At 45.1% G+C, this 72089-nt stretch overlaps 1 protein-coding gene across 5 annotated transcripts; it reads right to left on the reverse strand.

Moving 5' to 3' along the window:
• Nucleotides 1-18990: 18990 nt before the first annotated feature.
• On the reverse strand, nucleotides 18991-24536 carry LOC123080702 (uncharacterized). 5 transcript variants are annotated; one of them, XM_044503637.1, is made up of 7 exons: nucleotides 24025-24536; nucleotides 23770-23917; nucleotides 20291-20359; nucleotides 20080-20104; nucleotides 19833-19971; nucleotides 19689-19759; nucleotides 18991-19465 (listed from the first exon to the last, which is right to left on the reverse strand). In XM_044503637.1, the coding sequence occupies exons 1-7, from the start codon at nucleotides 24069-24071 to the stop codon at nucleotides 19335-19337; spliced, it is 630 nt and encodes a 209-aa protein (XP_044359572.1). In that variant the 5' UTR covers nucleotides 24072-24536; the 3' UTR covers nucleotides 18991-19334. The 5 variants fall into 5 exon arrangements, with proteins under 5 accessions (XP_044359572.1, XP_044359575.1, XP_044359570.1 ...); XM_044503640.1 differs by having other exon boundaries at nucleotides 20085-20104; nucleotides 23770-23926; nucleotides 24025-24534; XM_044503635.1 differs by having other exon boundaries at nucleotides 23770-23926; nucleotides 24025-24534.
• Between the last annotated feature and the right edge of the window lie 47553 nt (nucleotides 24537-72089).

The raw sequence follows: 72089 nt of genomic DNA on the forward strand, positions 1-72089 counted from the left end.
GGAGGGCAGCGCACACGGCTAAGAGATCAATGATCAACTTGTGTGTCTATGGGGTGCCCCCCTTCCCCGTATATAAAGGAGTGGAGGAGGGGGAGAGGGCCGGCCTCCTAGGCGCGCCCAAGGGGGAAGTCCTACTCCCGGTGGGAGTAGGATTCCCCCTTCCCTAGTTGAATAAGTAGGAGAGGGAAGGAAGGGGAAGAAGGAGAGAAGGAAAGGGGGGCGGCCCCCTTCCCAATTCGGATTGGGCTTGGGGGGGGGCGCCCCCACCTTGGCCGCCTCCTCCTCCTTTCCACTATGGCCCATTAAGGCCCATTGACTCTCCGGGGGGTTCCAGTAACCCCCCCGGTACTCCGGTATATGCCCGAACTCTCTCGAAACCTTTCCAATGTCCAAACATAGTCATCCAATATATCGATCTTTATGTCTCGACCATTTTGAGACTCCTCGTCATGTCCGTGATCATATCCGGGACTCCGAACTACCTTCGGTACATCAAAACACATAAACTCATAATACCGATCGTCACCGAACGTTAAGCGTGCGGACCCTACGGGTTCGAGAACTATGTAGACATGACCGAGACTCATCTCTGGTCAATAACCAATAGCGGAACCTGGACGCTCATATTGGTTCCTACATATTCTACGAAGATCTTTATCGGTCAAACCGCATAACAACATACGGTGTCCCCTTTGTCATCGGTATGTTACTTGCCCGAGATTCGATCGTCGGTATCTCAATACCTAGTTCAATCTCGTTACCGGAAAGTCTCTTTACTCATTCGGTAATGCATCATCCCGCAACTAACTCATTAGTCACATTGCTTGCAAGGCTTATAGTGATGTGCTTTACCGAGAGGGCCCAGAGATACCTCTCCGACAATCGGAGTGACAAATCCTAATCTCGATCTATGCCAACTCAACAAACACCATCGGAGACACCTGTAGAGCACCTTTATAATCACCCAGTTACGTTGTGACATTTGGTAGCACACAAAGTGTTCCTCCGGTATTCGGGAGTTGCATAATCTCGTAGTCATAGGAACATGTATAAGTCATGAAGAAAGCAATAGCAACATACTAAACAATCAAGTGCTAAGCTAACGGAATGGGTCAAGTCAATCACATCATTCTCTAATGATGTGATCCCGTTAACCAAATGACAACTCATGTCTATGGCTAGGAAACTTAACCATCTTTGATTCAACGAGCTAGTTAAGTAGAGGCATACTAGTGACACTCTGTTTGTCTATGTATTCACACATGTACTAAGTTTCCGGTTAATACAATTCTATCATGAATAATAAACATTTATCATGATATAAGGAAATATAAATAACAACTTTATTATTGCCTCTAGGGCATATTTCCTTCAGTCTCCCACTTGCACTAGAGTCAATAATCTAGATTATACAGTAATGATTCTAACACCCATGGAGTCTTGGTGCTGATCATGTTTTGCTCATGAGAGAGGCTTAGTCAACGGGTCTACAACATTCAGTTCCGTATGTATCTTGCAAATCTCTATGTCTCCCTCCTTGACTTGATTGCGGATGGAATTGAAGTGTCTCTTGATGTGCTTGGTTCTCTTGTGAAATCTGGATTCCTTTGTCAAGGCAATTGCACCAGTATTGTCACAAAAGATTTTCATTGGACCCAATGCACTAGGTATGACACCTAGATCGGATATGAACTCCTTCATCCAGACTCCTTAATTTTCTGCTTCCGAAGCAGGAGCAGCTATGTACTCCGCTTCACACGTAGATCCCGCCACGACGCTTTGCTTAGAACTGCACCAACTGACAGCTCCACCGTTCAATATAAATACGTATCCGGTTTGTGACTTAGAGTCATCCGGATCAGTGTCAAAGCTTGCATCGACGTAACCATTTACGACGAGCTCTTTGTCACCTCCATAAACGAGAAACATATCCTTAGTCCTTTTCAGGTATTTCAGGATGTTCTTGACCGCTGTCCAGTGATCCACTCCTAGATTACTTTGGTACCTCCCTGCTAAACTAATAGCAAGGCACAGATCAGGTCTGGTACGCAGCATTGCATACATGATAGAGCCTATGGCTGAAGCATAGGGAACACCTTTCATTTTCTCTCTATCTTCTGTAGTGGTCGGGCATTGAGTCTGACTCAACTTCACACCTTGTAACACAGGCAAGAACCCTTTCTTTGCTTGATCCATTTTGAACTTCTTCAAAACTTTATCAAGGTATTGCTTTGTGAAAGTCCAATTAAGCGTCTTGATCTATCTCTATAGATCTTGATGCCCAATATATAAGCAGCTTCACCGAGGTCTTTCATTGAAAAACTCTTATTCAAGTATCCTTTTATGCTATCCAGAAATTCTATATCATTTCCAATCAACAATATGTCATCCACATATAATATTAGAAATGCTACAGAGCTCCCACTCACTTTCTTGTAAATACAGGCTTCTCCAAAAGTCTGTATAAAACCATATGCTTTGATCACACTATCAAAACGTTTATTCCAACTCCGAGATGCTTGCACCAGTCCATAAATGGATCGCTGGAGCTTGCACACTTTGTTAGCATCCTTTGGATCGATAAATCCTTCAGGTTGCATCATATACAACTCTTCTTCCAGAAATCCATTCAGGAATGCAGTCTTTACATCCATTTGCCAGATTTCATAATCATAAAATTGAAGGAAATATGCCCTAGAGGCAATAATAAAGTTATTATTTATTTCCTTATATCATGATAAATGTTTATTATTCATGCTAGAATTGTATTAACCGGAAACTTGATACATGTGTGAATACATAGACAAACAGAGTGTCACTAGTATGCCTCTACTTGACTAGCTCGTTGATCAAAGATGGTTATGTTTCCTAGCCATAGACATGAGTTGTCATTTGATTAACGGGATCGCATCATTAGGAGAATGATGTGATTGACTTGACCCATTCTGTTAGCTTAGCACTCGATCGTTTAGTATGTTGCTATTGCTTTCTTCATGACTTATACATGTTCCTATGACTATGAGATTATGCAACTCCCGTTTACCGGAGGAACACTTTGTGTGCTACCAAACGTCACAACGTAACTGGGTGATTATAAAGGTGCTCTACAGGTGTCTCCGAAGGTACTTGTTGGGTTGGCGTATTTCGAGATATTTGTCACTCCGATTGTCGGAGAGGTATCTCTGGGCCCACTCGGTAATGCACATCACTATAAGCCTTGCAAGCATTGCAACTAATGAGCTAGTTGCGGGATGATGTATTACGGAACGAGTAAAGAGACTTGCCGGTAACGAGATAGAACTAGGTATTGAGATACCGACGATCGAATCTCGGGCAAATAACATACCGATGACAAAGGGAACAACGTATGTTGTTATGCGGTTTGACCAATAAAGATCTTCGTAGAATATGTGGGAGCCAATATGAGCATCCAGGTTCCGCTATTGGTTATTGACCGGAGACGTGTCTCGGTCATGTCTACATAGTTCTCGAACCCGTAGGGTCCGCACGCTTAAAGTTAGATGACGGTTATATTATGAGTTTATGTGTTTTGATGTAACGAAGGAGTTCGGAGTCCCGGATGAGATCAGGGACATGACGAGGAGTCTCGAAATGGCCGAGACGTAAAGATCGATATATTGGACGACTATATTCGGACTTCGTAAAGGTTCCGAGTGATTCGGTATTTATCGGAGTACCGGAGAGTTACGGGAATTCGCGGGGGAGAAGTATTGGGCCTTATTGGGCCATACGGGAATAGAGGAGAGAGGCCAAAAGGAAGGAGGCGCGCACCCCCCCTCTGGTCCGAATTGGACAAGGGGTGCAGCCCCCTTTTCCTTTTCCCTCTCCCCCTCTTTCCTTCTCTCCTACTCCAACAAGGAAAGGAGGAGTCATACTCCCGGTGGGAGTAGGACTCCCCCCTTGGCGCGTCCTCCTCCTAGGCCGACCGCCCCCCCTTGCTCCTTTATATACGGGGGCAGGGGGGCACCCCAAAGACACAACAATTGATCTATTGATCTCTTAGCCGTGTGCGGTGCCCCCTCCACCATATTACACCTCGATAATATCGTAGCGGTGCTTAGGCGAAGCCCTGCGTCGGTAGAACATCATCATCGTCACCACGCCGTCGTGCTGATGAAACTCTCCCTCAACACTCGGCTGGATCGGAGTTCGAGGGACGTCATCGAGCTGAACGTGTGCTGAACTCAGAGGTGCCGTGCGTTCGGTACTTGATCGGTCGGATCATGAAGACGTACGACTACATCAACCGCGTTGTGTTAACGCTTCCGCTTTCGGTCTACGAGGGTACGTGGACAACACTCTCCCCTCTCGTTGCTATGCATCACCATGGTCTTGCGTGTGCGTAGGAATTTTTTTGAAATTACTACGTTCCCCAACAGTGGCATCCGAGCCTGATTTTATGCGTAGATGTCATATGCACGAGTAGAACACAAGTGAGTTGTGGGCGATATAAGTCATACTGCTCACCAACATGTCATACTTTGGTTCAGCGGTATTGTTGGATGAAGCGGCCCAGACCGACATTACGCGTACGCTTATGCGAGACTGGTTCTACCGACGTGCTTTGCACATAGGTGGCTGGCGGGTGTCAGTTTCTCCAACTTTAGTTGAACCGAGTGTGGCTACCCCCGATCTTTGCGAAGGTTAAAACAGCACCAACTTGACAAACTATCGTTGTGGTTTTGATGCGTAGGTAAGAACGGTTCTTGCTAAGCCCGTAGCAGCCACGTAAAACTTGCAATAACAAAGTAGAGGACGTCTAACTTGCTTTTGCAGGGCATGTTGTGATGTGATATGGTCAAGACATGATGCTAAATTTTATTGTATGAGATGATCATGTTCTGTAACCGAGTTATCGGCAACTGGCAGGAGCCATATGGTTGTCGTTTTATTGTATGAAATGCAATCGCCATGTAATTGTTTTACTTTATCACTAAGCGGTAGCGATAGTCGTAGAAGCAATAGTTGGCGAGACGACAACGATGCTACGATGGAGGTCAAGGTGTCGCGCCGGTGACTATGGGGATCATGACGGTGCTTCGGAGATGGAGATCACAAGCACAAGATGATGATGGCCATATCATATCACTTATATTGATTGCATGTGATGTTTATCTTTTTATGCATCTTATCTTGCTTTGATTGACGGTAGCATTATAAGATGATCCCTCACTAAATTATCAAAGTATAAGTGTTCTCCCTGAGTATGCACCGTTGCGAAAGTTCTTCGTGCTGAGACACCACGTGATGATCGGGTGTGATAGGCTCTACGTTCAAATACAACAGGTGCAAAACAGTTGCACACGCGGAATACTCAGGTTAAGCTTGACGAGCCTAGCATATAACAGATATGGCCTCGGAACACGGAGACCGAAAGGTCGAGCGTGAATCATATAGTAGATATGATCAACATAGTGATGTTCACCGTTGAAACTACTCCATCTCACGTGATGATCGGACATGGTTTAGTTGATATGGATCACGTGATCACTTAGAGGATTAGAGGGATGTCTATCTAAGTGTGAGTTCTTAAGTAATATGATTAATTGAACTTAAATTTATCATGAACTTAGTCCTGGTAGTATTAGCATATCTATGTTGTAGATCAATAGCTCGCGTTTAGCTCCCCTGTTTTATTTTTGATATGTTCCTAGAGAAAACTAAGTTGAAAGATGTTAGTAGCAAAGATGCGGATTGGATCCGTGATCTGAGGATTATCCTCAATGCTACACAGAAGAATTATGTCTTTGATGCACCGCTAGGTGACAGACCTATTGCAGGAGCAGATGCAGACGTTATGAACGTTTGGCTAGCTCAATATGATGACTACTTGATAGTTTAGTGCACCATGCTTAACGGCTTAGAATCGGGACTTCAAAGACGTTTTGAACGTCATGGACCATATGAGATGTTCCAGGAATTGAAGTTAATATTTCAAGCAAATACCCGAGTTGAGAGATATGAAGTCTCCAACAAGTTCTATAGCTAAAAGATGGAGGAGAATAGCTCAAGCAGTGAGCATGTGCTCAGATTGTCTGGGTACTACAATCGCTTGAATCAAGTGGGAGTTAATCTTCCAGATAAAATAGTGATTGACAGAATTCTCTAGTCACCATCACCAAGTTAGTAGAACTTCGTGATGAACTATAGTATGCAAGGGATGACGAAAGTAATTCCCGAGCTCTTCGTGATGCTGAAATCGACGAAGGTAGAAATCAAGAAAAACATCAACTGTTGATGGTTGACGAGACCACTAGTTTCAAGAAAAGGGCAAAGGGAAGAAGGGGAACTTCAAGAAGAACGGCAAGCAAGTTGCTACTCAAGTGAAGAAGCCTAAGTCTGGTCCTAAGCCTGAGACTAAGTGCTTCTACTGCAAAGGGACTGGTCACTGGAAGCGGAACTACCCCAAGTATTTGGTGGATAAGAAGGATGGCAAAGTGAACAAAGGTATATTGGATATACATGTTATTGATGTGTACTTTACTAGTGTTTATAGCAACCCCTCGGCATTTGATACTGGTTCAGTTGCTAAGAGTAGTAACTCGAAACGGGAGTTGCAGAATAAACAGAGACTAGTAAAAGGCAAGGTGACGATGTGTGTTGGAAGTAGTTCCAAGATTGATATGATCATCATCGCACACTCCCTATACTTTTGGGATTAGTGTTGAAACTAAATAAGTGTTATTTGGTGTTTGTGTTGAGCATAAATATGATTTGATAATGTTTGTTGCAATATGGTTATTCATTTAAATTAGAGAATAATTGTTGTTTTGTTTACATGAATAAAACCTTCTATGGTCATACACCCAATAAAATGGTTTGTTGGATCTCGATCGTAGTGATACACATATTCATAATAATGAAGCCAAAAGATGCAAAGTTAATAATGATAGTGCAACTTATTTGTGGCACTGCCGTTTAGGTCATATTGGTGTAAAGCGCATGAAGAAACTCCATACTGATGGGATTTTGGAATCACTTGATGCTTGCGAACCGTGCCTCATGGGCAAGATGACTAAAACGCCGTTCTCCGGAACTATGGAGAGAGCAACAGATTTGTTGGAAATCATACATACAGATGTATGTGGTCCGATGAATATTGAGGCTCGTAGCAGGTATCATTATTTTCTGACCTTCACAGATGATTTGAGCAGATATGGGTATATCTACTTAATGAAATAGAAGTCTGAAACATTTGAAAAGTTCATATAATTTCAGAGTGAAGTGGAAAATCATCATAACAAGAAAATAAAGTTTCTACGATCTGATCATGGAGAAGAGTATTTGAGTTACGAGTTTGGCCTTCAGTTAAAACAATGTGAAATAGTTTCACTACTCACGCCACCTGGAACACCACAGTGTAATGGTGTGTCCGAACATCGTAACCGTACTTTATTAGATATGGTGCGATATATGATGTCTCTTACCGATCTACCACCATCGTTTTGGGGTTATGCATTAGAGACAGCTGCATTCACGTTAAATAGGGTACCATCTAAATCCGTTGAGACGACATCTTATGAACTGTGGTTTGGCAAGAAACCAAAGTTGTCGTTTCTTAAAGTTTGGGGTTGCGATGCTTATGTGAAAAAGTTTCATCCTGATAAGCTCAAACCCAAATCGGAGAAATGTGTCTTCATAGGATACCCAAAGGAGACAGTTGGGTACACCTTCTATCACAGATCCGAAGGCAAGACATTCGTTGCTAAGAATGGATCCTTTCTAGAGAAGGAGTTTCTCTCGAAAGAAGTGAGTGGGAGGAAAGTAGAACTTGATGAGGTAATTGTACCTGCTCCCTTATTGGAAAGTAGTTCATTGCAGAAACCAGTTTCTGTGACGCCTATACCAATTAGTGAGGAAGTTAATGATGATGATCATGAAACTTCAGATCAAGTTATTACTGAACCTCGTAGGTCAACCAGAGTAAGATCCGCACCAGAGTGGTACGGTAATCCTGTTCTGGAGGTTATGTTACTAGACCATGACGAACCTATGAACTATGAAGAAGCAATGGTGAGCCCAGATTCCGCAAAATGGCTTGAGGCCATGAAATCCGAGATGGGATCCATGTATGAGAACAAAGTATGGACTTTGGTTGACTTGCCCGATGATCGGCAAGCCATTGAAAATAAATGGATATTCAAGAAGAAGACTGACGCTGACGGTAATGTTACTGTCTATAAAGCTCGACTTATTGCGAAAGGTTTTTGACAAGTTCAAGGGATTGACTACGATGAGACCTTCTCACCCGTAGCGATGCTTAAGTCTGTCCGAATCATGTTAGCAATTGCCGCATTTTATGAAATCTGGCAAATGGATAAACAAAACTGCATTCCTTAATGGATTTATTAAAGAAGAGTTGTATATGATGCAACCAGAAGGTTTTGTCAATCCTAAAGGTGCTAACAAAATATGCAAGCTCCAGCGATCCATCTATGGACTGGTGCAAGCATCTCGGAGTTGGAATATACGCTTTGATAAGTTGATCAAAGGATATAGTTTTATACAGACTTGCGGTGAAGCCTGTATTTACAAGAAAGTGAGTGGGAGCACTACATCATTTCTGATAAGTATATGTGAATGACATATTGTTGATCGGAAATAATGTAGAATTATTCTGCAAAGCATAAAGGAGTGTTTGAAAGGAGTTTTTCAAAGAAAGACCTCGGTGAAGCTGCTTACATATTGAGCATCAAGATCTATAGAGATAGATCAAGACGCTTGATAAGTTTTTTCAATGAGTATATACCTTAACAAGATTTTGAAGTGGTTCAAAATGGAACGGTCAAAGAAAGAGTTTCTTGCCTGTGTTACAAGGTGTGAAATTGAGTAAGACTCAAAGCCCGACCATGGCAGAAGATAGAAAAAGAATGAAAGTCATTCCCTATGCCTCGGCCATAGGTTCTATAAAGTATGCCATGCTGTGTACCAGATCTATTGTATACCCTACACTGATTTTGGCAAGGGAGTACAATAGTGATCTAGGAGTAGATCACTGGACAGCGGTCAAAATTATCCTTAGTGGAATAAGGATATGTTTCTCGATTATGGACAAAGGTTTGTCGTAAAGGGTTACGTCGATGCAAGTTTTGACACTAATCTAGATGACTCTAAGTCTCGGTCTAGATACATATTGAAAGTGGGAGCAATTAGCTAGAGTAGCTCCGTGCAGAGCATTGTAGACATAGAAATTTGCAAAATACTTACGAATCTGAATGTGACAGACCCGTTGACTAAAATTATCTCACAAGCAAAACATGATCACACCTTAGTACTCTTTGGGTGTTAATCACATAGCGATGTGAATTAGATTACTGACTCTAGTAAACCCTTTGGGTGTTGGTCACATGACGATGTGAACTATGGGTGTTAATCACATGGTGATGTGAACTATTGATGTTAAATCACATGGCGATGTGAACTACATTATTGACTCTAGTGCAAGTGGGAGACTGAAGGAAATATGCCCTAGAGGCAATAATAAAGTTATTATTTATTTCCTTATATCATGATAAATGTTTATTATTCATGCTAGAATTGTATTAACCGGAAACTTGATACATGTGTGAATACATAGACAAACAGAGTGTCACTAGTATGCCTCTACTTGACTAGCTCGTTGATCAAAGATGGTTATGTTTCCTAGCCATAGACATGAGTTGTCATTTGATTAACGAGATCACATCATTAGGAGAATGATGTGATTGACTTGACCCATTCCGTTAGCTTAGCACTCGATCGTTTAGTATGTTGCTATTGCTTTCTTCATGACTTATACATGTTCCTATGACTATGAGATTATGCAACTCCCGTTTACCCGAGGAACACTTTGTGTGCTACCAAACATCACAACATAACTGGGTGATTATAAAGGTGCTCTACAGGTGTCTCCGAAGGTACTTGTTGGGTTGGCGTATTTTGTGATTAGGATTTGTCACTCCGATTGTCGGAGAGGTATCTCTGGCCCACTCGGTAATGCACATCACTATAAGCCTTGCAAGCATTGCAACTAATGAGCTAGTTGCGGGATGATGTATTACGGAACGAGTAAAGAGACTTGCCGGTAACGAGATTGAACTAGGTATTGAGATACCGACGATCGAATCTCGGGCAAGTAACATACCGATGACAAAGGGAACAACGTATGTTGTTATGCGGTTTGACCGATAAAGATCTTCGTAGAATATGTGGGAGCCAATATGAGCATCCAGGTTCCGCTATTGGTTATTGACCGGAGACGTGTCTCGGTCATGTCTACATAGTTCTCGAACCCGTAGGGTCCGCACGCTTAAAGTTAGATGACGGTTATATTATGAGTTTACGTGTTTTGATGTACCGAAGGAGTTCAGAGTCCCGGATGAGATCAGGGACATGACGAGGAGTCTCGAAATGGCCGAGACGTAAAGATCGATATATTGGACGACTATATTCGGACTTTGGAAAAGTTCCGAGTGATTCGGGTACTTATCGGAGTACCGGAGAGTTACGGGAATTCGCCGGGGAGAAGTATTGGGCCTTATTGGGCCATACGGGAATAGAGGAGAGAGGCTAAAAGGAAGGAGGCGCGCACCCCCCCTCTGGTCCGAATTGGACAAGGGGTGCAGCCCCCTTTTCCTTCTCCCTCTCCCCCTCTTTCCTTCTCTCCTACTCCAACAAGGAAAGGAGGAGTCATACTCCCGATGGGAGTAGGACTCCCCCTTGGCGCGCCCTCCTCCTAGGCCGGCCGCCTCCCCCCTTGCTCCTTTATATACGGGGGCAGGGGGCACCCCAAAGACACAACGATTGATCTAATTATCTCTTAGCCGTGTGCGGTGCCCCCCTCCACCATATTACACCTCGATAATATCGTAGCGGTGCTTAGGCGAAGCCCTGCGTCGGTAGAACATCATCATCGTCACCACGCCGTCGTGCTGACAAAACTCTCCCTCAACACTCGGCTGGATCGGAGTTCGAGGGACGTCATCGAGCTGAACGTGTGCTGAACTCGGAGGTGTCGTGCGTTCGGTACTTGATCGGTCGGATCGTGAAGACGTACGACTACATCAACCGTGTTGTGTTAACGCTTCCGTTTTCGGTCTATGAGGGTACGTGGACAACACTCTCCCCTCTCGTTGCTATGCATCACCATGATCTTGCGTGTGCGTAGGAATTTTTTTGAAATTACTACGTTCCGCAACAAAAATATGGCAATTGCTAACATGATTCGGATGGACTTAAGCATCGCTACGGGTGAGAAGGTCTCATCGTAGTCAACTCCTTGAACCTGTCGAAAACCTTTCGCAACAAGCCGAGCTTTGTAGACAGTAACATTACCGTCAGCGTCAGTCTTCTTCTTGAAGATCCATTTATTCTCGATGGATGGCCGATCAGCGGGCAAGTCAACCAAAGTCCACACTTTGTTCTCATACATGGATCCCATCTCAGATTTCATGACCTCAAGCCATTTTGCGGAATCTGGGCTCATCATCGCTTCCTCATAGTTCGTAGGTTCATCATGGTCAAGTAACATGACCTTCAGAACAGGATTATCGTACCACTCTGGTGCGGATCTTACTCTGGTTGACCTACAAGATTCAGTAGTAATTTGATCTGAAGTTACGTGATCATCATCATTAGCTTCCTCACTAATTGGTGTAGGAGTCACAGGAACAGATTTCTGTGATGAACTACTTTCCAATAAGGGAGCAGGTACAGTTACCTCATCAAGTTCTACTTTCCTCCCACTCACTTCTTTCGAGAGAAACTCCTTCTCTAGAAAGGATCCATTCTTAGCAACGAATGTCTTCCCTTCGGATTTGTGATAGAAGGTGTACCCAACAGTCTCCATTGGGTATCCTATGAAGACACATTTCTCCGATTTGGGTTCGAGCTTATCAGGTTGAAGCTTTTTCACATAAGCATCGCAGCCCCAAACTTTAAGAAACGACAACTTGGGTTTCTTGCCAAACCACAGTTCAAAAGGTGTCGTCTCAACGGATTTAGATGGTGCCCTATTTAACGTGAATGCAGCCGTCTCTAAAGCATAACCCCAAAACGATAGCGGTAAATCAGTAAGAGACATCATAGATCGCACCATATCTAGTAAAGTACGATTACGACGTTCGGACACACCATTATGCTGTGGTGTTCCGGGTGGCGTGAGTTGCGAAACTATTCCGCATTGTTTCAAATGAAAACCAAACTCATAACTCAAATATTCTCCTCCACGATCAGATCATAGAAACTTTATTTTCTTGTTACGATGATTTTCCCGTTGAATCGCCATAGGAAGAGTGAGATGTTCCCTGATAATTTGAATCAGACGGGTTAAGAGGTTGACGAACATGACCCGCCTTGGGATAATCTAAGTCAGAAATTTTTGAGACCTCCGATCGACGTTTGTGAGGTGCTGGGGTGTTCGGTAAGCCGGAGGATAAAACTCCACCGCCACTATTCCGGGTTGTACGGCGAGCTTCATGTTGCTGCTTCTTCAAAAGTAAGTTGGGATCCAAGTGAGCTAAAGGGTGAGAAAATCTTACTTTCCAGCTTGCTTGTCGGGTTTTCTGTGTTGGCAGAGGTTCTGAGCCGGAGGAAAGAATAATTACCTCTGCATCATCTACATGGCTGGCGTCCGCTTCATGCTGATAATAGTCATTGTCAATAAGATGTACAAAAAACAAGCCAAGGGAATCAAGTTCTACCTCCGAATCATCATCATCATCTTTGTCATCCAAATTGAATAATTCGGCAGTGTTGGACTTCTTCTTAGCAGGCCTTTTGGTGGCCTTGTTCTTTGTCCGGGTTTTCTTTGGTTTTTCTGGCAATTTCTTGGTCCTGAAGGGTGAGTCGGCCTGTAAACAATGAATGAGTACAAGCAAGAAGCAAAAAATGAAAATATGAATCAAGTATGAGCTCGGTTCAAAACTTACAGCTGGCGGCTTATTCAGCGTACGGAAAGGACCCAGTCCAAATTGACTGCAATCTTCCAAGCTCTCATTCAACAGCGTCTTGGTCATGTTATTGATGTCTTCCTCAGTTATTTCGATCTGACAGTGGCGCTGAGGATCTGTTAGCTCGCCGGTGTACTCACACATTAAACCGGGCCAGCGCCTTAGAGGCAAGACTCTCCAGGCGACCCAGCATCGAACTAGATCAATTCCGGTTATGCCGTTGGCCATAAAGGCCCGGATCTTTGCGAAAACTGGCACATATTTCTTCCGTTCTACTGTGCTAATACGGTCCGGAAGATGATGTCTGCTACTAAGCCGGCTGGCGCGGTAACCCGGCAGGGGGTTCTCTCCTTCTGGTGAGGTATCTTGGCAATAAAACCAAGTCTGGTTCCAGTCTTTGGGGTGACTGGGCAGATTAGCAGCTGGGAAGATGGCCTCTTTCCGGTGTAGTATGTATATGCCGCCTAGTTCAAGGCTAGGTCCATCCGTGAATTCATTCAGCCGATTCAAGTAGTAGAACTCTCTGAATAGCTCTAGTAGGCTCATGTTGAAGGTACACCTCGCAGAACACTTGGAAATTGCAGATGTTTGAGACAGAGTTTGGTCCGATATCTTGTGGATGAAGCTTAAAGAAGTGCAGTACATCTCGGAAAAATCTTGAGCCGGGAGGACTGAAGCTCCGGACCATATGATCCATAAAAACCACTACTTCACCATTTTTGGGCTCAGGACGAGTTTCATTACCCGGAACCCTCCAATGGATGACCTCTTTCTTGGCTAAGACGCCAGTATGAATGTATACGTTCAAGTCTTCCTCTGTAACCCAGGAAACGACCCAGTTGCAAGTAGTGACAGTTTTCACCATCTTGAAGAGCAAAGTCCTAAATGAAGGAAACATTACACGATTAAGGTCATGCTATTAAATTGGACTATTGATTCAAAGATAAAATGCTATGAACAGTTAACAGATTAAGCCGGGGGATGAACATTGAAGTATTGGCGGCTTAAGTGGGGACTAATGGTACCTACCAGATTAAGAGTTCTGCTGTTAAACCGGGCAAAGCCTAAAAGTCAAGACATATTTTGCGGATGGCGGATCACGGTTTAGACTATAAGCCGCCGTGACAGTTATGGTACTTCAAATTTTACTATGTGATTGGATAAACAGACTTCGCAAACTGAAGCAATAATTTTGGATCTACCACAGTTCAGAAAAGCAGTAAAATTCTAACCTAAGGTGGCGGCAGTGGAAAAGCTTGGATAGTCTGATGAGATCTTTTATGAAGAGATGTTGTTTTTAATGATAGAAATGATGTTAAAACCACTTCCGCATAAGACCTATGGTCTATCTAGATTGAAAGCTATCAGAGTTGACGGAAACAATGCAAGAACGACAAGAACACTGACAGACGGTCTGAACCCTAAAACAGATCTGAGATAAAGGGGGGAGGTGCGCTTACGGGTGATGAGGAGCAACGGTGGCTCGCCGGAGTTTTCTGGACTGATCAGGTTGATGCAGCGGCCTGCGTTGATGCGGCGGTCGGAGGTCGTGGCGGCGGAGCTCGAGCACTGGTGCGGTCGTGCGAAGGAGGAAGACGAAGGAGGAAACGAGGGGGAAAATGATAAAGCCCCCCTGCCCCTATTTATAAGTGTGTGGCTACAAGGCATGTGCGGGAATCGAGGAGGCCGAAATCATCATATGGCTATATGGACGCCTCGATTCTCGGGACATTTATTTAGATCAGTTAAGATGTTCTGGGCCACGTGCGAAGTCAATGCGAAGTGACATCATGGTGGTTTAAGAAAATTTTGTGACCTGACGTCATGGCGGTTTATAGTAAGGTTTATCAAACAAGGCGATGCAAGATTTTTGATAAGTCAGGTATTGAAGATTGATGTGAACAAGTTCAAATCAACTTGGGGCCTAATGTTGGGGATATGACTATTGGGTATGAACCGCCCAGGAGGGGCCGAGTTATACCACTGACGGCTTACCAATGAAGATGGCGGGTCATACGAGCCCGTTGACGGCCCAAGACCCAGAGGTGACTTAAGGCCCAGGAGGATGAACCGCCATGTGTGTATGACTTGTATTGTAAGGCAAGCGTAGTTAGTCACCGAGCCGGACACGTTGTGTATGAGCCGGCCGGGACTCCGTGAGCCGTCGGGCGTCATCCTGTGTATACAAAGGGACGACCCGACGGTGTCTTAAGGGCAAAAAAAACAAGAGATCGAGAACTAGGTCAAGCGTATTCTCTCCCTTGTAATCGAAACCCTAGTAATACCACCTCAACTGGATTAGGCTTTTACCTTCACCGCAGGGGGGCGAACCAGTATAACTCTTTGTGTCCTTTGTCCTGATTAACCCCTTTAAGCTAACCTAGTTGTGATGGCTCCACAACTAAGTCCTTCCGCTAGGACATCTGCTGTGACAATTCCACGACAGGAGTAGTCCGAGAATTGCCGACTTGAGCGGTGGCTTGAGTGGCTCCGTCTTGATGAAGAGGTTGAGGAAGACGGGTGTCGCACGATCATGTTGCGAAATTCTTCTATTTGTGTGGTGAACTTGGCGTCCATGTAGTCGTGGTTCCTTTTTTCCGATTGACGAAGGTCGGAGGCGAGTTGCTCCATGCGTTCACCCAATGCTTCACTTTCTTGATGAAGAGCTCGTTGCACAAGGAAGAAGTGGTTCTTGGTGATGTAGTCGCGATCATCACCTTGCTCTCGAAAAGTGGGTCCGCCGAAGAACTTGGCCTATCCATCATAACCAAGTGGGGTGAGTAGCTAGGAAAATGAGAGAACAATACCGAAGTTACCTTTTTCGAGGATTGTGGATGTATCAAGTATCGCTCAATGTAATGCCACAATAGGAGAATTGGTACCGGGTTTGTTTCTCACACCTAGACAAGTAAATCTTATGGAGTAGCTCAGTTAGGATGGTGGAAAAAATTTCAAGCAAATGTTAGTCAAGATATCGATAAGGTTGAGAAGGTTCACAAAATTGCAAGTAAAGCAAATAGATCAAACCCAAGAATATCATGAGGAACACACACACGGAAGATAGATGGGATCCGCACAACCAAGGAGTGAGCTCAAAATGTGTAACCACGGAAATGCTCTCGTTGTACGGATGCTAGAGAGACGCTAGCTCGATTGCTCAAATGGGCAAGATACGCTTGTGCACCAACCTATGAGAGAAACGTGCCGGCTTCAATCCCAACTATGCTATGTATGGTGACCAAGATGATATATCGATGCAAAATGGCTCAATGCTATTGCTTACAAGCTCTTTGTTTCTCCTCTTTTGCTTAAAAGCTTTTCATTCTTTTTTTTCACTATGCTTGATGCTCGAGCCAAGTATGATATGAGACAATTATGTAAGATATGCACGTGAGAGACTTATGGCACAAAGATGATAGCAAAATCACTACGGTGCACAATAGCGTGGCCCGACAATTCTCAACTCGCTAGTCTCGATGGGTAAGTGACGCAAAATGGCTCGGGTTATCAATGCAAAAGCAAGGGTATGAAGTAAGTGTCGTCGAGGTTACCGTCCTTTCTTACGGTTAGCGGTGTCAACGGTGAAGATTGTTGGCGATGACGACTCCGAGGCGATGATGAATGGCGGTGATGTCGATGTCACACGTTCCTAAGTAGCCGAAACACCTTAGGAAACGGAAACCGCAACTCAAAATCGATCAAATGCGGAAGGTGGGTGCTTTTATGATGAATTTTTTGATGGAGGCAAATGGTGGTGGTAATGATATATGTGGATGGGGGATGTCAAGAGCTTCCAAACGAGCTAAAGAACACGAAAAACGGACTTGGGAGTAGGAAGTTATGGCCAAAATGGAGGTGGAGTTGGGCTGATTCGGGGGGGGGGGTGTGGTGTGGGAACCCGGGGGTGGGAGGTGCGGGTGCCCGGGGTGGTCAGCGGGAATTGGCCCAGGAGTGCGGGCACCCGGGGTGGCCGATTTGGGTGGAAAATTTTGGGGAAAAGCTAAATTCGGTGGATTTTGTGGTGGGAAGGGTGGGGATTGATGGGTAGGGGCTAGATCCACTTGCCAAACAACAAATCCATGGACCAAAACAACCAAATCTCACAAGATCCAACAAATTGCAAGAAACAATTTTGGGGCTATTTTGTGGGGATGTTCGAATTAGGACGAAAAACAACAAAATCAAGTTAGCAAATGGGGGGATGGGACTCCAAGATGTGAATCAACCTTACTCATGATACCAAGATGTTGTAGGGTGAAACCCTAGAGGGGATCTTTTCACACTTGAAGGGGGAAAGAGCAAGAACACAAGGGGGAAATCACTTTCACAAACCCAAATAACACATCCACTAGAGTAGCATACAAGAGATCCACAAGAATACATGAAGAATTCAAGGAAAATAGCACTAGGTAAAGTTCTTCCCACTCCTAGGAGATGAGGTCTTGATGTTGATCTTCTCCAAGAGGAGGCCTTGACAATCCAAAGGATTCTTCCCAAGGTGGGGGCTTGATCTCCGAGAGGAGGGGATACAAGGAGCAAAGCTGTCTAGTGTCTATCAAATACTTTGCTATCCTTCCAAATGAGCTAGGGAAAGAGTATATAAAGCCTACAGAGAGAGGGGTACAAGGGTCAAAGACCCCAAGATGCACGCAGGCATGCGGAGGGGTCCGGGCACCCAGGGTAAAGTGGCCCGGGCACCCGGACCGTCAGAGCCACACGCTCAGGAGGGACCGGGCACCCGGCCTGGTCAGGGGGCGACTGGAGAGTGGTCGGGCACCCGGGGGTCCCAAGCCCGGGCACCCGGGGTGGCATCCAGCGGCTGGCGGGGCAGAGGCTGAGGACCCGAGGGTCCAAGTCCCGGGTACCCGGGGGATGGCTGGCGGCTGAGCAGGGGCCCGGGCACCCGGGGTAGGCAGGGGCAGCGCCCAGGTGGAGGTGGCCGGGCACCCGGAGTTGGGGAGGCCGGGCACCCAGGGTGCTCAGGGGACTTGGCCCTCCCCTTGGCTGCGTCAGGCACCCGGGGTCCTTTCGTCCAAGTACCCGGGGTGTCCAGGGACTCCTCTCCTCCGTGCTTCTCGTTCCTTTCTTCTTCCTTCTTCTCCTCGGGGGCTTGGGTCTCCATCCTTGCTTCCTTGCAATGATCTCCGAAGTACCTAAGAATGCATAGCGTGTCTCTTTGAGGTAGAATCTCATTCTCAAGTGAAACCGAACGAAAATCAAAGAGGAAAGAAGTGACCTCGTTCTCGATGGCGCGTGCACGTGCTCTTGTCATTGGTCCTCTCGGTGTTTGCGGTGGTGATGGAGTGTCTGTATGGGTGGTCGAGGGATGCTCCGCATCACACTAGCTCGATACCGACTCGACATCGTTACAAATTGAGTATGAGTCATTTTCTACAGCTCAATCTTGAACTTCACTCAGCTTTAGCTCGCTTGAATTTTAGTATAAATTGAGTTGAGCCCTAGTCCAACTTGATCGAACTCGACTTATTTGTAGCCGTACTCATCAGTTATGGGAGGTGGGTCCAGCGTGATGGATTTGGAAGGTGGCAACCGACTCATCAGTTCACTTCAAAGACTTGATCTTATTTGTTTGTTGTTTGTGCCGCTCCCTGGTCGTAAAGTAAAAAATGTGGTGCTCACCCCCATGCTCCAGAGTGAGCTCAGTTGTTGAACCTGAGATCCGATGGTCCTGGTAAGCCCGTAGCATGGGCCTGGTATATTCCCCACCTTCTGTCAACCATTGCACGCTAGCCGCTGCCTTGCCACAACTTCATCACGAGCAAACATTTTTTAAATAAAAATCAAAACTATCGAGCTAAAATCGAGTGATGTAGGGTTGGCTCAAGATTAGCTCATTTCTCGATCGAAGTACATAAAATGCTCATACTCAGCTCATCTCATGTGAGCTTGGGGTGAACAGTAAAAAATTGATTCTTTTAAATAAAAAACAAAAAAAATCTGATTTTTTTAGCATTGACAAATATTTTGATTTCTTGCAAAGTTTCAACATCGGATGACATTCGTGAAAACAGTGGCAAAATAAATCGATGCTCCAAAACTATTACTCCCTCCGTTCCGAAATATATGACGTTTTAAAAAACGTCCCGACCAGGTGAAAAGGGAGGAAAGTACAGAAGTGCCCCTAATTTGAATCGCTATTGCCGTCGTCTTCCTCGCCGAGCAGATCCTCTCCATCCCAGTCGCCGCTGCTGCTTGCTTCCTGTCGCCAGGGTCGCCCCTCTCCCAGGGCCACCCCCCTGTCGCCTGCGCCAATCCAGCCCCCTGCCGCTGGAGGGGGCCTCACCAACTCGCCTCGTCGGAGGGGGTGCTGCTGCAGATCGTTGTCCCCCTCCCAAGGCCTCGCCAGCTCCAGAGAGTACTGCTTCAGATCGAGGTACTGCTCGCCGGAGGGGGTACCGCTTCAGATTGGCAGCCCCAGGTCCAGATCGCCGCGCCCTCCCATGCAGCTCCAGGTACTGCTGCAGATAGCCTCCCCACTTGGTCCAGATCGCCTCCTGGAGTAAAAGTTTGAAAAGGAAAAGCTCAAAATACTCCAGACAAAGTTTGTTGGCAGAGTACTATAACAATTAAGACAGTTTCAGAGTACATGTACTGTAGACAGTAAAAAATTGATGGCAGAGTATCAATCAAGACAAAGTTTCTGAGTACAAGAACTCTAGCAGGCATACAAGACTGAAATCGTGCTCAGATGAATATGGAATAGGCAGTGCAGAGTACCTGGAGGGCTTGAAGTAGGCAGCAACAGCAACAGCTCGAAGCAGGCAGCATCTCCAGCACGACACAACAACCTGCAAGAGAGAAAGACAGTAATCAACATGGAATTTGATCTGAACTGTACTCCCCCCGAAGAAGAGGACATACCTGGAGGAGTCGGTCCCGATGAAGATGATATCGATGATATCGACATGCACAAGAGCATTGATCCTGGTGAAGATGACATCGACATGCACGAGGGCACTGATGCCGACGAAGATGCAGTCGGTGAGCTTCCTCATCTTCCCTATAAAGATGATGTCACTGTCAACTCAAATACTCAATGTGAAATGATCAAAATATAGAATAAAATGGATTAGGAGTAGAGTAAAGCAATGATCATTTTAGTTTGTACCATACTCCATTTTGGTAACATGAGCCTGTACCAAATTAAACAGTCAAAAACATTCAGTGTGAAACGCATTAACATGAAAGACAGTAGACAGAAACATGACACTAGTGGCTAAGCGTTGAAACAGACCTCACTGAGCATTGACAGCATGTAAACATACAGTACAATGTGTGTTGACAAACAGCAAAACAGAAGGGGCATGGATGGATCATACACAGTGAACAAGCTCATCCTTCACCACCTTGTCGGTCCATCGAGCATGTCCGCTTTCCTCACCCACATCCTACACAGCAGAATATTTTCAGTTTTAGTTAACTGAATATTTTCAGTTTTAGTTAACTGAATATTTTCAGTTTTAAGTTAACTGAATATTTTCAGTTTAAGTTAACTGAATATTTTCAGTTAAGTTAATACTCCATTTGACCATTTCAATCAAGGAGTATTTTCTTAGTTGTACTATATTTCTTGTTGTAATTCATTTGATCATTTGATCATATGATATCATTTCATACCATTTGATCATTTCAATAGGACTAATATTTTTTCATTGATGTGTTTCTTGCTGCAGTTGTTGAACAAGCAATTAAAAAAGGAAAACCCTCACTGACGAGCAAAAATATGCTGCTTATGTGGCATTGCATGCAGTGTGCATGAGTAGAGGTGGCAAATTCAAAAGAAATGATAAGAAAGACTTTGCACAATTTTTTAAGGTAGGAGTGAGGAGTATACAAAGAGTTTGGCAGAAGGCAATGGAGCAAATCGCAGAGGGTTTAGAGGTAGATGTTTCCAATCAGAAAAAGAGAAGATGTGGAAGAAAGCCAAAGGACATTAATCTAGAGAAAATCCCTACAATACCACTGCACAAGAGGTCCACTATCAGATCACTCGCTTGGCAACTGGGATGTAGCCCTACCACACTGCACGGAAAGTTCAAGCTAAATTTGATAAAGAGGCATACAAACTGTGTGAAGCCAGCTCTGAAAGAAAAAATAAGAAGGATAGGATGAATTTTTGTTTGTCAATGCTTGATGAGACAACGATAGAAACTTCAAGGCCTAAATTCAAGACAATGCATAATGTTGTGCACATTGATAAGAAATGGTTCAATATGACGAAGAAAAATAAGACCTACTATCTGTTGGATGGGGAGGAAGAGCCTACGAGGCATATACACGGCAACTGTATTGCCAAGGTGATGTTCTTGACGGCTGTTGCTAGGCCAAGGTGGGACAGTGAAGGAAACGTGACCTTCTCTGGGAAAACCGGTATCTGGCCATTCGTGAAAGAAGTTCCTGCTCAGAGGAGAAGTGATAACAGGCCTAGAGGTACAATAGAGACAAAGTCAATAAAGGTCGATAGAAAAGTGATGAGGGAGTTCCTGATAGAGAAAGTCTTGCCAGCGATACAGGCCGTTTGGCTCGAAAGTAATGCTGGACAGGCCATCTACATTCAGCAGGATAATGCTAAGCCCCATATCTTGCCAGATGACCCAGAATTTCTAGCCGCTGTCGCAAAAACTGGACTTGACATCAGAATAATACAACAGCCCGCCAACAGTCCTGATCTGAATGTGCTTGACCTCGGTTTTTTCAACTCGCTGCAATCCCTAACAGATTGTCTGAGTCCTAAAACACTACAAGTCCTTATTAAGGGTGTTTTGGAGGAATTTGAAGGCTATGAGGTTTACAAGCTCAACAGAATTTTCCTAACTCTGCAGACATGCATGATTGAGATCCTGAACCATGCAGGGGGCAATGAGTATAAAACACCACATGTGAACAAAGAAAGGCTTGAGGGTCTTGGGCAGCTACCTCCAAGACTATCATGCCCTCGAGAGGTTTACACAAACGCCCTACACAATCTAGAGCTAATGGAAAGGGTTCAGTAATGGAAGAAGAGGCATGAGATGCTTGTTGTCATGAGACCGGAGATGCTTGTTGTCATGAGACCTAAGATGTTTGTTGTCAAGAGACCGGAGATGCTTGTTGTCATGAGACCGGAGATGCTTGTTGTCATGAGACCTGAGATGTTTGTTGTCAAGAGACCGGAGATGCTTGTTGTCAAGAGACCGGAGATGCTTGTTGTCATTAGTCTGGAGATGCTTGTTGTCATGAGACCTGAGATGTTTGTTGTCAAGAGACCGGAGATGCTTGTTTTCATGAGACCGGAGATGCTTGTTGTCATGAGACCTGAGATGTTTGTTGTCAAGAGACCGGAGATGCTTGTTGTCATGAGACCTGAGATGTTTGTTGTCAAGAGACCGGAGATGCTTGTTGTCAAGAGACCGGAGATGCTTGTTGTCATTAGTCTGGAGATGCTTGTTGTCATGAGGCCTGAGATGTTTGTTGTCAAGAGACCGGAGATGCTTGTTGTCATGAGACCAAAGATGCTTGTTGTCATGAGATCTGAGATGTTTGTTGTCAAGAGACCTGAGATGAGGCTTCTGGAGTATATTTGTTGCATCCTTGTGGTTATTTGTGTGGAGATAACTCCCTTGTTTTTTAATTTTCTGATTTGTATGATCATTTGTATAACTCCTTGTTGTGATAAGTTTTCGAATTTTCTGATTTGTATGATCATTTGAATAACTCCTTGTTTTGTAAAGCCTCTGTATAACTTCTTATGAGGAGAGGAGTAGGAGGGGAGAGGCTCCAGTTAATTTAAATCTAAGAAATTGGTACTGGAAATCAGCTTGCTTGTTACTCCTAATTAACTGAAAAAGTTTCAGTTCAGTATCTCTAAAACAAAGTACTCCTTCTGCAGTGCTATAGTACCGTTGTCCTCCCTAATTTGAACAAGTACAATATGAAATACTCCTATCTACTCCTAGCATTTCCTAGCAAGAAATTTCAGCAAGCAATCCTAGTAAGAAATTTCAGCAAGTACAATTTCAGACTGCCGAACGGACCGCCGGCTATGGGACATTACTATGGGATACTTATGGCAGAAATCTCTCTGACCATCTAGCTTAGTTGCTCTAACACATGTTAAATTCAGTTAAATACTGGCAGCAAGCACTACTCCATGTAAAGCACCAACAAATTTGGGGTGCACAAAATTTACTGAACGGGCTATAGTTTTCGAATCAGAAACGCTAGCATTTCCTGCAGTTCTTCATATCAAATTGATAGTTTTCGAATCCATGTTGCTGTACACATAGGAACTACTCCTAGCATTTCCTGTAGTAGTCGGTTACTCCAAATAAATTTGATATGTGAACAAACATGTGCCTCTTCAAATAAATGGAAGCACAAATATAATAAGTGTCCTGTGTTCTTCTTTGTACTCCAAGTCTTCAGCTATAGCTGTGCAAGATGAAATCCTATCATTGGTTGTTACTCTGTGTTGACTGAAAGAAAATGGCAAGCTGTACTACTGTACTGTAGAGGAGGCCCTTAAATCTCTAACTCATTTTTTACAATTCAGTTAGTCATCCTGTGTCTGAAACTCTGTGTTGACTGAAAGAAATGGCAAGCTACTACTGTACTTTACAGGAGGTTTCTCTCTCTCCTAGGATATGAAATTTACACAGTTAACATATCAGCAAGGTTAAATACTCGGCAGCAAATTTGATGTCGACGGCCACAACTCAGAGCAGCAAGCAAGCACGAGAATTGAGTAGCACCGCATCAGGGGAACGAAATCGAAATTGAAACAAGAGAGTGGTAGAGCGAGGCATGGAGGAGAAGGGACCTTCAGTTGCTGCTGTTGGTCCATGGCGTTGGAGCAGGTGTTGGTGAGTTGTTGCTGCTGGGCATCGTCCCTAATTTCACCCATGACCATCACTTTGACCTTAAACTTCAGTTGTTGCTGCTCCATGGCTGGGGTCGTCCTCCTCTCCCTGCATCGACTGTGCGTGCGCGAGTCAAGGGAATGGAAGGGAAGGGAGGAAGGGGGCGGACCTTGGTGGCGTCCCGAGCAGGGGGGAGGGAAGTTCCATGGACCTACCTGTCACGGTGCACGACGGCGGGCACACATGAGAGGGAGGAGGTCATCGATGTGCAGCAGCATCACCGACGCCGGCTTCTTGGTCTCGATGAGGTCGCCGCATAGACGCGCAGCCCCACCCAGGGCCCCCGCAGCCGGCCAAGGCATCCTTCCCGGGGGCCACTCCGCTGCTCCGCTCCGTCGCCCAGATCTAGCGTACGCGCACGCGGATCCGGCGTCGGCGCCCACACCAGCTCCGCCGCCCAGAAGCTCTTCACCGGCGCATAAAAAATCACTCTTTTGACCTCGGGATGGGAAAGGAAGGAGAGGAAGCAAGCGGTGGGAAAGGAAGGAGAGGAAGCAAGCGCTGGGCTGCAGGAGGAAGAACACGGTGGGCTGCCGGAGTGAGAACGCAATGGGCTGCGGTGGCCGGCGGCGATGCGGAGAGGCGACGAGGGAGGGGAATGAGAGGGTGTGGGTGAGAGTGGGCAGCAAGTGGATGGGAGTGGGCAGGTGGGAGGGCATTTTCGGAAACTCGGAAAGTTTCGTAACGTAGCTAGATTTACACTATGATCGTTAAAACGTCATATATTTCGGTACAGAGGGAGTATTTACAAAGGCATTTTGGGGCATCGATTTTTTACCACGTCTTCACGAATGTCATTTCGTGAAGAAACTTTGCAAGCAATTAAACATTTGTCAGTGTTTGGTAAAAAACATACAATTTGTTTTTGATTTACTTGTCACTCGAGCTCACATAAGCTCAAGCTCAGAAAACCACTTTCGAGATTTTTCTGTTTCTTTAAGGTCTTTTTCACCTCTTATTAGTCGGGCACGACATCTCGCCCAAACTTTTCAGCCTGTCCGGCAATCTTTCAACCCCAGTCGCTATCTATTTTTTCCTAGGGCCTATCCACTGAAACCAGCGAAATGAGTGGAGCAACGACTGGAGCCAGGCACAGATATGCCTGGTCCAGGTTTTTTTGGTCCGTCGCGCTCGGCCGCCTGCGGTGTAGACGAAAGTTCACGCACGGCGCACCGGGACCTCCTATGTGCCGCTATTTGCGGCGAAGAGACGTAGTTTCGCACAGGCGGCCTCTGACTGGGCCGGCCCATGACCGCCAGCGAACCTCTATAGCTCCAAAAAAGTTCGACTTCGCTGGGAATCGATCCAGCGATCTCATGCTGGCAACGACGAGCCGCAACCAGCTGAGCTAACGAGATTTTCTGTTTAGACGACAGCGTCAACCTATAAGAACCAATAGGCAGCGCAGATCCGAATTAATTTGGGAATTTTAAAAGCAGTTTCTTTATAAAAACTGAGTGTTTTGTAAACGCAAACATTTTCAAATTTGCGAATGGTTTTACAAAATTTAAACACTTTTAGAAATCATGAATTATTTTTTTTCTGAAAACAGGAACATTTTTCGAAATTCCAAATGAAAATTGTGCAAACGCGAACATTTTTTAAACTCCTGAACAAAATTTGAAAACACGAACAATTTTTAGAAAATTTTGAACAATTTTTGAAAAGAGAACATATTTTTAAACACAAAAATTGTGCTCGTCGAGTCGCTGACCCGGGACGAGCTTCTGATGGTCAGCACTCCCCTCGATGGCCCCAGACTGTATATCTGTACTGGGGGATGGAGGTGGAGGTGTCGCGCTACAACAAGCGCGAGGACGGGTGGATCCCGGAAATGAACGGGGGGGGGGGGGGGGGGGGGCACCATCTTGGCCAAGGAAAACAGCGCCTTCTGTGTCTCGAGGCGAGGTGAGCCGACACGGTCGACATGGAGTTGGTACAATCATGTACTCCCTCCGTTCCTAAATATAAGTCTTTGAAGAGATTCCACTATGGATCGCATACGAATTAAATATAAGTTTTTGAAGAGATTCCACTATGGATCGCATACGAAGCAAAATAAGTGAATCTATATTTTATCTAGATTCATCCATATGTGATCATAATAAAATTTTTACAAAGACTTGTATTTAGAAACAGAGAAAGTACTAAGATATTCATCTAATTTGCCGTGCCACATGTCCTACGCTGCCTGTTTCTACGCGACGGCTGCTGGTTTCTGCCTTATGTTGCGCCTATATTTCCTCATAAATAGGACCGGCCAAAGCGGCATGCACTACTAAACCGGCAAACCCCATCTTGTGTTGTGAGTTGTGACATATTTCTCGGCAAGGAGATTGCTTGTATATGGGTTTAATTTTCTTTTTTAGAAAAGGAGGATGAACCCGGCCTCTGCATCTAGGAGATGCATGCGGCTATTTTATTGATTATTCTCGAGGACCTTACAAAGTAGAACAACAATATGCCTGAATCCGTCATCTTGACAACATCTGCCGCTACTCCTATCCATATGATGAAGGGATGCAAGCCGGGCCACATACCCAGACCTCTCACCTAAGAATAACATCTAAAGCCGGAGGCTCCGGCCGAGCCATCTACCGGGTTCGGGGCACAAACCGATCCGACGCACTCACATGTGTCGTTGCCGCCATCTTCCACTGGTCCATCTTCAGAGCAGATTGAGGTGTCAACCTTGGCAGGTCCTCCGCCATCGACGCCACTACGACGCCAAACGACGACCTCCACCTACGCGGGCCTTGGAAGGTCCTCCGCCATGGACGCCATCACGACGCCAAACGACGACTCCACCTACGCGGGTCCATCTCCAAGCAACAGACGTAGATCCATGCTAGGATAGGTCCGCACCACCGCCGTCGCCCACAGCCCACAAGCGCCACCCAACCCCAAGGTTCCCAAAGCGGCGCCTTCAAGAAGGGCACGGCGCCATGAGCGCCGCCGCTGAGGGAGTCCTGGACTAAGGGGTCCTCGGGCGTCCGGCCTGTTATCCATGGGCCAGACTGATGGGCTGCGAAGACATGAAGGCCGAAGACTATACTCGTGTCCGGATTGGCGTGGAAGGCAAGCTTGGCAACCGACTATGTAGATTCCCTCTGATGTAACCGACTCCATGTAACCCTAGATCTCTCCGGTGTCTATATAAACCGGAGAGCGTAGTCCGAATAGACAGATGCACATTACCATAGTCATATAGGCTAGACTTATAGGGTTTAGCCATTACGATCTCGTGGTAGATCAACTCTTGTAACACTCATATTCATCAAGATCAATCAAGCAGGAAGTAGGGTATTACCTCCATAGAGAGGGCCCGAACCTGGGTAAACATCGTGCCCCCGTCTCCTGTTAAAATCGATCCTAGACGCACAGTTCAGGACCCCCTACCCGAGATCCGCTGGTTTTGACACCGACATTGGTGCTTTCATTGAGAGTTCCACTGTGCCGTCGACGAAAGGTTCGATGGCCCCTTCAGTCGTCGACAATGACGCTGTCCAAGGAGGAACCTTCCTCCCCGGACAGATCTTCGTATTCGGCGGCTTCGTACTGCGGGCCAAGTCACTTGGCCATCTGGAGCAGATTGACAGCTACGGCCCTGGCCGTCAGGTCAGATTTGGGAGCTTGAACTATGTTGCGGACATCCGGGGAGACTTGATCTTCTACGGATTCGAGACCGCGGCGATCGTTCTCCTTCGCCCCGATGAGCATGGCTTAAACCTGCCAGCAGGCCACATCCAGGAGATAGCTCCTGTAACAACTCTGGACTTAGATCTGGAGCGGATCGAGTCATCCGAAGATGGGAAGCTCAACCCCATCACGGCGGCCACCGATTCCGCGGCGTTGGAGCCGCACACAGATTCTATTTCATATGATATCCGCATCGACGGAACCCCGGACTCGTCTCCGGCGACAAGTTCCGAACCCGGCGAGTCCGCGGATACCGAACTCAATCGGTTATCGATCTTCAAGTTCAGCGCCGCAGACGTCTTCCAACACTCGCCCATGGGCGACGTACTAAACTCACTAAAAAACCTATCCCTGGCAGGCGACTCGCCGACGAACTATGTTTGGTTCGAACTTGTGGTGGATGATGGCGAATTTTGCTTCCCACCCGCCACCCACTTCATAGCCACTGTCGATGACTTAACCGACGTGCTTGACTATGGCTCCGAAGACATCGACGGTATGGACGACGATGCCGACAAGGAGCAAGGCCAAGACCCGCCATTTACTGGACGTTGGACGGCCACCTCTTCGTACGACGTGTACATGGTTGATACACCTAAAGGATCCGGCGACGATAAAGAAGAGCCAGATGCGAATAAACCCTCCGAGACGCAGTCCAAGCGCCAGCGCCCCAAACGCCGTTCTAAGCCTCGTCACTCAAAAGATGGCAACACTGGCACCGGAGAAAATAGTACTCCGGGCGACGCCGAAAACAATGAAGACCCTGTCGGAGCTGCATCCGAACAGGAAGAACATGACAACAGGCAAGATAACCCTGATGAACAGGCCATAGAAGATGACTCGGAGGACGATAGTTACTGATGTCTACTACGCAACCTTCTTCTTGTAGACGTTGTTGGGCCTCCAAGTGCAGAGGTTTGTAGGACAGTAGCAAATTTCCCTCAAGTGGATGACCTAAGGTTTATCAATCCGTGGGAGGCGTAGGATGAAGATGGTCTCTCTCAAACAACCCTGCAACCAAATAACAAAGAGTCTCTTGTGTCCCCAACACACCCAATACAATGGTAAATTGTATAGGTGCACTAGTTCGGCGAAGAGATGGTGATACAAGTGCAATATGGATGGTAGATATAGGTTTTTGTAATCTGAGATTATAAAAACAGCAAGGTAACTGATGATAAAAGTGAGCGTAAACGGTATTGCAATGCTAGGAAACAAGGCCTAGGGTTCATACTTTCACTAGTGTAAGTTCTCTCAACAATAATAACATAACTAGATCATATAACAATCCATCAACATGCAACAAAGAGTCACTCCAAAGTCACTAATAGCGGAGAACAAACGAAGAGATTATTGTAGGTTATGAAACCACCTCAAAGTTATTCTTTCCGATCAATCCATTGGGCTATTCCTATAAGTGTCACAAACAGCCCTAAAGTTCGTAGTAAAATAACACCTTAAGACACACATCAACCAAAACCCTAATGTCACCTAGATACTCCAATGTCACCTCAAGTATCCGTGGGTATTATTATACGATATGCATCACACAATCTCAGATTCATCTATTCAACCAACACATAGAACCTCAAAGAGCGCCCCAAAGTTTCTACCGGAGAGTCAAGACGAAAACGTGTGCCAACCCCTATGCATAGGTTCATGGGCGGAACCCGCAAGTTGATCACCAAAACATACATCAAGTGAATCAATAGAATAACCCATTGCACCACGGTTATCCCACGGAAGACATACATCAAGTGTTCTCAAATCATTAAAGACGCAATCCAATAAGATAACTTCAAAGGGAAAACTCAATCCATTACAAGAGAGTAGAGGGGGAGAAACATCATAAGATCCAAGTATAATAGCAAAGCTCGCGATACATCAAGATCGTATCACCTCAAGAACACGAGAGAGAGAGAGAGATCAAACACATAACTACTGGTACATACCCTCAGCCCCGAGGGTGAACTACTCCCTCCTCGTCATGGAGAGCGCCGGGATGATGAAGATGGCCACCGGTGAGGGATCCCCCCTCCGGCAGGGTGCCGGAACAGGGTCCCGATTGGTTTTTGGTGGCTACAGAGGCTTGCGGCGGCGGAACTCCCGATCTATTCTGTTCTTCGATGGTTTTAGGGTATATGGGAATATATAGGCGAAAGAAGTCGGTAAGGGAAGCCACGAGGGGCCCACGAGGGTGGAGGGCCCGGCCAGGGGGGTGGGCGCGCCCCCTGCCTCGTGCTCTCCTTGTTGATCCCCTGACGTGCACTCCAAGTCTCCCGTATTGCTTTCTTTCCAAAAATAACTTTTCCGAAGGTTTCATTCCGTTTGGACTCCGTTTGTTATTCCTTTTCTGCGAAACACTGAAACAAGGGAAAAAACAGAAACTGGCACTGGGCTCTGGGTCAATAGTTTAGTCCCAAAGTAATATAAAAGTGCATAGTAAAGCCCATAAAACATCCAAGATGGATAATATAATAGCATGAATACATCATAAATTATGGATACGTTGGAGACGTTTCAGCATCCCCAAGCTTAATTCCTGCTCGTCCTCGAGTAGGTAAATGATAAAAGAAATAATTTATGAAGTGTGAATGCTAGCAGGTGCATAAGTTTGATCAATGATAATTTCAATCACCTTTTCTAGCATCATTATATGTCATAACAGTAGCTCAACTCATAAAACTTTTCATAAACAAGTAACAAGCTATTCACATGTTAAAGTATAGATCATAAACCTTCTTGAAAACTAACAAACCGTGTTATTAGTCATCAAACAATTACAGTTCATCTTATTTTCAGGAACAGTCTATGTCAGAGCTTTGATTCAGCAAACTTCACATACTCAACTATCATTTAGTCTTCCATGATTGCTACCACTCAAAGCATATTTTTAGAACAAATAGTATTCATCGAACACAGAGAAAGATAGGGGCTTAATGTTTTGCCTCCCAACCTTTTACCTCAAGGGTAATGTCAACAGTAATAATTCATGCTCAAATATATTTGAATGGCCATATATGCCTAGATCTTTCCATCACATGATGCTTTCCAACTAAAGAGTAGGTTGGAATAAGAAGGAATACTACTGACTCTTGCATAAAAGTAAAAGATAGGCCCTTCGTAGAGGGAAGCAGGGATTTGCAGAGGTGCCAGAGCTCGAAGCAAAAACAGAGATGAAAATAATTTTGAGAGGTATGCTTTCATTGTCAACATAACAACTAAGAGTTCCCAATATCTTCCATACTACATACATTATAGGAGGTTCCCAAACAGAAAGGTAAAGATTTTTACTCCCCCTCCACCAACAATCATCAATCCATGGCTTGCCCGAAACAACGGGTGTTGGGGAACATAGTAATTTCAAAAATTTCCTACGCACACGCAAGATCATGGTGATGCATAGCAACGAGAGGGGAAAGTGTTGTCCACGTACCCTCGTAGACCGAAAGCGGAAGCGTTAACACAACGCGGTTGATGTAGTCGTACGTCTTCACGATCCGACCGATCAAGTACCAAACGCACGACACCTTCGAGTTCAGCACACGTTCAGCTCGATGACGTCCCTCGAACTCCGATCCAGCCGAGTGTTGAGGGAGAGTTTCGTCAGCACGACGGCGTGGTGACGATGATGATGTTCTACTGACGCAGGGCTTCGCCTAAGCACCGCTACGATATTATCGAGGTGTAATATGGTGGAGGGGGGCACCGCACACGGCTAAGAGATCAATAGATCAATTGTTGTGTCTATGGGATGCCCCCTGCCCCCGTATATAAAGGAGCAAGGGGGAGGCGGCCGGCCTAGGAGGAGGGCGCGCCAAGGGGGGAGTCCTACTCCCACCGGGAGTAGGACTCCTCCTTTCCTTGTTGGAGTAGGAGAAGGGAAGGGAGAAGGAGAAGGAAGGAAGGGGCGCCCCCCTCCCTAGTCCAATTCGGACTAGTCCATGGGGAGGGGTGCGGCCACCCTTTGGGGCCTTTCTCTCCTTTCCCGTATGGCCCATTAAGGCCCAATACGAATTCCCGTAACTCTCCGGTACTCCGAAAAATACCCGAATCACTCGGAACCTTTCCGATGTCCGAATATAGTCGTCCAATATATCGATCTTTACGTCTCGACCATTTCGAGACTCCTCGTCATGTCCCAAATCTCATCCGGGACTCCGAACTCCTTCGGTACATCAAAACTCATAAACTCATAATAAAACTGTCATCGTAACGTGAAGCGTGCGGACCCTACGGGTTCGAGAACTATGTAGACATGACCGAGACACGTCTCCGGGTCAATAACCAATAGCGGGACCTGGATGCCCATATTGGTTCCCACATATTCTACGAAGATCTTTATCGGTCAAACCGCATAACAACATACGTTGTTCCCTTTGTCATCGGTATGTTACTTGCCCGAGATTCGATCGTCGGTATCTTAATACCTAGTTCAATCTCGTACCGGCAAGTCTCTTTACTCGTTCCGTAATACATCATCTCGCAACAAACTCATTAGTTGCAATGCTTGCAAGGCTTAAGTGATGTGCATTACCGAGAGGGCCCAGAGATACCTCTCCGACAATCGGAGTGACAAATCCTAATCTCGAAATACGCCAACCCAACAAGTACCTTCGGAGACACCTGTAGAGCACCTTTATAATCACCAAGTTACGTGGTGACGTTTGATAGCACACAAAGTGTTCCTCCGGTAAACGGGAGTTGCATAATCTCATAGTCATAGGAACATGTATAAGTCATGGAGAAAGCAATAGCAACATACTAAACGATCGAGTGCTAAGCTAACGGAATGGGTCAAGTCAATCACATCATTCTCCTAATGATGTGATCCCGTTAATCAAATGACAACTCATGTCTATGGCTAGGAAACATAACCATCTTTGATCAACGAGCTAGTCAAGTAGAGGCATACTAGTGACACTCTGTTTGTCTATGTATTCACACATGTATCATGTTTCCGGTTAATACAATTCTAGCATGAATAATAAACATTTATCATGATATAAGGAAATAAATAATAACTTTATTATTGCCTCTAGGGCATATTTCCTTCAGTCTCCCACTTGCACTAGAGTCAATAATCTAGATTACACAGTAATGATTCTTACACCCATGGAGCCTTGGTGCTGATCATGTTTTGCTCGTGGAAGAGGCTTAGTCAACGGGTCTGCAACATTCAGATCCGTATGTATCTTGCAAATTTCTATGTCTCCCACCTGGACTAAATCCCGGATGGAATTGAAGCGTCTCTTGATGTGCTTGGTTCTCTTGTGAAATCTGGATTCCTTTGCCAAGGCAATTGCACCAGTATTGTCACAAAAGATTTTCATTGGACCCGATGCACTAGGTATGACACCTAGATCGGATATGAACTCCTTCATCCAGACTCCTTCATTTGCTGCTTCCGAAGCAGCTATGTACTCCGCTTCACATGTAGATCCCGCCACGACGCTTTGTTTAGAACTGCACCAACTGACAGCTCCACCGTTCAATGTAAACACGTATCCGGTTTGCGATTTAGAATCGTCCGGATCAGTGTCAAAGCTTGCATCAACGTAACCATTTACGATGAGCTCTTTGTCACCTCCATATACGAGAAACATATCCTTAGTCCTTTTCAGGTATTTCAGGATGTTCTTGACCGCTGTCCAGTGATCCACTCCTGGATTACTTTGGTACCTCCCTGCTAGACTTATAGCAAGGCACACATCAGGTCTGGTACACAGCATTGCATACATGATAGAGCCTATGGCTGAAGCATAGGGAACATCTTTCATCTTCTCTCTATCTTCTGCAGTGGTCGGGCATTGAGTCTTACTCAACTTCACACCTTGTAACACAGGCAAGAACCCTTTCTTTGCTTGATCCATTTTGAACTTCTTCAAAACTTTGTCAAGGTATGTGCTTTGAGAAAGTCCAATTAAGCGTCTTGATCTATCTCTATAGATCTTGATGCCCAATATATACGCAGCTTCACCGAGGTCTTTCATTGAAAAACTCTTATTCAAGTATCCCTTTATGCTATCCAGAAATTCTATATCATTTCCAATCAGCAATATGTCATCCACATATAATATCAGAAATGCTACAGAGCTCCCACTCACTTTCTTGTAAATACAGGCTTCTCCAAAAGTCTGTACAAAACCAAATGCTTTGATCACACTATCAAAGCGTTTATTCCAACTCCGAGAGGCTTGCACCAGTCCATAAATGGATCGCTGGAGCTTGCACACTTTGTTAGCTCCCTTTGGATCGACAAAACCTTCCGGTTGCATCATATACAATTCTTCTTCCAGAAATCCATTCAGGAATGCAGTTTTGACATCCATTTGCCAAATTTCATAATCATAAAATGCGGCAATTGCTAACATGATTCGGACAGACTTAAGCATCGCTACGGGTGAGAAGGTCTCATCGTAGTCAATCCCTTGAACTTGTCGAAAACCTTTCGCAACAAGTCGAGCTTTATAGACAGTAACATTACCGTCAGCGTCAGTCTTCTTCTTGAAGATCCATTTATTTTCAATGGCTTGCCGATCATCGGGCAAGTCAACCAAAGTCCATACTTTGTTCTCATACATGGATCCCATCTCGGATTTCATGGCCTCAAGCCATTTTGCGGAATCTGGGCTCACCATCGCTTCTTCATAGTTTGTAGGTTCGTCATGGTCTAGTAACATAACCTCCAGAACAGGATTACCGTACCACTCTGGTGCGGATCTTACTCTGGTTGACCTACGAGGTTCAGTAATAACTTGATCTGAAGTTTCATGATCATCATCATTAACTTCCTCACTAATTGGTGTAGGCGTCGCAGAAACCGGTTTCTGTGATGAACTACTTTCCAATAAGGGAGCAGGTACAGTTACCTCATCAAGTTCTACTTTCCTCCCACTCACTTCTTTCGAGAGAAACTCCTTCTCCAGAAAAATTCCGAATTTAGCAACAAAAGTTTTGCCTTCGGATCTGTGATAGAAGGTGTACCCAACAGTTTCCTTTGGGTATCCTATGAAGACACATTTCTCCGATTTGGGTTCGAGCTTATCAGGTTGAAGTTTTTTCACATAAGCATCGCAGCCCCAAACTTTAAGAAACGACAACTTTGGTTTCTTGCCAAACCACAGTTCATAAGGCGTCGTCTCAACGGATTTTGATGGTGCCCTATTTAACGTGAATGCAGCCGTCTCTAAAGCATAACCCCAAAACGATAGCGGTAAATCAGTAAGAGACATCATAGATCGCACCATATCTAGTAAAGTACGATTACGACGTTCGGACACACCATTACGCTGTGGTGTTCCGGGTGGCGTGAGTTGCGAAACTATTCCGCATTGTTTCAAATGAAGACCAAACTCATAACTCAAATATTCTCCTCCACGATCAGATCGTAGAAATTTTATTTTCTTGTTACGATGATTTTCAACTTCACTCTGAAATTCTTTGAACTTTTCAAATGTTTCAGACTTATGTTTCATTAAGTAGATATACCCATATCTGCTCAAATCATCTGTGAAGGTGAGAAAATAACGATATCCGCCACGAGCCTCAATATTCATCGGACCACATACATCTGTATGTATGATTTCCAACAAATCTGTTGCTCTCTCCATAGTTCCGGAGAACGGTGTTTTAGTCATCTTGCCCATGAGGCACGGTTCGCAAGTACCAAGTGATTCATAATCAAGTGGTTCCAAAAGTCCATCAGTATGGAGTTTCTTCATGCGCTTTACACCGATATGACCTAAACGGCAGTGCCACAAATAAGTTGCACTATCATTATCAACTCTGCATCTTTTGGCTTCAATATTATGAATATGTGTATCACTACTATCGAGATTCAACAAAAATAGACCACTCTTCAAGGGTGCATGACCATAAAAGATATTACTCATATAAATAGAACAACCATTATTCTCTGATTTAAATGAATAACCGTCTCGCATCAAACAAGATCCAGATATAATGTTCATGCTTAACGCTGGCACCAAATAACAATTATTTAGGTCTAAAACTAATCCCGAAGGTAGATGTAGAGGTAGCGTGCCGACCGCGATCACATCGACTTTGGAACCATTTCCCACGCGCATCGTCACCTCGTCCTTAGCCAATCTTCGCTTAATCCGTAGCCCCTGTTTCGAGTTGCAAATATTAGCAACAGAACCAGTATCAAATACCCAGGTGCTACTGCGAGCATTAGTAAGGTACACATCAATAACATGTATATCACATATACCTTTGTTCACCTTGCCATCCTTCTTATCCGCCAAATACTTGGGGCAGTTCCGCTTCCAGTGACCAGTCTGCTTGCAGTAGAAGCACTCAGTCTCAGGCTTAGGTCCAGACTTGGGTTTCTTCTCCTGAACAACAACTTGCTTGCTGTTTTTCTTGAAGTTCCCCTTCTTCTTCCCTTTGCCCTTTTTCTTGAAACTAGTGGTCTTATTGACCATCAACACTTGATGCTCCTTTTTGATTTCTACCTCCGCAGCCTTTAGCATTGCGAAGAGCTCGGGAATCGTCTTATCCATCCCTTGCATGTTATAGTTCATCACGAAGCTCTTGTAGCTTGGTGGCAGTGATTGAAGAATTCTGTCAATGACGCTATCATCCGGAAGATTAACTCCCAGTTGAATCAAGTGATTGTTATACCCAGACATTTTGAGTATATGCTCACTGACAGAACTATTCTCTTCCATCTTGCAGCTATAGAACTTATTGGAGACTTCATATCTCTCAATCCGGGCATTTGCTTGAAATATTAACTTCAACTCCTGGAACATCTCATATGCTCCATGACGTTCAAAACGTCGTTGAAGACCCGGTTCTAAGCCGTAAAGCATGGCACACTGAACTATCGAGTAGTCATCAGCTTTGCTCTGCCAGACGTTCATAACATCTGGTGTTGCTCCTGCAGCAGGCCTGGCACCCAGCGGTGCTTCCAGGACGTAATTCTTCTGTGCAGCAATGAGGATAATCCTCAAGTTACGGACCCAGTCCGTGTAATTGCTACCATCATCTTTCAACTTTGCTTTCTCAAGGAACGCATTAAAATTCAACGGAACAACAGCACGGGCCATCTATCTACAATTAACATAGACAAGCAAGATACTATCAGGTACTAAGTTCATGATAAATTCAAGTTCAATTAATCATATTACTTAAGAACTCCCACTTAGATAGACATCCCTCTAATCCTCTAAGTGATCACGTGATCCATATCAACTAAACCATGTCCGATCATCACGTGAGATGGAGTAGTTTCAACGGTGAACATCACTATGTTGATCATATCTACTATATGATTCACGCTCGACCTTTCGGTCTCCGTGTTCCGAGGCCATATCTGTTATATGCTAGGCTCGTCAAGTTTAACCTGAGTATTCCGCGTGTGCAACTGTTTTGCACCCGTTGTATTTGAACGTAGAGCCTATCACACCCGATCATCACGTGGTGTCTCAGCACGAAGAACTTTCGCAACGGTGCATACTCAGGGAGAACACTTATACTTTGATAATTTAGTGAGGGATCATCTTATAATGCTACCGTCAATCAAAGCAAGATAAGATGCATAAAAGATAAACATCACATGCAATCAATATAAGTGATATGATATGGCCATCATCATCTTGTGCTTGTGATCTCCATCTCCGAAGCACCGTCATGATCACCATCGTCACCGGCGCGACACCTTGATCTCCATCGTAGCATCATTGTCGTCTCACCAATCTTATGCTTCTACGACTATCGCTACCGCTTAGTGATAAAGTAAAGCATTACAGGGCGATTGCATTGCATACAATAAAGCGACAACCATATGGCTCCTGCCAGTTGTCCATAACTCGGTTACAAAACATGATCATCTCATACAATAAATTTAGCATCATGCTTTGACCATATCACATCACAACATGCCCTGCAAAACAAGTTAGACGTCCTCTACTTTGTTGTTGCAAGTTTTACGTGGCTGCTACGGGCTTAGCAAGAACCGTTCTTACCTACGCATCAAAACCACAACGATAGTTTGTCAAGTTGGTGCTATTTTAACCTTCGCAAGGACCGGGCGTAGCCACACTCGGTTCAACTAAAGTTGGAGAAACTGACACCCGCCAGCCACCTCTGTGCAAAGCACGTCGGAAGAACCAGTCTCGCGTAAGCGTACGCGTAATGTCGGTCCGGGCCGCTTCATCCAACAATACCGCCGAACCAAAGTATGACATGCTGGTAAGCAGTATGACTTATATCGCCCACAACTCACTTGTGTTCTACTCGTGCATATGACATCTACGCATAAAACCAGGCTCGGATGCCACTGTTGGGGAACGTAGTAATTTCAAAAATTTCCTACGCACACGCAAGATCATGGTGATGCATAGCAACGAGAGGGGAGAGTGTTGTCCACGTACCCTCGTAGACCGAAAGCGGAAGCGTTAACACAACGCGGTTGATGTAGTCGTACGTCTTCACGATCCGACCGATCAAGTACCGAACGCACGGCACCTCCGAGTTCAGCACATGTTCAGCTCGATGACGTCCCTCGAACTCCGATCCAGCCGAGTGTTGAGGGAGAGTTTCGTCAGCACGACGGCGTGGTGACGATGATGATGTTCTACCGACGCAGGGCTTCGCCTAAGCACCGCTACGATATTATCGAGGTGTAATATGGTGGAGGGGGGCACCGCACACGGCTAAGAGATCAATAGATCAATTGTTGTGTCTATGGGGTGCCCCCCTGCCCCCGTATATAAAGGAGCAAGGGGGGAGGCGGCCGGCCTAGGAGGAGGGCGCGCCAAGGGGGGGTCCTACTCCCACCGGGAGTAGGACTCCTCCTTTCCTTGTTGGAGTAGGAGAAGGGAAGGGAGAAGGAGAAGGAAGGAAGGGGGCGCCCCCTCTCCCTAGTCCAATTCGGACTAGTCCATGGGGAGGGGTGCGGCCACCCTTTGGGGCCTTTCTCTCCTTTCCCGTATGGCCCATTAAGGCCCAATACGAATTCCCGTAACTCTCCGGTACTCCGAAAAATACCCGAATCACTCGGAACCTTTCCGATGTCCGAATATAGTCGTCCAATATATCGATCTTTACGTCTCGACCATTTCGAGACTCCTCGTCATGTCCCCGATCTCATCCGGGACTCCGAACTCCTTCGGTACATCAAAACTCATAAACTCATAATAAAACTGTCATCGTAACGTTAAGCGTGCGGACCCTACGGGTTCGAGAACTATGTAGACATGACCGAGACACGTCTCCGGTCAATAACCAATAGCGGGACCTGGATGCCCATATTGGCTCCCACATATTCTACGAAGATCTTTATCGGTCAAACCGCATAACAACATACGTTGTTCCCTTTGTCATCGGTATGTTACTTGCCCGAGATTCGATCGTCGGTATCTTAATACCTAGTTCAATCTCGTTACCGGCAAGTCTCTTTACTCGTTCCGTAATACATCATCTCGCAACAAACTCATTAGTTGCAATGCTTGCAAGGCTTAAGTGATGTGCATTACCGAGAGGGCCCAGAGATACCTCTCCGACAATCGGAGTGATAAATCCTAATCTCGAAATACGCCAACCCAACAAGTACCTTCGGAGACACCTGTAGATCACCTTTATAATCACCCAGTTACGTTGTGACGTTTGGTAGCACACAAAGTGTTCCTCCGGTAAACGGGAGTTGCATAATCTCATAGTCATAGGAACATGTATAAGTCATGGAGAAAGCAATAGCAACATACTAAACGATCAAGTGCTAAGCTAACGGAATGGGTCAAGTCAACCACATCATTCTCTTAATGATGTGATCCCATTAATCAAATGACAACTCATGTCAATGGCTAGGAAACATAACCATCTTTGATCAACGAGCTAGTCAAGTAGAGGCATACTAGTGACACTCTGTTTGTCTATGTATTCACACATGTACCATCTTTCCGGTTAATACAATTCTAGCATGAATAATAAACATTTATCATGATATAAGGAAACAAATAATAACTTTATTATTGCCTCTAGGGCATATTTCCTTCAACGGGTGCCTCAAACTAACATCAATCCTGGGGGAGTTTTGTTTGCAATTATTTTTTATTTGATTTCGATCTTTTGATCATGGGATTGGGCATCCCAGTTACCAGCCATTTTCTCGTGAATGATGAGCGGAGTCCACTCATCGTGAGAATAACCCACCTAGCATGGAAGATACTGCTAGCCCCTAGTCGCTACATGAGCGATTCGGGCATACAAAACAGATTATTATTTGAAGGTTTAGAGTTTGGCACATGCAAATTTACTTGGAACGGCGGGTAAATACCGCCTATAGGTAGATATGGTGGACACTCATGGAATAAACTTGGTTTAAGGAATTTGGATGCACAAGCAGTATTCCCGCTTAGTACAGATATTTTGGCTAGCAAAGGATTCTAAATAGCAAGCACCACATGTTAGAGGATCCATAACAATATAACTTCTATACAAATATACCCAAGCATCACTCATTATGTTGTCTTCCTTGTCCAACTTAAACTAATTTGCTCAGGTTTGAAAATAATTAATGGGGCTCATAATCATAGAAGATGTCCAAGATAGTATATTTATATGTGAAATCTCTCTTCCGTCAATATTCTTTCATGAATTGTTCAAGTGACCAATACAATGTTTGCTAACCTTCGATAAATTTACCACCGCTACTTATTATATGTGAAGGCATTACTCCCCATGGGAAAGGCATATGAAACATATATAATTTCAGATTTATGACATTCAAATCATTCAACCATTTACTCATAGGATATAAGTGAAGCACACGAGTAAATGACAAACTACTCCAAAAAGATATAAGTGAAGATCAATGAGTAGTTAAATAATTATGTAGCTATGTGAAGACTCTCTCTCATTTAAGAATTTCAGATCTTGAAAAATTATTCAAACAGCAAGCAAAGCTAAAGAAAATAAAATGACGCTCCAAGCAAAACACATATCATGTGGTGAATAAAAATATAGCTCCAAGTAAAGTTACAGATGAACGAAGACGAAAGAGGGGATGCCTTCCGGGGCATCCCCAAGCTTAGGCTCTTGGTTATCCTTGAATATTACCTTGGGGCATCCCAAAGCTTAGGCTCTTTCCACTTCTTATTCTGTAGTCCATCGAATCTTTATCCAAAACTTGAAAACTTCACGACACAAAACTTAACAGAAAATCTCGTGAGCTCCGTTAACGAAAGAAAACAAAACACCACTTCAAGGTACTGTAATGAACTCATTATTTATTTATATTGGTGTTAAACCTACTGTATTACAACTTATCTATGGTTTATAAACTATTTTACTAGCCATAGAGTCATCAAAATAAGCAAGCAACACAATGAAAACAAAATCTGTCAAATACAGAACAGTCTGTAGTAATCTGTATCAAACGTATACTTATGGAACCCCAAAAATTCTAAACTAAATTGGTGGACCTGAGGAATTTGTCTAGTAATCATATGAAAAAATAATCAACTAAATATCACTCTCCAGTAAAAAGTTGAAGCTAATCTCGTGAGCGCTAAAGTTTCTGTTTTTTACAGCATGATCATAAAGACTTCACCCAAGTCTTCCCAAAGGTTCTACTTGGCACAAACACTAATAAAAACACAAAACCACATCTAAACAGAAGCTAGATGGATTATTTATTACTAAACAGAACCAAAAAGCAAGAAACTAAAATAAAATTGGGTTGCCTCCCAACAAGCGCTAACGTTTAACGCCCCTAGCTAGGCATGATGATTTCAACGATGCTCACATAACAGATAAGAATTGAAACATAAAGAGAGCATCATGAAAAACATGACTAGCACATTTAAGTCTAACCCACTTCCTATGCATAGGGATTTTGTGAGCAAACAACTTACGGGAACAAGAATCAACTTGCATAGGAAGGTAAAACAACCATAACTTCAAGATTTTAAGCACATAGAGAGGAAACTTGATATTATTGCAATTCCTACAAGCATACATCCCTCCCTCATAATAACTTTCAGTAGCATCATGAATGAATTCAAAAATATAACCAGAACCTAAAGCATTCTTTTCATGATCTACAAGCATAGAAAATTTACTGCTCTCCACACAAGCAAAATTCTTCTCATTCGGAATAGTGGGAGTATCATAAGAGACTTGAATACTATAAATTGTTTCTACATTCAAAGAGTAATGTTCAGAAAAAGGGTAATCATAATCATGACAAGTTTTATAAATATAATCATCACTACTTTTTATTGCGTAAGTTTCATCACAATAGTCATTATAAGTAGCAACTTTGTTCTCATCATAATCAATTGAAACCTCTTCCGAAATAGTGGATACATCACTAAATAAAGTCATGACCTCTCCAAATCTACTTTCATAAATATTATAAGATTCAACATCCTCCAAAATAGTGGGATCATTACTTCCTAAAGTTGACACTCTTCCAAACCCACTTTCATCAATATAATCATCATAGGTAGAAGGCATGCTATCATCATAATAAATTTGCTCATCAAAACTTGGGGGACTAAACATATCATCTTCATCAAACATAGCATCCCCAAGCTTGTGGCTTTGCATATCATTAGCATCATGGGTATTCAAGGAATTCATACTAACAACATTGCAATCATGCTCATCATATAAAGATTTAGTGCCAAACATTTTATAGATTTCTTCTTCTAGTACTTGAGCACAATTTTCCTTACCATCTTTTTCACGAAAGACATTAAAAAGATGAAGTGTATGAGACAAACTCAATTCCATTTTTTTGTAGTTTTATTTTATAGACTAAACTAGTGATAAAACAAGAAACAAAAAGATTCGATTGCAAGATCTAAAGATATACCTTCAAGCACTAACCTCCCCGGCAACGGCGCCAGAAACTGCTTGATGTCTACTACGCAACCTTCTTCTTGTAGACGTTGTTGGGCCTCCAAGTGCAGAGGTTTGTAGGACAGTAGAAAATTTCCCTCAAGTGGATGACCTAAGGTTTATCAATCCGTGGGAGGCGTAGGATGAAGATGGTCTCTCTCAAACAACCCTGCAACCAAATAACAAAGAGTCTCTTGTGTCCCCAACACACCCAATACAATGGTAAATTGTATAGGTGCACTAGTTCGGCGAAGAGATGGTGATACAAGTGCAATATGGATGGTAGATATAGGTTTTTGTAATCTGAAAATATAAAAACAGCAAGGTAACAAGTGGTAAAAGTGAGCACAAACGGTAGTGCAATGCTAGGAAACAAGGCCTAGGGTTCATACTTTCACTAGTGCAAGTTCTCTCAACAATAATAACATAATTGGATCATATAACTATCCCTCAACATGCAACAAAGAGTCACTCCAAAGTCACTATAGCGGAGAACAAACGAAGAGATTATGGTAGGGTACTGCTACCTCTTGAGCACTGCGTTGGTTTTCCCTTGAAGAGGAAAGGGTGATCCAGCAAAGTAGCGTAAGTATTTCCCTCAGTTTTTGAGAACCAAGGTATCAATCCAGTAGGAGGCCACGCATGAGTCCCTCGCACCTACACAAACAAATAAATCCTCGCAACCAACGCGATAAGGGGTTGTCAATCCCTACACGGTCGCTTACGAGAGTGAGATCTGATAGATATGATAGGATAATATTTTTGGTATTTTTATGATAAATATTCAAAGTAAAGAAAGTAAAATAAAAACGGCGCCAGAAATAGCTAAGTGTCGGGAGATTAATATGATGGAAAATAGACCCGGGGGCATAGGTTTCACTAGTGGCTTCTCTCAAGAGCATAAGTATTTACGGTGGGTGAACAAATTACTGTTGAGCAATTGACAGAATTGAGCATAGTTATGAGAATATCTAGGCATGATCATGTATATAGGCATCACGTCCGAGACAAGTAGACCGACTCCTGCCTGCATCTACTACTATTACTCCACACATCGACCGTTATCCAGCATGCATCTAGAGTATTAAGTTCATAAGGACAGAGTAACGCTTTAAGCAAGATGACATGATGTAGAGGGATAAACTCATGCAATATGATATAAACCCCATCTTGTTATCCTCGATGGCAACAATACAATACGTGCCTTGCTGCCCCTACTGTCACTGGGAAAGGACACCGCAAGATTGAACCCAAAGCTAAGCACTTCTCCCATTGCAAGAAAGATCAATCTAGTAGGCCAAATCAAACTGATAATTCGAAGAGACTTGCAAAGATAACCAATCATACATAAACGAATTCAGAAGATTCAAATATTGTTCATAGATAAACTTGATCATAAACCCACAATTCATCGGTCTCAACAAACACACCGCAAAAGAAGATTACATCGAATAGATCTCCACAAGAGACGGGGAGAACATTGTATTGAGATCCAAAAAGAGAGAAGAAGCCATCTAGCTAGTAACTATGGACCCGAAGGTCTAAGGTAAACTACTCACACATCATCGGAGAGGCTATGGTGTTGATGTAGAAGCCCTCCGTGATCGTTGCCCCCTCCGGCGGAGCTCCGGAACAAGCACCGAGATGGGATCTCACGGGTACAGAAGGTTGCGGCGGTGGAATTAGGTTTTTGGCTCCGTATCTGGTAGTTTGGGGGTACGTCGGTATATATAGGAGGAAGAAGTACGTCGGTGGAGCAACAGGGGGGCCCACGAGGGTGGAGGGCGCGCCTGGGGGGGGGGGGGGTAGGCACGCCCCCTACCTCATGGCCTCCTGTTTGATGTCTTGACGTAGGGTCCAAGTCCTCTAGATCACGTTCGTTCCGAAAATCACGTTCCCGAAGGTTTCATTCCATTTGGACTCCGTTTGATATTCTTTTTCTGCGAAACTCTGAAATAGGCAAAAAACAGCAATTCTGGGCTAGGCCTCCGGTTAATAGGTTAGTCCCAAAAATAATATAAAAGTGTATAATAAAGCCCAATAATGTCCAAAAGAGAATATAATATAGCATGGAACAATCAAAAATTATAGATACGTTGGAGACGTATCAAGCATCCCCAAGCTTAATTCCTGCTCGTCCTCGAGTAGGTAAATGATAAAAACAGAATTTTTGATGTGGAATGCTACCTGGCATAATTTCAATGTAATTCTTCTTAATTGTGATATGAATATTCAGATCCGAAAGATTCAAGACAAAAGTTTAATATTGAAATAAAAATAATAATACTTCAAGCATACAAACTAAGCAATTATGTCTTCTCAAAATGACATGGCCAAAGAAAGTTATCCCTACAAAATTATATAGTCTGGCTATGCTCTATCTTCATCACACAAAGTATTTAATCATGCACAACCCCGATGACAAGCCAAGCAATTGTTTCATACTTTTGACGTTCTCAAACTTTTTCAATCTTCACGCAATACATGAGCGTGAGCCATGGACATAGCACTATGTGTGGAATATAATGGTGGTTGTGGAGAAGACAAAAATGGAGAAGATAGTCTCACATCAACTAGGCGTATCAACGGGCTATGGAGATGCCCATCAATAGATATCAGTGTGAGTGAGTAGGGATTGCCACGCAACGGATGCACTAGAGCTATAAGTATATGAAAGCTCAACAAAAGAAACTAAGTGGGTGTGCATCCAACTCTCTTGCTCATGAAGACCTACGGCAATTTGAGGAAGCCCATCATTGGAACATACAAGCCAAGTTCTATAATGAAAATTTCCCACTAGTATATGAAAGTGATATCATAGGAGACTCTCTATCATGAAGATCATGGTGCTACTTTGAAGCACAAGTGTGGTAAAAGGATAGTAACATTGTCCCTTCTCTCTTTTTCTCTCATTCATTTTTTTATTTGGGCCTTTTCTCTTCTTTTTTTATGGCCTCTTTTTTTTAGTCCGGAGTCTCATCCCGACTTGTGGGGGAATCATAGTCTCCATCATCCTTTCCTCACTTGGGACAATGCTCTAATAATGATGATCATCGCACTCTTATTTTCTTACAACTCAAGAATTACAACTCAATACTTAGAACAACAATATGACTCTATGTGAATGCCTCCGGCGGTGTACCAAGATATGCAATGAATCAAGAGTGACATGTATGAAAGAATTATGAACGGTGGCTTTGCCACAAATACAATGTCAATTGCATGATCACGCAAAGCAATATGACAATGATGGAGCATGTCATAATAAACGGAACGGTGGAAATTTGCATGGCAATATATCTCGGAATGGCTATGGAAATGCCATAATAGGTAGGTATGGTGGCTGTTTTGAGGAAGGTATATGGTGGGTGTATGATACCGGCGAAAAGTGCGCGGTATTAGAGAGGCTAGCAATGGTGGAAGGAAGAAAAGTGCGTATAATCCATGGACTCAACATTAGTCATAAAGAACTCATATATTTGTTGCAAAAATCTACAAGTTATCAAAGCGAAGTATTACGCGCATGCTCCTAGGGGGATAGATTGGTAGGAAAAGACCATCGCTTGTCCCCGACCGCCACTCATAAGGAAGACAATCAATAAATAAATCATGCTCCGACTTCATCACATAACGGTTCACCATACGTGCATGCTACGGGAATCACAAACTTTAACACAAGTATTTCTCAAATTCAAAACTACTCAACTAGCATGACTCTAATATCACCATCTCCATATCTCAAAACAATTATCTAGTATCAAACTTCTCATAATATTCAACACACTCATAAGAGAATTTTGTACTAATCTTGAATGCCTATCATTGTTAAAGCAAACTACCATGCTGTTTTGTAGGACTCTCAAAATAATCTAAGTGAAGCATGAGAGAACAATAGTTTCTATAAAACAAATCCACCACCGTGCTCTAAAAGATATAAGTGAAGCACTAGAGCAAAAACTACATAACTCAAAAGATATAAGTGAAGCACATAGAGTATTCTAACAATTTCCGAATCATGTGTGTCTCTCTCAAAAGGTGTGTACAGCAAATATTATTGTGGAAAACTAACAAACAAAGACTCAAATAATACAAGACTCTCCAAGAAAAACACATATCATGTGGTGAATAAAAATATAGCCCCAAGTAATGTTACCGATGGAAGTAGACGAAAGAGGGGATGCCTTCCGGGGCATCCCCAAGCTTTGGCTTTTTGGTGTCCTTAGATTATCTTGGGGTGACATGGGCATCCCAAAGCTTAGGCTCTTGCCACTCCTTGTTCCATAATCCATCAAATCTTTCACCCAAAACTTGAAAACTTCACAACACAAAACTTAACAGAAAATCTCGTGAGCTCCGTTAGCGAAAGAAAACAAAACACCACTTTAAGGTACTGTAATTAACTCATTATTTATTTTTATTGGTGTTAAACCTACTGTATTCCAACTTCTCTATGGTTTATAAACTATTTTATTAGCCATAGATTCATCAAAATAAGCAAACAACACACGAAAAACAGAATCTGTCAAAAACAGAACAGTCTGTAGTAATCTGTAACTAACGCAAACTTCTGGAACTCCAAAAATTCAGCCAAAATAGGACGACCTAGACAATTTGTTTATTGATCATAAGAAATTGGAATAGATATTTTATCACGTTCTGGTGATTTTTAACAATTATTTTCGTGAACAGAAAGTTTCTGGAATTTTCAGCAAGATCAAATAACTATCATCCAAGAAGATCCTATAGGTTTAACTTGGCACAAACACTAATTAAAACATAAGAACACATCTAAACAGAGGCTAGATCACATATTTATTCCTCAAGAGAAGCAAAAAGCAAAAAACTAAAAATAAAATTGGGTTGCCTCCCAACAAGTGCTATCGTTTAACGCCCCTAGCTAGGCATAAAAGCAAGGATAGATCTAGGTATTGCCATCTTTGGTAGGCAATCCATGATAGATTCATAAGGTAATTTTATTTTCTTTCTAGGGAAGTGTTCCATGCCTTTCCTTAACGGAAATTGAAATCTAATATTCCCTTCCTTCATATCAATAATTGCACCAATCGTTCTAAGGAAAGGTCTACCAAGAATAATAGGACATGAAGGATTGCAATCTATATCAAGAACAATAAAATCTACGGGCACATAATTACTATTTGCAATAATAAGAACATCATTAATTCTTCCCATAGGTTTCTTAATGGTGGAATTCGCAAGGTGCAAGTTTAGAGAGCAATCATCAAAATCACGGAAACCTAGCAAATCGCACAAAGTTTTTGGGATCGTGGGAACACTAGCACCCAAATCACACAAAGCATAGCATTCATGATCTTTAATTTTAATTTTAATAGTAGGTTCCCACTCATCATAAAGTTTTCTAGGGATAGAAACTTCCAACTCAAATTCTTCTTCATAAGATTGCATCAAAGCATCAACGATGTGTTTAGTAAAAGCTTTATGTTGGCTATAAGCATGTGGAGAATTTAGCACGGATTGCAACAAGGAAATACAATCTATCAAAGAGCAATTATCATAATTAAATTCCTTGAAATCCAAAATGGTGGGTTCATTGATATCGAGAGTTTTGATCTCTTCAATCCTACTTTTACCAATTTTTGCATCAAGATCTAAAGACTCCGAATTTTTGTGACGCTTTCTAGGTAAAGGTGGATCATATTAAGTCCCTTCATTATCAAGATTCATATTGCAAAACAAAGATTTAATAGGGGACACATCAATAAATTTTAGATCTTCATCTTTATTTTCATAGAAATTAGAAGAACACGCTTTCATAAAGCAATCTTTCTTAGCACGCATCCTAGCGGTTCTTTATTTGCACTCATCAATGGAAATTCTCATGGCTTTGAGAGACTCATTGATATCATGCTTAGGTGGAATAGATCTAAGTTTTAAAGAATCAACATCAAGAGAAATTCTATCAACGCTCCTAGCCAATTCATCAACTTTAAGCAATTTTTCTTCAAGCAAAGCATTGAAATTCTTTTGCAAATTCATAAACTCCTTAACACTAGTCTCAAATTCAGAAGGCATCTTATTAAAGTTTCCATAAGAATTTTTGTAGGAATTACCATAATTATTAGAGGAATTACTAGGATAAGGCCTAGGATTAAAGTTTCCTCTATACGCGTTGTTACCAAAATTATTCCTACCAACAAAATTCACATCCATAGATTCATTATTATTCTCAATCAAAGTAGACAAAGGCATATCATTAGGATCAGAAGAAACATTTTTATTAGCAAATAATTTCATAAGTTCATCCATCTTTCCACTCAAAACATTAATTTCTTCTATTGCATGCACCTTTTTATTAGTAGATCTTTCAGTGTGCCATTGAGAATAATTAACCATAATATTATCTAGGAGTTTAGTAGCTTCTCCTAAAGTGATTTCCATAAAAGTGCCTCCCGCGGCCGAATCTAAAAGATTTCTAGAAGCAAAATTCAATCCGGCATAAATTTTTTGTATGATCATCCACAAATTCAAACCATGTGTAGGACAATTACGTATCATTAATTTCATCCTCTCCCAAGATTGTGCAACATGTTCATGATCAAGTTGCTTGAAATTCATAATATCGTTTCTAAGAGAGATGATCTTAGCGGGAGGAAAATACTTAGAGATAAAAGCATCTTTGCACTTATTCCAAGAATCAATACTATTTTTAGGCAAAGATGAAAACCAAGCTTTAGCACGATCTCTAAGCAAAAAAGGAAATAGCTTCAATTTAACAATATCATTATCCACATCTTTCTTCTTTTGCATATCACACAAATCAACGAAGCTATTTAGATGGGTAGCGGCATCTTCACTAGGAAGGCCGGCGAATTGATCTTTCATGACAAGATTCAACAAAGCAACATTGATTTCACAAGATTCAGTATTGGTAAGAGGAGCAATCGGAGTGCTAAGAAAATCATTATTGTTGGTATTGGTAAAGTCACACAACTTAGTGTTATCTTGAGCCATCGTGGCAAGCAAGTAATCCAACACACGAGCAAACAAGAAGCAAGCGAAAAAACGAAAGGAAAAGAGAGGGCGAATAAAACGGCAAGGGTGAAGTGGGGGAGAGGAAAACGAGAGGCAAATGGCAAATAATGTAATACGGGAGATAAGGGTTTGTGATGGGTACTTGGTATTTTAACTTTTGCATAGAATCCCCGGCAACAGCGCCAGAAATCCTTCTTGCTACCTCTTGAGCACTGCGTTGGTTTTCCCTTGAAGAGGAAAGGGTGATGCATCAAAGTAGCGTAAGTATTTCACTCAGTTTTTGAGAACCAAAGGTATCAATCCAGTAGCAGACCACGCACGAGTCCCTCGCACCTACACAAACAAATAAATCCTCGCAACCAACGCAATAAAGGGGTTGCCAATCCCTTCACGTTCACTTACGAGACTGAGATCTGATAGATATGATAAGATAATATTTTGTGTATTTTTATGGTAAAGATGCAAAGTAAAGTAAAAGGCAATAAAAATAGCTAAGTTTTGGAAGATTAATATGATGGAAAATAGACCCGGGGGCCATAGGTTTCACTAGTGGCTTCTCTCGAGAGCATAAGTATTACGGTGGGTGAACAAATTACCGTTGAGCAATTCATAGAATTGGGCATAGTTATGAGAATATCTAGGTATGATCATGTATATAGGCATCACGTCCGAGACAAGTAGACCGACTCCTGCCTGCATCTACTACTATTACTCCACACATCGACCGCTATCCAGCATGCATCTAGAGTATTAAGTTCATAAGAACAGAGTAACGCTTTAAGTAAGATGACATGATGTAGAGGGATAAACTCATGCAATATGATATAAACCCCATCTTGTTATCCTCGATGGCAACAATACAATACATGCCTTGCTGCCCCTACTATCATTGGGAAAGGGCACTGCAAGATTCAAACAAAAGCTAAGCACTTCTCCCATTGCAAGAAAGATCAATCTAGTAGGACAAACCAAACTGATAATTCAAAGAGACTTGCAAAGATAACCAATCATACATAAAAGAATTCAGAGAAGATTCAAATATTGTTCATAGATAAACTTGATCATAAACCCACAATTCATCGGTCTCAACAAACACACCACAAAATAAGATTACATTGAATAGATCTCCACAAGAGAGGGGGAGAACATTGTATTGAGATCCAAAAAGAGAGAAGAAGCCATCTAGCTAATAACTATGGACCCGAAGGTCTGAGATAAACTACTCACACATCATCGGAGAGGCTATGGTGTTGATGTAGAAGCACTCCGTGATCGATGCCCCCTCCGGCGGAGCTCCGGAAAAGGCCCCAAGATGGGATCTCACGGGTACAGAAGGTTGCGGCGGTGGAATTAGGTTTTTGGCTCCGTATCTGGTAGTTTGGGGGTACGTAGGTATATATAGGAGGAAGAAGTACGTCGGTGGAGCAACGTGGGGCCCACGAGGGTGGAGGGCGCGCCCAGGGGGTAGGCGCGCCCCCTACCTCGTGCCTTCCTGGTTGATGTCTTGACGTAGGGTCCAAGTCCTCTGGATCACGTTCGTTCCTAAAATCACGTTCCCGAAGGTTTCATTCCGTTTGGACTCCGTTTGATATTCTTTTTCTGCGAAACTCTGAAATAGGCAAAAAAACAGCAATTCTGGGCTGGGCCTCCAGTTAATAGGTTAGTCCCAAAAATAATATAAAAGTGTATAATAAAGCCCAATAATGTCCAAAACAGAATATAATATAGCATGGAACAATCAAAAATTATATATACGTTGGAGACGTATCAGTGGCGGAGACATGCTAGCCATCTCCTTCGAATCCAGCGAATCCTCTGTCGAGGATCGCGGGGAGCCATCGCGTGCCGGACTGCAGTGACAAAGTTTACAATATGTCAATATTACAAACCAGGAAGGCCAGACGTTTGCGGATTCTGGTACTTACGAAGCGGCCCGAGGCTTGGTCCGGCGAGGTCGCTCTGGACTGCTGTCAACATCCCACGCGGAGTTATCCGCGAGGGAGCCTTTAACCCTCTTAGGCGCTTTCGCTTCCGGACTCGTGGGGGCCGCTCTTTTCTTCTTCCCCACCTCAGGTGGGGAGTCGTCTTCTTCCTCCTCTTCGTCGTCGTTGTCGGTGGACGAAGAAGAAGATTCGTCTTTGGACGTCACGTCCGGAGCGCCTTTTTGGCGAGGGCCCTTCTTGGCCCCTTTGGCCGCTTTCCTGGCCGTCTTCTCTGGCACCTCATCAAGTGCGGGAAAAAGCATTTTCGTCAGTAATGGGAATTCTTGGTCTTCGGGCAGCGGGGCCGGACAGTTAATCCCCTCTGCTACCTCGATCCAGGCCTGAAAACATGGATGGGAAAGCTTAGGCTTTACCTCAAAATATGCCAGTAAAAGGTATGCCTTGAAAACATGAAATAACTTACCGAATTGGCTTGGCGCTTTAAGCTAAGCCCGCGATCCTCGGTCATAGGCGGCGGCGTCTCGCCGGCCTTGAAAAGCACTCTCCAGATGTCTTAGTGCATCGTGCCAAAGAGCTCTTGCAGCGTCTGGTGCTTGGCCGGATCATACTCCCACAGATAGCAAGTCCGGCGTTGGCACGGAAGGACCCGACGAATGAGCATGACCTGGACCATGTTGACAAGCTTGATTTTCCTGTCTATCATGTTCTAGACGCACGTCTGGAGCCCAGTCAGCTCGTTCGAAGGACCCCAGGTTAGGCCCCTCTCTTGCCAGGAGGTGAGCTGCATCGGGATTCCGGATCGGAATTCGCGGGCCGCCGCCCAGTTGGCGTCGCGCGGCTCGGTGACGTAGAACCACCCTGATTGCCACCCCTTCATCATCTCTGCGAATGAGCCTTCAGGCCAGGTGATGTTGGGCATCTTGCCCACCATAGCGCCTCCGCACTATGCCTCTTGACCGCTCACTACTTTCGGCCTCACATTGAAGGTCTTCAGCCGCAGGCCGAAGTGAGGTGGGATGCGGAGAAAAGCCTCACAAACGACGATAAATGCCGAAATGTTGAGGATGAAGTTGGGGGCTAGGTCATGAAAATCCAGCCCATAGTAAAACATCAGTCCACGGACGAATGGATGGAGAGGGAATCCCAGTCCGCAGACAAAATGTGTGAGAAACACAACCCTCTCATGGGGCTCGGGAGTAGGGACAATCTGCCCCTTGGCCGGGAGTCGGTGAACGATCTCCTTGGCTAGGTATCCGGCCTCTCGGAGCTCCTTGATGTCCTTCTTCTTAACGGAGGAGGCCATCCACTTGCCTCCAGCTCCGGATCCGGACATGTTTGGAGTGCTTTCTTGGACGAAGAAAAGCTAAAGCTTGGGCGCTGGAGCTCAAGGACGGAAGGGCTGAGGGAAAGAAAGGGCGTGGGTGAGAAAAGGGAATCCTTACCCCCTTTATAGAGGCCGCGAATATCAAACGCCTCCTCACTCGCCCTGAAAACTCGCCTATTTCCAAGGGCCGTATAAATGGCACGGTTGGGTTACCCATGCCCGCATTGATGAGAATCCCATGATAAGGGGACATGATCTCTGCTTTGACAAGACGTGCCAATGGCAACCGCGTCTCAAAATGTGGAGCGGCAGACGAGAAACGGTCCGAAATTATGACCGGACAGACGTGATGCCGTGTTATTAAGAAAGTTGTCAGCAGATAGAACTCGTGTGTGTGTCTATATATATATATATATATATTCTCTCTGCGGTCATGTATGGTATGTATGTGGCAGGTCCGGATACTATCGTCGCGTCCGAAGACTGTCTTGGAGTTCGGAAAGGGGAACCCGCCTTGCAATGCCGAAGACAATTTGCGCGCCGGACTCCTCGTCATTGAAGCCAGGTCCAGGGGCTACTAAGGGAGTCCTGGACTAAGGGGTCCTCGGGCGTCCGGCCTGTTATCCATGGGCCGGACTGATGGGCTGCGAAGACATGAAGGCCGAAGACTATACCCGTGTCCGGATTGGACTCTACTTGGCATGGAAGGCAAGCTTGGCAACCGACTATGTAGATTCCCTCTGATGTAACCGACTCCATGTAACCCTAGATCTCTCAGGTGTCTATATAAACCGGAGAGCGTAGTCCGGATAGACAGATACACATTACCATAGTCATACAGGCTAGACTTCTAGGGTTTAGCCATTACGATCTCGTGGTAGATCAACTCTTGTAACACTCATATTCATCAAGATCAATCAAGCAGGAAGTAGGGTATTACCTCCATAGAGAGGGCCCAAACCTGGGTAAACATCGTGTCCCCCATCTCCTGTTACCATCGATCCTAGATGCACAGTTCCGGACCCCCTACCCGAGATCTGCCGGTTTTGACACCGACAGCCGCTGCCCAACAAAGTTGGGGCTTTCGCCCGGGAGACCTAGGGGAAGGGTAAGTGAGGAGATCAGTCCATACAAATGCCTCCAAGGAGGGGAACAGCGCCCTAGGCGCCGCCGCCGGCGCGGCCGGCCAGGGATTTCACCCGAACTAGATCCCCGCCACCAGCAGCGCCTCCTGTACAGAACCGGTGACCAAGGAAAGCGCAGCCCGACCAGGCTGGCCCGCACGCCGAACAGGGGAGGAGGGGAGGCGCCAGATCGCGCGCACCGATCGCCGCGGAAGCCTCCGCTAGCCGCCAACGACCACCGGGATCCCGCCGCCGGCGCGGCCAGGATGCCAGATCCACCGCCTGCACGGCTACTCGCCGGAGCCTGCCGTGCCTCGCCAAAGGAGTCGCCGCTTCATATCCGGGACTCCCAACGCAGGGGCAGGGTAGCCAAGACCCCGCCGCCACCATCAGGCGGCGGCGAGGAGGTGGGGCGAGGTGGGGAGGGGGCCACGGCGGCGTAGCTAGGGCAATTAATATGGATCGGTGAGAGTATTAATATTGCTCCTGATTGAGATCAAGGTTCTCCGGATTCCTCTGAAGTTTTCTAAACTACACAAACCCCACAGATGAAATTGCAAGGATACAAAGTAGCCAGGACAGTGTATAACAAAGAACGTTAAAATGAAAGCCGAGAAGCAAGAGCAAGGCAGAAAGAGTTAAGCTAAACCCCAAGAATGCATGTAGATCCTACAACAAAAGATCTCATCCTGCAAAGCCACATCCAGTGAATTCTCTAGTAGCATCCCAACGTCTAGTTTGGAAGATTCTTCAATCATGTCCCTCTTCTTGTTTACCGTCCTCCATCATCACGTGCGTACTCGGCGAAATAGTCCAGGAAAGATTTACTTCCAAGAGAATTCACTCCTTTGAGTAGGAACTCGGTCACCAAATCCTACACATATATCAAAGCAACACGCAATGTGTCTGTATTGCAAACTTGAGGATGGGATAACTTGAGGATGGTGATGCTAATACCAAGTATTTTCATCGCTAGGTCAATGCATGGAGAAGGAAAATCACATTCACCACCTTAAGCATAATAATGGACTGGTCACCAAACACAAGGAAAAGGAGAAAATTATTCATGATCATTTCTCCAATATCATAGGAAAGGGCAATGCTAGGAAAAAGACATCAATTGGGAGGAGATTATTTTCGAGGATTTTGACCTAAGTAACATTGATACTCCTTCCATCGTTGAGGAGGTGGGCGACGCCATCTACCATATGCCTAGTGACAAATCCCTCCAGCCGGATGGCTTCACCAGATTATTCTTTCAAGCGGTGTGGGACACGATTAAAGATGACTTCATGAAAGCGGTGCACCTCTTCGGTAACCTTCATGTTGCCAACAATCCAATGACTAAACTCTGCAAATGTTGTGCTCCTACGTAAGAAGGACGGCGCAGAGGGAATTGGAGACTATAGACCGATTAGCCATTTAGCCACATTTATGCCATTGCCAAGATATTACCAAGATGATAGCAATCTGCCTTGGTCCTCATATGAACAGCTCATTTCAAAGCCCAAAGTTCTTCCATTATCAACCTTCACAAATGTGCTTACCTGATGCACATGTATGTGCGCAACCAGGTGCGAAGCCCAATGTGCTTACCTAATGCACATGTATCAGGGTCCAAACCTTATTTTAGCAATGCTAACCATAGATTTGGGACTGCTACATCACCGTAGTCCATCTAGTGTGCATCACCCAAACTGCAGCGAGGCAGCCGACTCGACTGCCTGTTTACTTAGGGTGTGTTCTGTACTCGTCTAACTCCTGGAGTCCAACCGAACGGCTCCACTCCAAGATTTACCTGAGAGAAACTGGCTAAAAATGTAGTGTAAATTTTGTGGAGATGTGGAGTTGGGAAATGGCGGCTCCTCCAAAACTAGGTTTTTTTTAGAAAAGGAGGAAGACCCCCGGCCTCTGCATCTGGACGATGCATGCAGCCACTTTATTAATTGTTCACACAAGACCATACAAAGTAATACAACAGTAAGACTAAAGCCACCTTCTAGGCAAGATCGGTCGCTACTCCTATCCAATTGATGAAGGGATGCTGATAGTCTGGGCTTAATACCAAACAGTCCTCGCAGCCAAACCTAACATCTAAGACCTGAGGTCCCATCCAGGACGCCTGCCGGGTATGGGTCGCCCACCAGTCCGGCACACTCAACCAGGATGCCTGCCGGGTATGAGGCCGCCGCAACCACCTGCCACCAATCCATTTTCAGAGTTGTACTGCTGCATCTACCTTGCCCGGTCTAGCTGTCGTCGATGCCACCACGACGCCAGACCGTGTCACCCTCCTGCGCGAGTCCATCTCCGTGCATCGGACGCCAAGTCACCACAGCGCCATGCCGCCGAGACCCGCTGCCATCAATGAGTGAGATGACGCACCGCTCCACCAAAGAATCCGTCCTCTGGTCCCTCGATCACGTGTGTACCTCCAAGAATGACGCCCCCAACGGGGGAACGACACCAGAGCGCCGCCGTCATCCGATCATCCGATCTAGGGTTTCCCCCAGAGCTAGCAGAGAGTGGCCTTGAACTTCTCCACGGTGATGCCTTCAAGAAGGGAACGATGCAGATAGCGCCGCCACCGCCGGCCTTGGCAGTAGCCCAAAGCAAGTTTTCACCGAGATATGTTCAAAGGAATCCAACTCCCATGCACGGCCGCCGCCACCACCAGGCTGAGCACACGCCGCCGCCGGCACCTCCACGATGCCCAGAGGCCGGGAGACTCGCGGCCACCACGCCTGACACGCAGCCACGGCCAGGACCAAGCACCTGTTGGGGAACGTATTAATTTCAAAAAATTCCTACGCACACGCAAGATCATGGTGATGCATAGCAACGAGAGGGGAGAGTGTTGTCCACGTACCCTCGTAGACCGACAGCGGAAGCGTTATCACAACGCGGTTGATGTAGTCGTACGTCTTCACGATCCGACCGATCAAGTACCGAACGCACGTCACCTCCGAGTTCTACACACGTTCAGCTCGATGACGTCCCTCGAACTCCGATCCAGCCGAGTGTTGAGGGAGAGTTTCGTCAGCACGACGGCGTGGTGACGATGACGATGTTCTACCGACGCAGGGCTTCGCCTAAGCTCCGCAATGATATTATCGAGGTGTAATTTGGTGGAGGGGGGCACCGCACACGGCTAAAAGATCTCAAGGATCAATTGTTGTGTCTCTGGGGTGCCCCCCTGCCCCCGTATATAAAGGAGCAAGGGAGGAGGAGGCCGGCCCTAGGAGGGGGCGCACCAAGTGTGGAGTCCTACTAGGACTCCCTAGTCCTAGTAGGATTCCACCTCCCATATGGAATAGGAAAAGAGGAAGGGAAAAAGAGAAGGAAGGAAGGGGGCGCCCCCTTCCCTAGTCCAATTCGGACCAGACCAAGGGGAGGGGTGCGGCCACCCTTGAGGCCCTTTTTCTTCTTTCCCGTATGGCCCAATAAGGCCCAATACGTATTCCCGTAACTCTCCGGTACTCCGAAAAATACCCGAATCACTCGGAACCTTTCTGAAGTCCGAATATAGTCGTCCAATATATCGATCTTTACATCTCGACCATTTCGAGACTCCTCGTCATGTCCCCGATCTCATACGGGACTCCGAACTCCTTCGGTAAATCAACATACATAAACTCATAATAAAACTGTCATCGTAACTTTAAGCGTGCGGACCCTACGGGTTCGAGAACTATGTAGACATGACCGAGACACGTCTCCGGTCAATAACCAATAGCGGGACCTGGATGCCCATATTGGCTCCCACATATTCTACGAAGATCTTTATCGGTCAGACCGCATAACAACATACGTTGTTCCCTTTGTCATCAGTATGTTACTTGCCCGAGATTCGATCGTCGGTATCTCGATACCTAGTTCAATCTCATTACCGGCAAGTCTCTTTACTCGTTCCGTAACACATCATCCCGCAACTAACTTATTAGTCACAATGCTTGCAAGGCTTATAGTGATGTGCATTACCGAGTGGGCCCAGAGATACCTCTCCGACAATCGGAGTGACAAATCCTGATCTCGAAATATGCCAACCCAACAAGTACCTTTGGAGACACCTGTAGAGCACCTTTATAATCACCCATTTACGTTGTGACGTTTGGTAGCACACAAAGTGTTCCTCCGGTAAACGGGAGTTGCATAATCTCATAGTCAGAGGAACATGTATAAGTCATGAAGAAAGCAATAGCAACATACTAAATGATCGGGTGCTAAGCTAACGGAATAGGTCAAGTCAATCACGTCATTCTCCTAATGAGGTGATCTCGTTAATCAAATGACAACTTATGTCTATGGCTAGGAAACATAACCATCTTTGATTAATGAGCTAGTCAAGTAGAGGCATACTAGTGACACTCTGTTTGTCTATGTATTCACACATGTATTACGTTTCCGGTTAATACAATTCTAGCATGAATAATAAACATTTATCATGATATAAGGAAATAAATAATAACTTTATTATTGCCTCTAGGGCATATTTCCTTCAGTCTCCCACTTGCACTAGAGTCAATAATCTAGTTCACATCGCCATGTGATTTAACATGAATAGTTCACATCACCATGTGATTAACACCCATGGTTCACATCGTCATGTGACCATCACCCAAAGGGTTTACTAGAGTCAATAATCTAGTTCACATCGCTATGTGATTAACACCCAAAGAGTACTAAGGCGTGATCATGTTTTGCTTGTGAGATAATTTTAGTCAACGGGTCTGTCACATTCAGATCCGTAAGTATTTTGCAAATTTCTATGTCTACAATGCTCTGCATGGAGCTACTCTAGCTAATTGCTCCCACTTTCAATATGTATCTAGACCGAGACTTAGAGTCATCTAGATTAGTGTCAAAACTTGCATCGACATAACCTTTTACGACGAGCCTTTTGTCACTTCCATAATCGAGAAACATATCCTTATTCCAGTAAGGATAATTTTGACCGCTGTCCAGTGATCTACTCCTAGATCACTATTGTACTCCCTTGCCAAAATCAGTGTAGGGTATACAATAGATCTGGTACACAGCATGGCATACTTTATAGAACCTATGGCCAAGGCATAGGGAATGACTTTCATTCTCTTTCTATCTTTTGCCGTGGTCGGGCTTTGAGTCTTTACTCAATTTCACACCTTGTAACACAGGCAAGAACTCTTTTCTTTGACTGTTCTATTTTGAACTACTTCAAAATTTTGTTAAGGTATGTACTCATTGAAAAACTTATCAAGCGTCTTCATCTATCTCTATAGATCTTGATGCTCAATATGTAAGCAGCTTCACCGAGGTCTATCTTTGAAAAACTCCTTTCAAACACTCCTTTATGCTTTGCAGAATAATTCTACATTATTTCGGATCAACAATATGTCATTCACATATACTTATCAGAAATGTTGTAGTGCTCCCACTCACTTTCTTGTAAATACAGGCTTCACCGCAAGTCTGTATACAACTATATGCTTTGATCAACTTATCAAAGCGTATATTCCAACTCCGAGATGCTTGCACCAGTCCATTGATGGATCGCTGGAGCTTGCATATTTTGTTAGCACCTTTAGGGTTGACAAAACCTTCTGGTTGTATCATATACAACTCTTCTTTAATAAATCCATCAAGGAATGCAGTTTTGTTTATCCCTTTGCCAGATTTCATAAAATGCGGCAATTGCTAACATGATTCGGACAGACTTAAGCATAGATATGAGTGAGAAACTCTCATCGTAGTCAACATCTTGAACTTGTCGAAAACCTTTTTGCGACAATTCTAGCTTTGTAGATAGTGATACTACTATCAGCGTCCGTCTTCCTCTTGACAATCCATTTATTCTCAATTGCTTGCCGATCATCGGGCAAGTCAACCAAAGTCCACACTTTGTTCTCATACATGGATCTCATCTCAGATTTCATGGCCTCAAGCCATTTTGCGGAATCTGGGCTCACCATCGCTTCTTCATAGTTCGTAGATTCGTCATGGTCTAGTAACATAACCTCCAGAACAGGATTACCGTACCACTCTGGTGCGGATCTTACTCTGGTTTACCTACGAGGTTTGGTAGTAACTTGATCTGAAGTTACATGATCATCATCATTAACTTCCTCACTAATTGGTGTAGAAGTCACAGGAACAGATTTCTGTGATCCAATAAGGGAGCAGGTACAGTTACCTCATCAAGTTCTACTTTCCTCCCACTCACATCTTTCGAGAGAAACTCCTTCTCTAGAAAGGATCCATACTTAGCAACGAATGTCTTGCCTTCGGATCTGTGATAGAAGGTGTACCCAACTGTCTCCTTTGGGTATCCTATGAAGACACATTTCTCCGATTTGGGTTTGAGCTTATCAGGATGAAAATTTTCACATAAGCATCACAACCCCAAAATTTTAAGAAACGACAACTTTGGTTTCTTGCCAAACCACAGTTCATAAGGCGTCGTCTCAACGGATTTTGATGGTGCCCTATTTAACGTGAATGTAGCTGTCTCTAATGCATAACCCAAAACGATAGTGGTAAATTGGTAAGAGACATCATAGATTGCACTATATCCAATAAAGTACGGTTATGACGTTCGGACACACCATTACACTGTGGTGTTCCAGGTGGCGTGAGTAGTGAAACTATTTCACATTGTTTTAACTGAAGGCCAAACTCGTAACTCAAATATTTTACCTCTGCGATCATATCGTAGAAACTTTTATTTTCTTGTTATGATGATTCTCCACTTCACTCTGAAATTCTTTGAACTTTTCAAATGTTTCAGACTTTGTGTTTCATCAAGTAGATATACCCATATCTGCTCAAATCATCTGTGAAGGTCAGAAAATAATGATACCTGCTACGAGCCTCAATATTCATCGGACCACATACATCTGTATGTATGATTTCCAACAAATCTGTTGCTCTCTCCATAGTTCCGGAGAACGGCGTTTTAGTCATCTTGCCCATGAGGCACGGTTCGCAAGCATCAAGTGATTCATAATCAAGTGATTCCAAAATCCCATCAGTATGGAGTTTCTTCATGCGCTTTACACCAATATGACCTAAACGGCAGTACCACAAATAAGTTGCACTATCATTATTAACTTTGCATCTTTTGGCCTCAATATTATGAATATGTGTATCACTACGATCGAGATCCAACAAACCATTTTCGTTGGTGTGTATGACCATAAAGGTTTTATTCATGTAAACAGAACAACAATTGTTCTCTAACTTAAATGAATAACCGTATTGCAATAAACATGATCAGATCATATTCATGCTCAACGCAAACACCAAATAACACTTATTTAGTTTCAACACTAATCCCAAAAGTACAGGGAGTGTGCGATGATGATCATATCAATCTTGGAACTACTTCCAACACACATCGTCACCTCGCCTTTTACTAGTCTCTGTTTATTCTGCAACTCCCGTTTTCGAGTTACTACTCTTTAGCAACTGAACCAGTATCAATTACCGAGGGGTTGCTATAAACACTAGTAAAATACACATCAATAATCTGTATATCAAATATACCTTTGTTCACTTTTACTAGTCTCTGTTTATTCTGCAACTCCCGTTTCGAGTTACTACTCTTAGCAACTGAACCAGTATCAATTACCGAGGGATTGCTATAAACACTAGTAAAGTACACATCAATAATTTGTATATCAAATATACCTTTGTTCACTTTGCCATCCTTCTTATCCACCAAATAGTTGGGGTAGTTCCGCTTCCAGTGACCAGTCCCTTTGCAGTAGAAGCACTTAGTCTCAGGCTTAGGACCAGACTTAGGCTTCTTCACTTGAGCAGCAACTTTCTTGCCGTTCTTTTTGAAGTTCCCCTTTTTCCCTTTGCCCTTTTCTTGAAACTAGCGGTCTCGTCAACCATCAACACTTGAAGTGGTCTCGTCAACCATCAACACTTGATGTTTTTCTTGATTTCTACCTTCGTCGATTTCAGCATCACGAAGAGCTCGGGAATTACTTTCGTCATCCCTTGCATACCATAGTTCATCACGAAGTTCTACTAACTTGGTGATGGTGACTAGAGAATTCTGTCAATCACTATTTTATCTGGAAGATAAACTCCCACTTGATTCAAGCGATTGTAGTACCCAGACAATCTGAGCACATGCTCACTAGTTGAGCGATTCTCCTCCATCTTTTTGCTATAGAACTTGTTGGAGATTTCATATCTCTCAACTCGGGTATTTGCTTGAAATATTAACTTCAACTCCTGGAACATCTCATATGGTCCATGACGTTCAAAACGTCTTTGAAGTCCCGATTCTAAGTCGTTAAGCATGGTGCACTAAACTATCAAGTAGTCATCATATTGAGCTAGCCAAACGTTCATAACGTCTGCATCTGCTCCTGCAATAGGTCTGTCACCTAGCGGTGCATCAAGGACATAATTTTTCTGTGCAGCAATGAGGATAATCCTCAGATCACGGATCCAATCCGCATCTTTGCTACTAACATCTTTCAACATAATTTTTCTCTAGGAACAAAAAATAAACACAGGGAAGCAACAACGCGAGCTATTGATCTACAACATAATTTGCAAAATACTATCAGGACTAAGTTCATGATAAATTTAAGTTCAATTAATCATATTACTTAAGAACTCCCACTTAGATAGACATCTCTCTAATCATCTAAGTGATTACGTGATCCAAAGCAACTAAACCATGTCCGATTAACACGTGAGATGGAGTAGTTTCAATGGTGAACATCACTATGTTGATCATATCTACTATATGATTCACGCTCGACCTTTCGGTCTCTGTGTTCCGAGGCCATATCTGTATATGCTAGGCTCGTCAAGTTTAACCTGAGTATTCCGCGTGTGCAACTGTTTTGCACCCGTTGTATTTGAACGTAGAGCCTATCACACCCGATTAACACGTGGTGTCTCAGGACAAAGAACTTTAGCAACGGTGCATACTCAGGGAGAACACTTTTATCTTGAAATTTTAGTGAGAGATCATCTTATAATGCTACCGTCAATCAAAGCAAGATAAGATGCATAAAGGATTAACATCACATGCAATCAATATAAGTGATATGATATGGCCATCATCATCTTGTGCTTGTGATCTCCATCTCCGAAGCACCGTGCTTGTGATCTCCATCTCCGAAGCACCGTCATGATCACCATCGTCACCGGCGCGACACCTTGATCTCCATCGTAGCATCGTTGTCGTCTCGCCAACTTATTGCTTTTACGACTATCGCTACCGCTTAGTGATAAAGTAAAACTATTACATGGCGATTGCATCTCATACAATAAAGCGACAACCATATGGCTCCTGCCAGTTGCCGATAACTCGGTTACAAAACATGATCATCTCATACAACACATTATATCACATCATGTCTTGACCATATCACATCACAACATGCCCTGCAAAAACAAGTTAGACGTCCTCTACTTTGTTGTTGCAAGTTTTACGTGGCTGCTACGGGCTTAGCAAGAACCGTTCTTACCTACGCATCAAAACCACAACGATAGTTTGTCAAGTTGGTGCTGTTTTAACCTTCGCAAGGACCGAGCGTAGCCACACTCGGTTCAACTAAAGTGAGAGAGACAGACACCCGCCAGTCACCTTTAAGCAACGAGTGCTCCGAACGGTGAAACCAGTCTCGCGTAAGCGTACGCGTAATGTCGGTCCGGGCCGCTTCATCTCACAATACCGCTGAACCAAAGTATGACATGCTGGTAAGCAGTATGACTTATATCGCCCACAACTCACTTGTGTTCTACTCGTGCATAGCATCAACGCATAAAACCAGGCTCGGATGCCACTGTTGGGGAACGTAGTAATTTCAAAAAATTTCCTACGCACACGCAAGATCATGGTGATGCATAGCAACGAGAGGGGAGAGTGTTGTCCACGTACCCTCGTAGACCGACAGCGGAAGCGTTATCACAACGCGGTTGATGTAGTCGTACGTCTTCACGATCCGACCGATCAAGTACCGAACACACGGCACCTCCGAGTTCTACACACGTTCAGCTCGATGACGTCCCTCGAACTCCGATCCAGCCGAGTGTTGAGGGAGAGTTTCGTCAGCACGACGACGTGGTGACGATGATGATGTTCTACCGACGCAGGGCTTCGCTTAAGCTCCGCAATGATATTATCGAGGTGTAATTTGGTGGAGGGGGGCACCGCACACGGCTAAAAGATCTCAAGGATCAATTGTTGTGTCTCTGGGGTGCCCCCCTGCCCCCGTATATAAAGGAGCAAGGGAGGAGGAGGCCAGCCCTAGGAGGGGGCGCACCAAGTGTGGAGTCCTACTAGGACTCCCTAGTCCTAGTAGGATTCCACCTCCCATATGGAATAGGAAAAGAGGAAGGGAAAAAGAGAAGGAAGGAAGGGGGCGCCCCCCTTCCCTAGTCCAATTCGGACCAGACCAAGGGGAGGGGTGCGGCCACCCTTGAGGCCCTTTTTCTTCTTTCCCGTATGGCCCAATAAGGCCCAATACGTATTCCCGTAACTCTCCGGTACTCCGAAAAATACCCGAATCACTCGGAACCTTTCCGAAGTCCGAATATAGTCGTCCAATATATCGATCTTTACGTCTCGACCATTTCGAGACTCCTCGTCATGTCCCCGATCTCATCCGGGACTCCGAACTCCTTCGGTACATCAACATACATAAACTCATAATAAAACTGTCATCGTAACTTTAAGCGTGCGGACCCTACAGGTTCGAGAACTATGTAGACATGACCGAGACACGTCTCCGGTCAATAACCAATAGCGGGACCTGGATGCCCATATTGGCTCCCACATATTCTACGAAGATCTTTATCGGTCAGACCGCATAACAACATACGTTGTTCCCTTTGTCATCAGTATGTTACTTGCCCGAGATTCGATCGTCGGTATCTCGATACCTAGTTCAATCTCGTTACCGGCAAGTCTCTTTACTCGTTCCGTAACACATCATCCCGCAACTAACTTATTAGTCACAATGCTTGCAAGGCTTATAGTGATGTGCATTACCGAGTGGGCCTAGAGATACCTCTCCGACAATCGGAGTGACAAATCCTAATCTCGAAATACGCCAACCCAACAAGTACCTTTGGAGACACCTGTAGAGCACCTTTATAATCACCCATTTACGTTGTGACGTTTGGTAGCACACAAAGTGTTCCTCCGGTAAACGGGAGTTGCATAATCTCATAGTCAGAGGAACATGTATAAGTCATGAAGAAAGCAATAGCAACATACTAAACGAGCGGGTGCTAAGCTAACGGAATAGGTCAAGTCAATCACGTCATTCTCCTAATGAGGTGATCTCGTTAATCAAATGACAACTTATGTCTATGGCTAGGAAACATAACCATCTTTGATTAATGAGCTAGTCAAGTAGAGGCATACTAGTGACACTCTGTTTGTCTATGTATTCACACATGTATTATGTTTCCGGTTAATACAATTCTAGCATGAATAATAAACATTTATCATGATATAAGGAAATAAATAATAACTTTATTATTGCCTCTAGGGCATATTTCCTTCAGCACCACCAAGATCCAATCTGGGGTCAAGCGCCCTAGGCCACCGCCGCTGTCTAGGCGGCACCACCAGACGGGGACAGGCCCTCCAACCTGCCGCAAAGCGAGCCGCCGCCAGAGCTTCGAACCTCCGTGCCACCAAGCCCACCGGAAGTGACTAAGCCGCCGCGAGGAAGAAGGGAAGCCGCGCCAGGGCAGAAGCCCCGTCGCCGCCGGCACTGCCTGGGCTTTGCCCAGCGGTGGCTTTCGGCGGCGGCGAGGGGGAGGGGAGGGTGGAGGAAGGCCGGCGGCGGGGGCGGCTAGGGTTCCCCCGCGTCGCCTCGGAGAGGGACGCGGGGGACGGGGGAGATCTGTTGGGCTCCTCCAAAACTAGGTAGTGAGAGTTGAGTTTTTTTGAGAAACGAGAGTTTAGAGATAATTACCAGTCCACGCCACAGCGAAGTGAATCCTTCTCGTATCGATTCGCTATCAGGTTTTTTAGGGGAACATGATAGTTTTATTAATCAACCCTCATAGGGATACAAGAGGGGTCTGGCAGCCCCGAGAACCAAACATGCATGCCTCCACATAGGGAGGATGAGTATTTCGCTAAAGAATGAGCATCCCTAATCATCTCTCTCCGTTCGTGGTTGAAGATGACAAGGAAGCCTATGACTGCGTAAACTGTTGGAAATATGCCCTAGAGGCAATAATAAATTGGTTATTATTATATTTCCTTATTCATGATAATCGTTTATTATCCATGCTAGAATTGTATTGATAGGAAACTCAGATACATGTGTGGATACATAGACAACACCATGTCCCTAGTAAGCCTCTAGTTGACTAGCTCGTTGATCAATAGATGGTTATGGTTTCCTGACCATGGACACTGGATGTCGTTGATAACGGGATCACATCATTAGGAGAATGATGTGATGGACAAGACCCAATCCTAAGCATAGCATAAAAGGTCGTATAGTTTCGTTTGCTAGAGCTTTTCCAATGTCAAGTATCTTTTCCTTAGACCATGAGATCGTGCAACTCCCGGATACCGTAGGAGTGCTTTGGGTGTGCCAAACGTCACAACGTAACTGGGTGACTATAAAGGTGCACTACGGGTATCTCCGAAAGTGTCTGTTGGGTTGGCACGGATCAAGACTGGGATTTGTCACTCCGTGTGACGGAGAGGTATCTCTGGGCCCACTCGGTAATGCATCATCATAATGAGCTCAATGTGACTAAGTCGTTAGACACGGGATCATGCATTGCGGTACGAGTAAAGAGACTTGCCGGTAACGAGATTGAACAAGGTATTGGGATACCGACGATCGAATCTCGGGCAAGTAAAATACCGTTTGACAAAGGGAATTGCATACGGGATTGATTGAATCCTCGACACCGTGATTCATCCGATGAGATCATCGTGGAACATGTGGGAGCCAACACGGGTATCCAGATCCCGCTGTTGGTTATTGACCGGAGAGGCGTCTCGGTCATGTCTGCATGTCTCCCGAACCCGTAGGGTCTACACACTTAAGGTTCGGTGACGCTAGGGTTGTAGAGATATATGTATGCGGAAACCCGAAAGTTGTTCGGAGTCCCGGATGAGATCCCGGACATCACGAGAGGTTCCGGAATGGTCCGGAGGTGAAGAATTATATATAGGAAGTCAAGTTTCGGCCACCGGGAAAGTTTCGGGGGTTACCGGTATTGTACCGGGACCACCGGAAGGGTCCCGGGGGTCCACCGGGTGGGGCCACCTATCCCGGAGGGCCCCATGGGCTGAAAGTGGAAGGGAACCAGCCCCTAGTGGGCTGGGCGCCCCCCCATGGGCCTCCCCCCATGTGCCTAGGGTTGGGAACCCTAGGGTGGGGGACTTCCCCCTTACCTTGGGGGGCAAGGCACCCCTTTCCACCCCTTGGCCGCCGCCCCCCAACCCTAGATGGGTTTTGGCCGCCCCCCCTCCCAAGGGGGGCTATATAAAGGGGGGGAGGGCAAGAACACACAGCCTTGGGCGCCTCCCTCCTCCCCTGCAACACCTCTCTCTCTCTCGCAGAAGCTTGGCGAAGCCCTGCCAGAGACCTGCTACATCCACCACCACGCCGTCGTGCTGCTGGATCTCCATCAACCTCTCCTTCCCCCTTGCTGGATCAAGAAGGAGGAGACGTCGCTGCACCGTATGTGTGTTGAACGCGGAGGTGCCGTCCGTTCGGCACTCGGTCATCGGTGATTTGGATCACGGCGAGTACGACTCCGTCATCCACGTTCATTGGAACGCTTCCGCTCGCGATCTACAAGGGTATGTAGATGCACTCCTTTCCCCTCGTTGCTAGTAGACTCCATAGATGCATCTTGGTGAGCGTAGGAAAATTTTAAAATTATGCTACGATTCCCAACATAAACTGGGAGTTTGTGCGGGAGGTTCTCCTCAAAAAGGGTTTTGAGGCCGGATTCGTTCACCGGATCATGCATCTGATCTCGTGTGGCAATACTGCGGTTATAGTCAACGGAGAAATGGGGAAGTTTTTCCATAATAGGAAAGGGTTAAGACAGGGCGATCCCATTTCCCCGCTTGTCTTTAACTTCGTGGCAGACGCCTTGTCAGCTATGTTGTACAAGGCCAGGGAGGCCGGACATATTAATGGGCTTGTTTCACACCTAATCCCGGGAGGAGTGTCACACCTTCAATATGCTGACGATACCTTGCTGATGTTCGAGCCTGACGACCACAGTATTGCGTCGGTTAAGCTCGTGAATAATCTTCGTGAGAGCAATTGGCCCTTCAAGGATGTTTCTACCTTTAAGGAAGGTGGATTGGCTCTTATGGATGACCCGCTGGGCTACCGGCGCTAACCTAGAGGCGTGTCGATTTCGTGAGGCGTAAAAGACACCATAAGGGCATCGTTCTCCTGTTGAGACACACGCTCCGCCGGTCCCCATAAGAAGAAGAAGGACATGGCGGGACAGCGGGAGCTTGAGCGCAAGCCGGTGGAACATCCCAACTGTGGTGGTGGCCACGGGGATCCACTGGCCAAGAGGCCCCGGGCGGGCGTGGCACCACTGGCGGTGTCGCTTCCTCCTTCGTCGAAGGGCACGGCGGGTGAACCCATTCCGGTGGAGGACGCACCGGAGGCCCCGGATGTGGAGTGTTTCAAGCGCGGGAGACTTGGGCATTTCCAATCAAAGTGTAAGTTTCAGCCTCTGTGTGTGTTGTGCAAGGAAGAGGGACATGCATCTGCGCACTGCCCGATGAGGGGTCGGCAGCCTTGCCTGTAGGTCATGGGAAGCGCAATTTCTGGGGAAGGTTTCTTTTGCCTTCAGTTCGAAGAGGAGGAGGAACCCGAGGGACCGCGGTAGCTCTCTGCTGTCAACGCCGCTATCCTCTCTGCAGAGCCGGGCCGTCTGAATCTGTGGGTCCTCAAGCAGGAGCTCAAGCACATGGTTGCTGGGGATTGGGACTGGCAGGCCACTCAGGTGGGAGAGGACGAGTTCATGGTGGTCTTTCCATCCGCAGATCTCCTTCACATGGCGCGGTCAAGCGGCAAGCTATTCTTTTCGATCAATGACATTACTGCTAGGGTGTGTGATGTGGTGCACGAGGTGATTCCCCCACTGGTTATGCCAGAAGCTTGGGTGCGTCTCCATGGGATCCCGAAGAAACACCGTAAGATAGAGCGAATCAAGGAGGCGTTCAAGATGCTGGGCTGTCCAATTGTGGTCGACGAGCTCTCCCTCATTAAGTTGGGACCTGTGAGGATGAAGCTGGCTTGCAAGTCGCCGGCGAAACTTAACGACACAGTGGAGGTTTGGTAATTCAACCATGAAGGCTACCAGATCAAGGTGGAGTTGGAGCGTCTCCCACGTCGTTTGGGGGATGGCGGTGGTGCTCCTGGGGCGGGCCCCTCTGTCCCTCCCCCCGAAAGCCAGCAAGGCAAAGGTGGGAAGCCCAAGCAAGGGTCGTTCGCGGGCTATCCCACCAAGGGCGTGGCCAATGCTGAGAAAGTTTCAAAACCCTCCGCTGTGGTGCCCCAGAAGGAGGCGTCGGGCTCTGGTGCGGCCAAGGAAGGTCAAGACGTGGTGATGGGCGAGCTGGCTGATGACCCTGAAGACAGTATTCAAGATACTTCAATTGATACGGAGACATGGGAAAAGCTGGGCGTGTTCGCAACTCAAGATACTGCAGTTAGCATCCCTCCCCTTGCCCGCTCCCTTGACACGTCCTTCGATGAGTATGGTTCCAATCTGCCTATCCAGATCATGCCAGTGCCCACGCTGGCGGTGTCGACGGAGATGGGCACCTTGCCTGTCTCCCCGGCACGTGGAGGGGGGTCGGATGCGGGCTGCGTTCTCAATGTGGACTCGGACCTTACCCCGGCCTCGGGCAAGCGCGTGTCGAGCGGTTTTGGCAGGCAGGACAAGAAGACAGCAGGACGGAAGCCTGGACCCAAGACGGTGGCCTTGGTGGCTATGGGATCAGTGGCGGCGTTGAGGGGCGAACTCGGGGCAGCTCTGGAGGTGCCAGGGCCAACCGCCAAGGCCTAGCGTTCAAGGGCGACTCCGGTGGTGACGCGGGCCCCTAGCGTGCGCGCCAAGGCCAAGCTCGGGGACATGACCTCTCTGGAGAGCTCAAAGCTTCGTGCTGCAGACAAGAACATGGACGTGGCAGGTAACCCATCCCCCTCCTTTAAGATTCTGAATGCGTTTTCCGATGCCCATCTTGCTGAGATTCTTCACGATAGTGGCGTTGCGGTAGCACATTCGCCTATGGCTATTATTTCGCTAGTCCGCGCGCGGAAGAAGCTCTGGCCGCTATCGCTGCTGCTTGATGTCTACTACACAACCTTCTTCTTGTAGACGTTGTTGGGCCTCCAAGTGCAGAGGTTTGTAGGACAGTAGCAAATTTCCCTCAAGTGGATGACCTAAGGTTTATCAATCCGTGGGAGGCGTAGGTTGAAGATGGTCTCTCTCAAACAACCCTGCAACCAAATAACAAAGAGTCTCTTGTGTCCCCAACACACCCAATACAATGGTAAATTGTATAGGTGCACTAGTTCGGCGAAGAGATGGTGATACAAGTGCAATATGGATGGTAGATATAGGTTTTTGTAAACTGAAAATATAAAAACAGCAAGGTAACTAATAATAAAAGTGAGCGTGAACGGTATTGCAATGCGTTGAAACAAGGCCTAGGGTTCATACTTTCACTAGTGCAAGTTCTCTCAACAATAATAACATAATTGGATCATATAAATATGAGAAAATGGCTTCTATACCACTGAGACAAGCATCAATTGCTCATTTGCAATCGAACAAAGCTCTAGTGCTCATATACCAGACACAAACGAATTCTAGTGCTTATTTGCCATCGCCGTTAGTCCATCGTCAGAATCTCTACGTTTTCCTGTCAGTCAATCTGAGAATTCCAGTTTTACCCTCGTCTCATCTCTTCTCTTAGAATAGAAAAAAAACAGAAAAATCAACGCACACCACACCACCCGACCAGTTCACGCACGCACACAGCAGCGGCCATGGCGGAACCGCCGCCGCCGCCGCTCCCCCAGCGCATGCCCCTCCTCCCTCTCCCGCTCCCTCAGGCTAACTACTCGCCGAAGGTTCTGCCGCTCCCCCAGCCTTTGCCGAGGCCGAAGGTTCCGCCGCTCCCCGAGCCCCAGCGAATGGAGGCACCGCCGACGGCGCCGCTCCCCCAGCCCCGGCCTCCGCCGCCTCCCGTCGCGGCCCTGCTTCCCTCCCTCCCGTCCTCCGCGGCTTCAACTGCCTTAGCCCAACTAGCAGCGCCGACCTCTCCCGCCGACCATGTCGCGCCGAACCCTAGAATCGGGGATTCCGGCGATGTGGAGAGCGGGTCAGGGATGTCCACGGTCGAGGCCCTCGAAGAGATCATCCCGTACGTGGGCACACTCGCTGCAGCTCCTCTGCCCCAAATTTCCAAGCTCCATGAGGAGGACGGCGTGGCCGACGAATGCGGCTCCACCTCTCTCTCTGATATTTGTGCTAGGTAATTTTTCAGTCTGTCTATTTTTGCTAAAGTTTTAGATAGGAGCATACAAATATTGACATGGTTTCATCATCCACAGGATGATCCAATCATGTACTTACACAGTAGAGGTGAAGATTTGTAGCGGTGGAACAGAAATCTGTGGGGATTCTACATTTACTTGGGATATTGTTGAGGGTAGTAGCTCAAGCTTGAAGGATCTAGTGGCTTCCATTGCTGGAACTTTTCCACTATTTTCGGTGGAGAATATAATTCTTGAGTACGTTGACTCTATTAGTGGCAACAATATTTGTGTGTCAAATGATGAAGAATGCCTGAAAATGTATGAGTCTTTTCATCAAAATAGAAGCGGTAATCTGATCATCAAACAATCTGACCCAAGTGATAGTGTTGATGTGCATTTTTCTCCATTGAATCAAACACCATCAGTAGCACTGCCTAGTCAAGCAAGCAATGTAAATGATGAAGCTAAAGTATGCCTTATAGATACATATCTTGCAAATCCACATGAAGAATATGAACATGTTGGTGTAGATGAGGAGGACCAATACTCAATTGATAGTGCTGGTTCAGATAGTGATGATGAGCTCGGAGAAAAAAAAGATATACCAAATAGTGAGCATGTAGAGGATAGCAGCGATGACGAGGAGTGGGTTACGGAAGATGCTAGACCAGATGTTATTCCAGAAATAGTGTATGATAAAGAAAACCCACCAATGCATGT

Source organism: Triticum aestivum, chromosome 3D (assembly GCF_018294505.1).
Source record: "Triticum aestivum cultivar Chinese Spring chromosome 3D, IWGSC CS RefSeq v2.1, whole genome shotgun sequence".
NCBI lineage: Eukaryota > Viridiplantae > Streptophyta > Magnoliopsida > Poales > Poaceae > Triticum > Triticum aestivum.

Coding starts and splice junctions, on each gene's coding strand:
- LOC123080702 (XM_044503635.1), bottom strand. CDS start 24,071: ATGACCTCCTCCCTCTCATGTGTGCCCGCCGTCGTGCACCGTGACAG. Junction 20,360..23,769: donor ACCAACAGCAGCAACTGAAG/GTCCCTTCTCCT, acceptor TCTGCTGTGTAG/GATGTGGGTGAGGAAAGCGG. Junction 19,466..19,688: donor GCCTACTTCAAGCCCTCCAG/GTACTCTGCACT, acceptor CTTTTACTCCAG/GAGGCGATCTGGACCAAGTG.